Source organism: Dysidea avara, chromosome 3 (genome assembly GCF_963678975.1).
Source record: "Dysidea avara chromosome 3, odDysAvar1.4, whole genome shotgun sequence".
Lineage (NCBI taxonomy): Eukaryota > Metazoa > Porifera > Demospongiae > Dictyoceratida > Dysideidae > Dysidea > Dysidea avara.
In genome coordinates this window covers 30,807,707-30,879,795 of record NC_089274.1, presented here as the reverse complement: position 1 = coordinate 30,879,795, position 72,089 = coordinate 30,807,707, and the positions used below count along the sequence as shown (strand labels likewise).

General features: G+C 35.8%; 3 protein-coding genes and 2 long non-coding RNA genes across 11 annotated transcripts; 2 read left to right on the top strand and 3 right to left on the bottom strand.

The window, feature by feature from the left end:
* Positions 1-20,872: 20,872 nt before the first annotated feature.
* Positions 20,873-23,346, bottom strand: LOC136248460 (uncharacterized). The gene is made up of 6 exons (XM_066040240.1): positions 23,201-23,346; positions 22,398-22,518; positions 22,016-22,341; positions 21,726-21,873; positions 21,274-21,478; positions 20,873-21,215 (listed from the first exon to the last, which is right to left on the bottom strand). Exons 1-6 carry the CDS (start codon positions 23,344-23,346, stop codon positions 20,893-20,895), a joined length of 1,269 nt encoding a protein of 422 aa, XP_065896312.1. The 3' UTR covers positions 20,873-20,892.
* Positions 23,347-24,280: 934 nt separating this feature from the next.
* On the bottom strand, positions 24,281-27,809 carry LOC136248600 (uncharacterized). Its single transcript, XR_010697771.1, has 3 exons — positions 27,705-27,809; positions 24,772-24,866; positions 24,281-24,470 (listed from the first exon to the last, which is right to left on the bottom strand). It is a non-coding gene; the product is annotated as an uncharacterized lncRNA (long non-coding RNA).
* Positions 27,810-28,698: 889 nt separating this feature from the next.
* LOC136250689 (uncharacterized) lies at positions 28,699-36,406 on the bottom strand. 6 transcript variants are annotated; one of them, XM_066042918.1, is made up of 4 exons: positions 36,302-36,406; positions 36,108-36,250; positions 29,458-29,980; positions 28,699-29,362 (listed from the first exon to the last, which is right to left on the bottom strand). In XM_066042918.1, exons 3-4 carry the CDS (start codon positions 29,933-29,935, stop codon positions 28,890-28,892), a joined length of 951 nt encoding a protein of 316 aa, XP_065898990.1. In that variant the 5' UTR covers positions 29,936-29,980; positions 36,108-36,250; positions 36,302-36,406; the 3' UTR covers positions 28,699-28,889. The 6 variants fall into 6 exon arrangements, with proteins under 6 accessions (XP_065898990.1, XP_065898991.1, XP_065898987.1 ...); XM_066042919.1 differs by having other exon boundaries at positions 36,311-36,394; XM_066042915.1 differs by lacking the exons at positions 36,108-36,250; positions 36,302-36,406 and adding exons at positions 31,027-31,082; positions 31,134-31,896.
* A 1,058-nt stretch (positions 36,407-37,464) lies between these two features.
* Positions 37,465-38,858, top strand: LOC136250688 (uncharacterized). Of its 2 annotated transcripts, none has more exons than XR_010698643.1 (5): positions 37,465-37,501; positions 37,995-38,056; positions 38,114-38,205; positions 38,440-38,595; positions 38,645-38,858. It is a non-coding gene; the product is annotated as an uncharacterized lncRNA (long non-coding RNA). The 2 variants fall into 2 exon arrangements; XR_010698644.1 differs by having other exon boundaries at positions 38,440-38,587; positions 38,645-38,854.
* Positions 38,859-65,856: 26,998 nt separating this feature from the next.
* LOC136250686 (52 kDa repressor of the inhibitor of the protein kinase-like) lies at positions 65,857-69,321 on the top strand. The gene has a single exon (XM_066042913.1). It carries the CDS (start codon positions 66,546-66,548, stop codon positions 69,306-69,308), a length of 2,763 nt encoding a protein of 920 aa, XP_065898985.1. The 5' UTR covers positions 65,857-66,545; the 3' UTR covers positions 69,309-69,321.
* The last annotated feature ends 2,768 nt before the right edge of the window (positions 69,322-72,089 follow it).

Here is a 72,089-nt window from a genome sequence, read left to right as displayed (position 1 = left end):
GACTCAGAATGTAGCAGTAGCAGTAAGTATTTTAAAGATCCATGCAGGTACAGAACGGCAATGTCTTTTCAAGCATCATCACAGTCAACCCAATGGCTTACTACTTACAGTAGTTGCAGTTCATCCGAAACGAAATCCATGTTGTACATTAGAAAATGAAAGAAATTAATTCTATAGATTTTCTATTTAGTGAATTTATATATATATATATATATATAATGGCTTAGGGTAGTGGAGTACATGACTTATGTATATGTACTGCACAGTGGTACACTTCGACATTGCTATAGTGTTGGATAAATAATACTCGACCACCTGTGTTATGTAAATTGTGTTGTGAATGATAAATAAAAATTGCATCCAGTCTTAATGTAGTTTTGACATTATCATAGCTATACAAAAGTTATTTAGCATCACTGATCTTTAATAATGCGATTGCTACAGCTCCAATGGCAAGCCTACTATTACGCTAATATTAAAACCCTCAATTATTTGAGTGCCATATAATAAGCAGTTAGCTGTTTAGTTGTAGTATCAGGTTGATTACTCACAGCTAGTAGAACTCTCGTAAAGAATCAGGGTTGCCACTAAAACAAAATAAATATATATATATATATAACAGACATTAGACTCACTGGTTGGTACATACTATTAGTTGCCTGGTTTGGTTCTGATGAAGATCAATGTAATTTTGCATCCTTCTATGAGTTGGGTAAAATAACTTCACACTAAATCTTTAAGCACTTTGTTAAAAGTGTTCTCATGGGTAGAACTATGTGATTTAAACATTATAGACGAAGCATAAGGGTGACAATTGTCAGGACCAGCTGGATTATTTTTTTATAATTGATAATAATAATACTTGTTTAGGTGTTACAGCATAATCATTAAGAATTGTAGCTATGTACTTTACCATCATTTGCAGTAGTTGTACCATCTCCATCCTATATCTAGCACACCAAAACAAAGTATTTATATTTTGCTGCTTGCTCTACATAAGCTCAGAATTGTTTTTTTAAATGTTCCCCACACTGGATCTGTACCATGGACCTCCGGATGAGCAGCCCAATGCAGTAACCATTGAACAATTAGGACCACAATTGTAATGCACACCAATTAGTATATTTCTATCCCACGTGCTCTGCACATGTGTGTTATATTAAAGACTCAGACATTAATTTTGCATTGTACTAAAGGGATAAATAAATTATTTTTGTTTAATGCTAAACAATAATAATTATTAGTGTGAAGTATCAACAAGTTAAGAACAGTTATTAATATATATACCTTTGAGGAGTGAGTGTACTTATCACAGGCTGATGCATGTGCTATTACTGTATACTCTGCATGGTACTACTCTATGCGAAGACAATTTATTGCAAACACTTCTAGATGCTGAACAAATTATAACTAATTGTATGGACTATTAACATTTCAAGGATAGTCACGAAGGACTAAAGTAGTGGATTGGAAATGAGCAATGGTGCCATGGAACAGTAGAACACTAGCTTGCTGTATGATTCTTTCATTATAGCTATATACCACATTCTTATTTACAATTTCTGTAAAGAAATAATAACTAAACAAGCAGGTGCTACCAAAAAGTCCAGAGTGTAAAAAATAATAATAATTAAACGAAAAGGTGATACCAAAAAGTCCTGAAACTGTTAATAAAAGGTAATTAAACAAAAGGGTGCTACCAAAAAGTCCTGAAATTATTAATAACAGGTAATTAAACAAAAGGGTGCTACCAAAAGGTCCTGAAACTGTTAATAAAAGGCAATTAAACAAAAAGGTGCAACCAAAAAGTCCTGAAACTGTTAATAAAAGGTAATTAAACAAAAGGTGCTAACAAAAAGTCCTGAAATTATAAATAACAGGTAATTAAACAAAAGGGTGCTACCAAAAGGTCCTGAAACTGTTAATAAAAGGCAATTAAACAAAAAGGTGCAACCAAAAAGTCCTGAAACTGTTAATAAAAGGTAATTAAACAAAAGGTGCTACCAAAAAGTCCTGAAACTGTTAATATAAGGTAATAAAACAAAAAAGCTGCTATCAAAAAGACCAGAGTGTGTAAAAAACAATTAATCAAAAGGTGCTATCAAAAAGTGCTGAAACTGTTAATAACAGGTAATTAAACAAAAAGGTGCTACCAAAAGGTCCTGAAACTGTTAATAAAAGTAATTAAACAAAAAGGTGCTACCAAAAAGTCCTGAAACTATTAATAACAAGTAATTGAACAAACAGGTGCAACCAAATGGTCCTGAAACTGTTAATTAAAGGTAATTAAACAAAAAGATGCTACCAAAAAGTCCTGAAACTGTTAATATAAGGTAATTAAACAAAAGGTGTAACCAAAAAGTCCTGAAACTGTTAATAACAGGTAATTAAACAAAAAGGTGCTACCAAAAGGTCCTGAAACTGTTAATAAAAGTAATTAAACAAAAAGGTGCTACCAAAAAGTCCTGAAACTATTAATAACAAGTAATTGAACAAACAGGTGCAACCAAATGGTCCTGAAACTGTTAATTAAAGGTAATTAAACAAAAAGATGCTACCAAAAAGTCCTGAAACTGTTAATATAAGGTAATTAAACAAAAAGGTGCTATCAAAAAGTCCAGAGTGTGTAAAAAATAATAAATCAAAAGATGCTATCAAAAAGTGCGGAAACTGTTAATAAAGGTAATTAAACAAAAGGTGCTACCAAAATGTCCTGAAACTGTTAATAAAAGGTAATTAAACAAAAAGGTGCTACCAAAAAGTCCAGAAAATGTAAAAAAAAAATAAAATGTCACTAGTTGGTGCCATTTCACATTGGGAAGTTGGCCACGTCCTGATTGCCCCCCAACTACACACGGACTTGGTCATAGATACAGGGAACAGCCAGTGGAGCACCACATGGCCCACACGCGGACTTGGTCATCGGCTTTGCTAGTGACTTGGCCTAGCTAACCTACCAGAAGAAAGCTGTTAGGATAAGGGAGGAAACTGGCTGCTCCTAGTCCGGGGATCGAACCTCTGATGCCAGCACCACCCACAGGGTTTCCCAAGCGGTCTCCTTCAACCACTCTGGTCCATCAGCTAGCCACTGATGGAGTAGTATTTTATGTGCTATTTAAATACATAAAATTCAAGTTAAAAATTTTTTTTTTTTAATGTTCCCCACACTGGATCTGTACCATGGACCTCCGGGTGAGCAGCCCAATGCAGTAACCATTGAACAATTAGGACCACAATCGTAATGCACACCAATTAGTATATTTCTATCCCACGTGCTCTGTACATGTGTGTTATATTAAAGACTCAGACATTCATTTTGCATTGTACTAAAGGGATAAATAAATTATTTTTGTTTAATGCTAAACAATAATAATTATTAGTGTGAAGTATCAACAAGTTAAGAACAGTTATTAATATATATACCTTTGCGAAGTGAGTGTACTTATCACAGGCTGATGCTTGTGCTATTACTTTATACTCTGCATGGTACTACTCTATGCGAAGACAATTTATTGCAAACACTTCTAGATGCTGAACAAATTATAACTAATTGTATGGACTATTAGCATTTCAAGGATAGTCACGAAGGACTAAAGTAGTGGATTGGAAATGAGCAATGGTGCCATGGAACAGTAGAACACTAGCTTGCTGTATGATTCTTTCATTATAGCTATATACCACATTCTTATTTACAATTTCTGTAAAGAAATAATAACTAAACAAGCAGGTGCTACCAAAAGGTCTTGAAACTGTTAATAAAAGGTAATTAATCAAAAAGTTGCTACCAAAAAGTCCTGAAACTATTAATAACAGGTAATTAAACAAAAAGGTGCTACCAAAAGGTTCCTAAACTGTTAATTAAAGGTAATTAAACAAAAAGGTGCTACCAAAAAGTCCTGAAACTGTTAATAAAAGGTAATTAAACAAAAAGGTGCTACCAAAAAGTCCTGAAACTATTAATAACAGGTAATTGAACAAAAAGGTGCTACCAAAAGGTCCTGAAACTGTTAATAAAAGGTAAGGCCAATGAAATTTGATTAGCAGTTTCGCGTCATCGCCCGCATGCTTTTGATACACCCGCATGGAATTTCATTATTGGTATTTCAGATTGAAATACTCTAATAGAGCAGTCACTTTTACTCTAATGGAGCAATGAGCTATACTCTAATGGAAAAATCACTTGTTATATGGATTAGTAACGTATTTTAGCTATTTAATGTAGGAGTAATCAATGTAGACTCACTTTTTTGGCAGAAATCTTCATGTTTGGGATGTGTGTTGTGCCTTTTGGAAAATGATGAATAATGAATAATAACCGCCCGCCCGCATCAAATTTTCAAAAATCTGAGCGAGAAACTGGTAATCAAGTTTCATTGGCCTAATTAAACAAAAAGGTGCTACCAAAAAGTTCAGAGAGTGTAAAAAATAATAATAATTAAACAAAAAGGTGTTCTCAAAAAGTCTAGAGTGTGTAAAAAATATTAAGTAAACAAAAGGTGCTATCAAAAAGTGCTCAAACTGTTAATAAAGGTAATTAAACAAAAGGTGCTACCAAAAAGTCCTGAAACTGTTAATAACAGGTAATTAAACGAAAAGGTGCTAGCAAAAGGTCCTGAAACTGTTAATAACAGGTAATTAAACAAAAAGATGCTACCAAAAGGTCCTGAAACTGTTAATAAAAGTAATTAAACAAAAAGGTGCTACCAAAAAGTCCTGAAACTATTAATAACAAGCAATTGAACAAACAGGTGCAACCAAATGGTCCTGAAACTGTTAATAAAAGGAAATTAAACAAAAAGATGCTACCAAAAAGTCCTGAAACTGTTAATATAAGGTAATTAAACAAAAAGGTGCTATCAAAAAGTCCAGAGTGTGTAAAAAATAATAAATCAAAAGGTGCTATCAAAAAGTGCTGACACTGTTAATGAAAGGTAATTAAACAAAAGGTGCTACCAAAAAGTACTGAAACTGTTAATAACAGGTAATTAAACAAAAAAGTGCTACCAAAAGGTCCTGAAACTGTTAATAAAAGGTAATTAAACAAAAAGGTGCTACCAAAAAGTCCTGAAAATATTAATAACAGGTAATTGAACAAAAAGGTTAGCGCTACCAAATGGTCCTGAAACTGTTAATAAAAGGTAATTAAACAAAAAGGTGCTACCAAAAAGTCCTGAAACTATTAATAACAGGTAATTAAACAAAAAGGTGCTACCAAAAGGTTCCTAAACTGTTAATAAAAGGTAATTAAACAAAAAGGTGCTACCAAAAAGTCCTGAAACTGTTAATAACAGGTAATTAAACAAAAAGGTGCTACCAAAAGGTTCCTAAACTGTTAATAAAAGGTAATTAAACAAAAAGGTGCTACCAAAAAGTCCTGAAACTGTTAATAACAGGTAATTAAACAAAAAGGTGCTAGCAAAAGGTCCTGAAACTGTTAATAACAGGTAATTAAACAAAAAGATGCTACCAAAAGGTCCTGAAACTGTTAATAAAAGTAATTAAACAAAAATGTGCTACCAAAAAGTCCTGAAACTATTAATAACAAGTAATTGAACAAACAGGTGCAACCAAATGGTCCTGAAACTGTTAATAAAAGGTAATTAAACAAAAAGATGCTACCAAAAAGTCCTGAAACTGTTAATATAAGGTAATTAAACAAAAGGTGCTACCAAAAAGTCCTGAAGCTGTTAATAACAGGTAATTAAACAAAAAGGTGCTAGCAAAAGGTCCTGAAACTGTTAATAACAGGTAATTAAACAAAAAGATGCTACCAAATGGTCCTGAAACTGTTAATAAAAGTAATTAAACAAAAAGGTGCTACCAAAAAGTCCTGAAACTATTAATAACAAGTAATTGAACAAACAGGTGCAACCAAATGGTCCTGAAACTGTTAATAACAGGTAATTAAACAAAAGGGTGCTACCAAAAGGTCCTGAAACTGTTAATAAAAGGCAATTAAACAAAAAGGTGCAACCAAAAAGTCCTGAAACTGTTAATAAAAGGTAATTAAACAAAAGGTGCTACCAAAAAGTCCTGAAACTGTTAATATAAGGTAATAAAACAAAAAAGTGCTATCAGAAAAACCAGAGTGTGTAAAAAATAATTAATCAAAAGGTGCTATCAAAAAGTGCTGAAACTGTTAATAACAGGTAATTAAACAAAAAGGTGCTACCAAAAGGTCCTGAAACTGTTAATAAAAGGTAATTAAACAAAAAGGTGCTACCAAAAAGTCCAGAAAATGTAAAAAAAAAATAAAATGTCACTAGTGGGTGCCATTTCACATTGGGAAGTTGGCCCAATCCTGACTGCCCCCCAACTACACACGGACTTGGTCATAGATACAGGGAACAGCCAGTGGAGCACCACATGGCCCACACGCGGACTTGGTCATCGGCTTTGCTAGTGACTTGGCCTAGCTAACCTACCAGAAGAAAGCTGTTAGGATAAGGGAGGAAACTGGCTGCTCCTGGTCCGGGGATCGAACCCCTGATGCCAGCACCACCCGCAGGGTTTCCCAAGCGGTCTCCTTCAACCACTCTGGTCCATCAGCTAGCCACAGATGGAGTAGTATTTTATGTGCTATTTAAATACATAAAATTGAAGTTTAAAAAATTCTTTTTTTAATGTTCCCCACACTGGATCTGTACCATGGACCTCCTGGTGAGCAGCCCAATGCAGTAACCATTGAACAATTAGGACCACAATCGTAATGCACACCAATTAGTATATTTCTATCTCACGTGCTCTGTACATGTGTGTTATATTAAAGACTCAGACATTCATTTTGCATTGTACTAAAGGGATAAATAAATGATTTTTGTTTAATGCTAAACAATAATAATTATTAGTGTGAAGTATCAACAAGTTAAGAACAGTTATTAATATATATACCTTTGCGAAATGAGTGTACTTATCACAGGCTGATGCTTGTGCTATTACTTTATACTCTGCATGGTACTACTCTATGCGAAGACAATTTATTGCAAACACTTCTAGATGCTGAACAAATTATAACTAATTGTATGGACTATTAACATTTCAAGGATAGTCACGAAGGACTAAAGTAGTGGATTGGAAATGAGCAATGGTGCCATGGAACAGTAGAACACTAGCTTGCTGTATGATTCTTTCATTATAGCTATATACCACATTCTTATTTACAATTTCTGTAAAGAAATAATAACTAAACAAGCAGGTGCTACCAAAAGGTCTTTAAACTGTTAATAAAAGGTAATTAATCAAAAAAGTGCTACCAAAAAGTCCTGAAACTATTAATAACAGGTAATTAAACAAAAAGGTGCTACCAAAAGGTTCCTAAACTGTTAATAAAAGGTAATTAAACAAAAAGGTGCTACCAAAAAGTCCTGAAACTGTTAACAAAATGTAATTAAACAAAAAGGTGCTACCAAAAGGTCCTGAAACTGTTAATAAAAGGTAAGGCCAATGAAATTTGATTAGCAGTTTCGCGTCATCGCCCGCATGCTTTTGATACACCCGCATGGAATTTCATTATTGGTATTTCAGATTGAAATACTCTAATAGAGCAGTCACTTTTACTCTAATGGAGCAATGAGCTATACTCTAATGGAAAAATCACTTGTTATATGGATTAGTAACGTATTTTAGCTATTTAATGTATGAGTAATCAATGTAGACTCACTTTTTTGGCAGAAATCTTCATGTTTGGGATGTGTGTTGTGCCTTTTGGAAAATGATGAATAATGAATAATTACCGCCCGCCCGCATCAAATTTTCAAAAATCTGAGCGAGAAACTGGTAATCAAGTTTCATTGGCCTAATTAAACAAAATGGTGCTACCAAAAAGTCCAGAGAGTGTAAAAAATAATAATAATTAAACAAAAAGGTGTTATCAAAAAGTCTAGAGTGTGTAAAAAATATTAAGTAAACAAAAGGTGCTATCAAAAAGTGCTCAAACTGTTAATAAAAGGTAATTAAACAAAAGGAGCTACCAAAAAGTCCTGAAACTGTTAATAACAGGTAATTAAACAAAAAGGTGCTACCAAAAGTTCCTGAAACTGTTAATAAAAGGTAATTAAACAAAAAGGTGCTACCAAAAGGTCCTGAAACTGTTAATAAAAGGTAATTAAACAAAAAGGTGCTACCAAAAAGTTCTGAAAATATTAAAAACAGGTAATTGTACAAAAAGGTTAGCGCTACCAAATGGTCCTGAAACTGTTAATAAAAGGTAATTAAACAAAAAGGTGCTACCAAAAAGTCCAGAGTTTAAAAAATAATAATTAAACAAAAGGTGCTACCAAAAAGTCCTGAAACTGTTAATAACAGGTAATTAAACAAAAAGGTGCTACCAAAAGGTCCTGAAACTGTTAATAAAAGGTAATTAAACAAAAAGGTGCTACCAAAAAATCCAGAAAATGTAAAAAAAAATAAAATGTCACTAGTGGGTGCCATTTCACATTGGGAAGTTGGCCCAATCCTGATTGCCCCCCAACTACACACGGACTTGGTCATAGATACAGGGAACAGCCAGTGGAGCACCACATGGCCCACACGCGGACTTGGTCATCGGCTTTGCTAGTGACTTGGCCTAGCTAACCTACCAGAAGAAAGCTGTTAGGATGGGGGAGGAAACTGGCTGCTCCTGGTCCGGGGATCGAGCCCCTGATGCCAGCACCACCCGCAGGGTTTCCCAAGCGGTCTCCTTCAACCACTCTGGTCCATCAGCTAGGCACTGATGGAGTAGTATTTTATGTGCTATTTAAATACATAAAATTGAAGTTAAAAAAATTTTTTTTTTAAATGTTCCCCACACTGGATCTGTACCATGGACCTCCGGGTGAGCAGCCCAATGCAGTAACCATTGAACAATTAGGACCACAATTGTAATGCACACCAATTAGTATATTTCTATCCCACGTGCTCTGTACATGTGTGTTATATTAAAGACTCAGACATTAATTTTGCATTGTACTAAAGGGATAAATAAATGATTTTTGTTTAATGCTAAACAATAATAATTATTAGTGTGAAGTATCAACAAGTTAAGAACAGTTATTAATATATATACCTTTGCGGAGTGAGTGTACTTATCACAGGCTGATGCTTGTGCTATTACTGTATACTCTGCATGGTACTACTCTATGCGAAGACAATTTATTGCAAACACTTCTAGATGCTGAACAAATTATAACTAATTGTATGGACTATTAACAATTCAAGGATAGTCACGAAGGACTAAAGTAGTGTATTGGAAATGAGCAATGGTGCCATGGAACAGTAGAACACTAGCTTGCTGTATGATTCTTTCATTATAGCTATATACCACATTCTTATCTACAATTTCTGTAAAGAAATAATAACTAAGAAAGCAGGTGCTACCAAATGGTCCTGAAACTGTTAATAAAAGGTAATTAAACAAAAAGATGCTACCAAAAAGTCCTGAAACTATTAATATAAGGTAATTAAACAAAAAGGTGCTATCAAAAAGTCCAGTGTGTAAAAAATAATAAATCAAAAGGTGCTATCAAAAAGTGCTGAAACTGTTAATAAAAGGTAATTAAACAAAAGGTGCTACCAAAAAGTCCTGAAACTGTTAATAACAGGTAATTAAACAAAAAGGTGCTACCAAAAGGTCCTGAAACTGTTAATAAAAGGTAATTAAACAAAAAGGTGCTACCAAAAAGTCCTGAAAATATTAATAACAGGTAATTGAACAAAAAGGTTAGCGCTACCAAATGGTCCTGAAACTGTTAATAAAAGGTAATTAAACAAAAAGGTGCTACCAAAAAGTCCAGAGTGTAAAAAATAGTAATAATAAAACAAAAGGTGCTACCATAAAGTCCTGAAACTGTTGATAACAGGTAATTAAACAAAAAGGTGCTACCAAAAGGTCCTGAAACTGTTAATAAAAGGTAATTAAACAAAAAGGTGCTACCAAAAAGTCCAGAAAATGTAAAAAAAAAATAAAATGTCACTAGTGGGTGCCATTTCACATTGGGAAGTTGGCCCAATCCTGATTGCCCCCCAACTACACACGGACTTGGTCATAGATACAGAGAACAGCCAGTGGAGCACCACATGGCCCACACGCGGACTTGGTCATCGGCTTTGCTAGTGACTTGGCCTAGCTAACCTACCAGAAGAAAGCTGTTAGGATAAGGGAGGAAACTGGCTGCTCCTGGTCCGGGGATCGAACCCCTGATGCCAGCACCACCCGCAGTGTTTCCCAAGCGGTCTCCTTCAACCACTCTGGTCCATCAGCTAGGCACTGATGGAGTGGTATTTTATGTGCTATTTAAATACATAAAATTGAAGTTAAAAAAAATTTTTTTTTTAAATGTTCCCCACACTGGATCTGTACCATGGACCTCCGGGTGAGCAGCCCAATGCAGTAACCATTGAACAATTAGGACCACAATTGTAATGCACACCAATTAGTATATTTCTATCCCACGTGCTCTGTACATGTGTGTTATATTAAATACTCAGACATTAATTTTGCATTGTACTAAAGGGATAAATAAATGATTTTTGTTTAATGCTAAACAATAATAATTATTAGTGTGAAGTATCAACAAGTTAAGAACAGTTATTAATATATATACCTTTGCGGAGTGAGTGAACTTATCACAGGCTGATGCTTGTGCTATTACTGTATACTCTGCATGGTACTACTCTATGCGAAGACAATTTATTGCAAACACTTCTAGATGCTAAACAAATTATAACTAATTGTATGGACTATTAACAATTCAAGGATAGTCACGAAGGACTAAAGTAGTGTATTGGAAATGAGCAATGGTGCCATGGAACAGTAGAACACTAGCTTGCTGTATGATTCTTTCATTATAGCTATAAACCACATTCTAATCTACAATTTCTGTAAAGAAATAATAACTAAGAAAGCAGGTGCTACCAAAAAGTCCTGAAACTGTTAATAAAAGTTAATTAAACAAAAAGGTGCTACCAAAAAGTCCTGAAATTATTAATAACAGGTAATTAAACAAAAGGGTGCTACCAAAAGGTCCTGAAACTGTTAATAAAAGGCAATTAAACAAAAAGGTGCAACCAAAAAGTCCTGAAACTGTTAATCAAAGGTAATTAAACAAAAGGTGCTACCATGAAGTCCTGAAACTGTTAATATAAGGTAATAAAACAAAAAGGTGCTACCAAAAGGTCCTGAAACTGTTAATAAAAGGTAATTGAACAAAAAGGTGCTACCAAATGGTCCTGAAACTGTTAATAAAAGGTAATTAAACAAAAAGGTGCTACCAAAAAGTCCAGAGAGTAAAAAATAATAATAACTAAACAAAAGGTGCTACCAAAAAGTCCTGAAACTGTTAATAACAGGTAATTAAACAAAAAGGTGCTACCAAAAGGTCCTGAAACTGTTAATAAAAGGTAATTAAACAAAAAGGTGCTACCAAAAGGTCCTGAAACTGTTAATAAAAGGTAATAAAACAAAAAAGTGCTATCAAAAAGAACAGAGTGTGTAAAAAATAATTAATCAAAAGTTGCTATCAAAAAGTGCTGAAACTGTTAATAAAAGGTAATTAAACAAAAAGGTGGTACTAAAAAGTCCTGAAACTGTTAATAACAGGTAATTAAACAAAAAGGTGCTACCAAAAGGTTCTGAAACTGTTAATAAAAGTAATTAAACAAAAAGGTGCTACCAAGAAGTCCTGAAACTATTAATAACAAGTAATTGAACAAACAGGTGCAACCAAATGGTCCTGAAACTGTTAATAAAAGGTAATTAAACAAAAAGGTGCTACCAAAAGGTCCTGAAACTGTTAATAAAAGGCAATTAAACAAAAAGGTGCTACCAAAAAGTCCAGAGTGTAAAAAGTAATAATAATTAAACAAAAGGTGCTACCAAAAAGTCCTGAAACTGTTAATAACAGGTAATTAAACAAAAAGGTGCTACCAAAAGGTCCTGAAACTGTTAATAAAAGGTAATTAAACAAAAAGGTGCTACCAAAAAGTCCTGAAAATATTAATAACAGGTAATTGAACAAAAAGCTTAGCGCTACCAAATGGTCCTGAAACTGTTAATAAAAGGTAATTAAACAAAAGGTGCTACCAAAAAGTCAAGAGTGTAAAAAGTAATAATAATTAAACAAAAGGTGCTACCAAAAAGTCCTGAAACTGTTAATAACAGGTAATTAAACAAAAAGGTGCTACCAAAAGGTCCTGAAACTGTTAATAAAAGGTAATTAAACAAAAAGGTGCTACCAAAAAATCCAGAAAATGTAAAAAAAAATAAAATGTCACTAGTGGGTGCCATTTCACATTGGGAAGTTGGCCCAATCCTGATTGCCCCCCAACTACACACGGACTTGGTCATAGATACAGGGAACAGCCAGTGGAGCACCACATGGCCCACACGCGGACTTGGTCATCGGCTTTGCTAGTGACTTGGCCTAGCTAACCTACCAGAAGAAAGCTGTTAGGATGGAGGAGGAAACTGGCTGCTCCTGGTCCGGGGATAGAGCCCCTGATGCCAGCACCACCCGCAGGGTTTCCCAAGCGGTCTCCTTCAACCACTCTGGTCCATCAGCTAGGCACTGATGGAGTAGTATTTTATGTGCTATTTAAATACATAAAATTGAAGTTAAAAAAAATTAAATATTCCCCACACTGGATCTGTACCATGGACCTCCGGGTGAGCAGCCCAATGCAGTAACCATTGAACAATTAGGACCACAATTGTAATGCACACCAATTAGTATATTTCTATCCCACGTGCTCTGTACATGTGTGTTATATTAAAGACTCAGACATTAATTTTGCATTGTACTAAAGGGATAAATAAATTATTTTTGTTTAATGCTAATCAATAATAATTATTAGTGTGAAGTATCAACAAGTTAAGAACAGTTATCAATATATATACCTTTGCGGAGTGAGTGTACTTATCACAGGCTGATGCTTGTGCTATTACTGTATACTCTGCATGGTACTACTCTATGCGAAGACAATTTATTGCAAACACTTCTAGATGCTGAACAAATTATAACTAATTGTATGGACTATTAACAATTCAAGGATAGTCACGAAGGACTAAAGTAGTGAATTGGAAATGAGTAATGGTGCCATGGAACAGTAGAACACTAGCTTGCTGTATGATTCTTTCATTATAGCTATAAACCACATTCTTATCTACAATTTCTGTAAAGAAATAATAACTAAGAAAGCAGGTGCTACCAAAAAGTCCTGAAACTGTTAATAAAAGGCAATTAAACAAAAAGGTGCACCCAAAAAGTCCTGAAACTGTTAATAAAAGGTAATTAAACAAAAGGTGCTACCAAAAGGTCCTGAAACTGTTAATAAAAGGTAATTAAACAAAAAGGTGCTACCAAAAAGTCCTGAAAATATTAATAACAGGTAATTGAACAAAAAGGTTAGCGCTACCAAATGGTCCTGAAACTGTTAATAAAAGGTAATTAAACAAAAAGGTGCTACCAAAAAGTCCAGAGAGTAAAAAATAATAATAATACAAAAGGTGCTACCAAAAAGTCCTGAAACTGTTAATAACAGGTAATTAAACAAAAAGGTGCTACGAAAAGGTACTGAAACTGTTAATAAAAGGTAATTAAACAAAAAGGTGCTACCAAAAAGTCCAGAAAATGTAAAAAAAAAATAAAATGTCACTAGTGGGTGCCATTTCACATTGGGAAGTTGGCCCAATCCTGATTGCCCCCCAACTACACACGGACTTGGTCATAGATGCAGGGAACAGCCAGTGGAGCACCACATGGCCCACACGCGGACTTGGTCATCGGCTTTGCTAGTGACTTGGCCTAGCTAACCTACCAGAAGAAAGCTGTTAGGATAAGGGAGGAAACTGGCTGCTCCTAGTCTGGGGATCGAACCCCTGATGCCAGCACCACCCGCAGGGTTTCCCAAGCGGTCTCCTTCAACCACTCTGGTCCATCAACTAGGCACTGATGGAGTAGTATTTTATGTGCTATTTAAATACATAAAATTGAAGTTAAAAAAAAATTTTTTTTAAATGTTCCCTACACTGGATCTGTACCATGGACCTCCGGGTGAGCAGCCCAATGCAGTAACCATTGAACAATTAGGACCACAATTGTAATGCACACCAATTAGTATATTTCTATCCCACGTGCTCTGTACATGTGTGTTATATTAAAGACTCAGACATTAAATTTGCATTGTACTAAAGGGATAAATAAATGATTTTTGTTTAATGCTAAACAATAATAATTATTAGTGTGAAGTATCAACAAGTTAAGAACAGTTATTAATATATATACCTTTGTGGAGTGAGTGTACTTATCACAGGCTGATGCTTGTGCTATTACTGTATACTCTGCATGGTACTACTCTATGCGAAGACAATTTATTGCAAACACTTCTAGATGCTGAACAAATTATAACTAATTGTATGGACTATTAACAATTCAAGGATAGTCACGAAGGACTAAAGTAGTGTATTGGAAATGAGCAATGGTGCCATGGAACAGTAGAACACTAGCTTGCTGTATGATTCTTTCATTATAGCTATATACCACATTCTTATCTACAATTTCTGTAAAGAAATAATAACTAAGAAAGCAGGTGGATGCAGGGATCTTTCCGCCATCCAAATACTATATCTATGCAAAGCATAAAACTTTAGCGCTTGGCGCGCTGCGCGCGCCAAGCGCTAAAGTTTTATGCTTTGCATAGATATAGTACTTGGAAGTTGGAATTAATGAATTCCAATTTGCAAAGTTTATATTTTTAAGTGCTTCCAGCTTTTAATGCGATGGTTACGGTGGTTGCTGTGGCTTATAGGCGATAATTGAAGCCATTGTATACAGACATTACTGTAAGATTTACTCTCTACGATATGGTTTCCTTGTGGCTATTGCTTTAAGGAAGCATGCTAAATGTATTATCTACATTATATATCTATATTATACAGGTAGCCCTTGCTAAAGATCGAACTACCCTAATAGAACAGTCGGTATATTCGTAAATGACCAGTCACTGAGTTTAATGATTTAACTATAACTTGCATGATCTAATTGCAGAAGTGGTCACTAAATGAGGTCTCAGTGTACTGTATAGTAGTGACTCCCTAAAGTAACACCCCACCACCCCCCTTCCAAATGGACATCCCCTTAAAACTACACCATAGAAGCATCTTACAAAATTTTTATCTACAAGCCTCTATATGATCACAACAAGGCTAGAATTTAAACAACACAGTATATGGTCACCGTATTCTGCCTGTGGGATATACCTTCCAGCCCTGCATATATATATATTTATAATGCTGAATATTTAGCTTCGGTAACAAAGCCTTACTGTGTTCAATATTAAGATTGCCACTACATTATGTATGCACACGCAGTATGCCTCAGAACTTGTGAATCTTGTATCAACCAGCTAGGAGCAAGATGACCACATCTTTTGATAATCAATTAATGCTTACGCAGCACAATCACAAGTTGACCTCATCTCCTTGGCATTGGTGACTGGTAAGAATAAAGAGACACAGAGAAACCCCACTCCATGTAATGATGTACAGATCAGTTGTGTAAGGTCCACTTGAAATACACTGACAATCAGTCACCCTATTTACCCAATTGCAACAGTCAAGCATGCATAGTATCCTAATAGAACACTCACCATATAGCTATATAAAGAAAGTTTAAAAAGTTCTGTATAAGTATGGGTCACGGCTACTTTTGAGATGATGAGATATGGATTCGAAGCCTGTTAGGCCTACTAAATTCTAATAAAGATGCAAAGATTAAATGCATTTCTATAATTATTCTTTTTTTATAACCTAATCCCCTGAGTAGTGGGTCCCAAGTGCACAGTGTTCTATTGTTATTTTTATAATACCAATCGTCCATTGTTTTCCCAGTTATTTTCGGTCTAAAAGTAGTTCAGTGTCCCAAGTACAGTTTAGGTTACGTTATGTAGCTAAGGATGTAGAATATTTTGCAGTCAGACCTTCAGTGCTGGCCAATGTAAAGTATACTAACAAACAAATTTTGTTTTCTGGAGGGAGTACACAGAAGGTTGAGCCTGTACGAAGTATTTACCCATAGCCCAGGCGCCTAAGTGAAAATCTTAGAGCTAAATCACTTTAAGTGAAAAGGGACAAATATCTCAGAAGGGGTGTAAAAAAACCAACCAAATCTCCACACCATGCACCCAGAGAATTAATTTGTCTGAAGTACTCTGTATCTTCTGCAATTAGATGCAATTGTAAGGTAATGACAGATGGTAAATCATTACCGTCCATTATATGCTTCCATATATATAGTACACCAGAATTAAAGGCAGACGCGTATAGTCCATAGAAACACACTGGGGTGTGTTGTTTAAGTATGAATGGAACCATGCATGCAGTTTGATAAGAAGCATTGATTCCTAAATAGTTCTAACAACAGGTGATAATTTAGAATGCCATTTAATGTTTACAAGAATGTAGATATCAGCACTTTTATGTAATTTTTTTCCGGCCCACCATGTATATACAAACCGTGTTAAACTTTACAAGCTCCATGTAATAGTATGCACAATGTAACCAAACTACACTCAACATTTGCAATACTAGTTGTAGGAACTCTGTAATTAGAACATGAACAATGAAAATCATAGATGCACACACATTTGTAAACGTATTCATATTGTATGTACTTTCACATGATTCATTGATATGCTCTGTGTCGTTCTTACATGATGCTGCAAGCAGGGTAATGTCGTTCATACACTTGTAATCACAGAACTTAATAAAATGACATTGTTGTGATATTGGACCAGCAATCGTCTTTGAATTATGCATGTACACCTTGCAGTTGGATGTTGGCAGTTCATGATTCCCTCCTTAAAACCCCATATATGGCGGACGTCAAATTTATTAAATCACATGTACAGGGGGTCAATATTTATCTAAAGTTTTTAAAGGTGTGAATAACGTCAATATCACTATTGTATTGTACATATGTATGTATTAATCACACAGCCCTGCATAACCATATTCATGTCATTATAAAGCACACGTACAGTTTCAATTAAGATCACTCCTGCAGGCATTACTATTAAGGCTGTGGGTTGTCACCATCACAATTATAGTATTTCACTATACGTTATGTTCACTATACGTTATGTTCACTATACGTTATATACATACGTTAGTTTGGTACTCCACATATACGTATACTCCATTAAGGTAAATACAGGTATATACTCTCTAATACAACATTCTTACAGATGATGCCACTTTTAATACAATTATCACTAGATGTTAATTTCTGTGACATTCGTTCGGTAACAATCAGTATGTGCATGTGTGTGTGTGTGTGTGTGTGAGTGTGTCTTAATACGTCCTTGTGGTCGCAGTTTGTGGAGGAAGAGTAGACATCGCAACTTTTGTGGAGCTACCAATTTGTCACTGCTTCAGGAGGAATCATAGAACTCTGCTATAGCAGTGCACTGTACAGCGGACAGCTACCAAGTACCAAGTGTCTTAATACGAGTACCAAGTGTCTTTTTTTATAACCTAATCCCCTGAGTAGTGGGCCCCAAGTGCACAGTGTTCTATTGTTATTTTTATAATACCAATCGTCCATTGTTTTCCCAGTTATTTTCGGTCTAAAAGTAGTTCAGTGTCCCAAGTACAGTTTAGGTTACGTTATGTAGCTAAGGATGTAGAATATTTTGCAGTCAGACCTTCAGTGCTGGCCAATGTAAAGTATACTAACAAACAAATTTTGTTTTCTGGAGGGAGTACACAGAAGGTAGAGCCTGTACGAAGTATTTACCCATAGCCCAGGCGCCTAAGTGAAAATCTTAGAGCTAAATCACTTTAAGTGAAAAGGGACAAATATCTCAGAAGGGGTGTAAAAAGACCAACCAAATCTCCACACCATGCACCCAGAGAATTAATTTGTCTGAAGTACTCTGTATCTTCTGCAATTAGATGCAATTGTAAGGTAATGACAGATGGTAAATCATTACCGTCCATTATATGCTTCCATATATATAGTACACCAGAATTAAAGGCAGACGCGTATAGTCCATAGAAACACACTGGGGTGTGTTGTTTAAGTATGAATGGAACCATGCATGCAGTTTGATAAGAAGCATTGATTCCTAAATAGTTCTAACAACAGGTGATAATTTAGAATGCCATTTAATGTTTACAAGAATGTAGATATCAGCACTTTTATGTAATTTTTTTTCCGGCCCACCATGTATATACAAACCGTGTTAAACTTTACAAGCTCCATGTAATAGTATGCACAATGTAACCAAACTACACTCAACATTTGCAATACTAGTTGTAGGAACTCTGTAATTAGAACATGAACAATGAAAATCATAGATGCACACACATTTGTAAACGTATTCATATTGTATGTACTTTCACATGATTCATTGATATGCTCTGTGTCGTTCTTACATGATGCTGCAAGCAGGGTAATGTCGTTCATACACTTGTAATCACAGAACTTAATAAAATGACATTGTTGTGATATTGGACCAGCAATCGTCTTTGAATTATGCATGTACACCTTGCAGTTGGATGTTGGCAGTTCATGATTCCCTCTTTAAAACCCCATATATGGCGGACGTCAAATTTATTAAATCACATGTACAGGGGGTCAATATTTATCTAAAGTTTTTAAAGGTGTGAATAACGTCAATATCACTATTGTATTGTACATATGTATGTATTAATCACACAGCCCTGCATAACCATATTCATGTCATTATAAAGCACACGTACAGTTTCAATTAAGATCACTCCTGCAGGCATTACTATTAAGGCTGTGGGTTGTCACCATCACAATTATAGTATTTCACTATACGTTATGTTCACTATACGTTATGTTCACTATACGTTATATACATACGTTAGTTTGGTACTCCACATATACGTATACTCCATTAAGGTAAATACAGGTATATACTCTCTAATACAACATTCTTACAGATGATGCCACTTTTAATACAATTATCACTAGATGTTAATGTCTGTGACATTCGTTCGGTAACAATCAGTATGTGCATGTGTGTGTGTGTGTGTGTGAGTGTGTCTTAATACGTCCTTGTGGTCGCAGTTTGTGGAGGAAGAGTAGACATCGCAACTTTTGTGGAGCTACCAATTTGTCACTGCTTCAGGAGGAATCATAGAACTCTGCTATAGCAGTGCACTGTACAGCGGGCAGCTACCAAGTACCAAGTGTCTTAATACGTCCTTGTAACTGCAGACTGCATGCAGTGAGGAATTGCATGGAGGCTTTTGATCAGATTATGAATCACATCACTCGTGTCACCCTAGCTGAATTAATTCCCACACTTTACTGGCAAATCCATTAGCTGCATGTGTTATTGAGTGTATCATCATTACCCTCTGCATTCCACTTTATGTATGTTATGTTGGTGTGGTTTGTGGTCAAGCTGTTAAAACCCCAAACTTTCCAAAAAAAAATTAATTATATACCTGTGTATACTGTTCTTTAAAATCCATGTATAGTCATGGCATGCTGCTTTAACATACTACTGTACGTTAATGTTGGACAAGTTTTGCATACCCCATTAGCAACAATATTCCCTATAGTGTATAGGCAATATTATGCGTAAATACATATTCTCACATTCACGAAGGTAGTTTTCACTTTAGCTCTTCTAGATCTAAACTAGAGTTTGATATCCAAGGATTTGTCATTTCAAATCACTAGCTATAGCCTCCCCCTTAATAGTGAAGATAAACACATTACATAACAGAGTGACAGACATGCACAGATGGATGGTCTGATGTTCATGTAATAAAAAAAGGGGGGCACACACTATAACAAAATATCCCATATATATGTGCCTATACCTTTATTTAATATGCCCCCAACCACTCCAATAAAATCATTCCAATACAATATTTATTTTGTCGCGTTCTACACTGTATATACAATTTGTTATTTTGTCAATGTTGGTGAGTTCACAGCAGGGGTTATGCTTTAGCAGTTAGCTATCAACCGTCAATCAATTCACAACACATTTAAATGTAACTGTGACAATAGCTCATCTCATATTGCTTAAAATCAGTACACACCCTCCACCCACTCCCACAACAGACTTTAGAGTACACCAGCACTGTCTGGTCACCAGACTATCTAAATAATATCCAGAGAAGATCAGCTAGGTTTACTGTTAACTGCTACTAGATATACGAGTGTGTTACAAGCATCTTACAACAGCTAGATTGCATTTGGCCCATTTTATATTGAAGAAGAGATAAGATGAAACTGATAATGTTGTACAGAATCATCCATATACTTGCATATAGTCAGCACAATTTACCATTAAACCATAATAACATCTCTCGACGCCATTCATGCAGATTCATTTAGCCAGCTACCAGGCTATAGACTGATACAAATATTAATATTGATTCTCTCTTTCAACCATTCTTACGTGGAATAGCCAGTTACCAAATCAAGCGGCAATACTGTATCATAAACATCCCTCCCATTTATAAGAACAGTTTAAGCGATAATTAAATTAAATTTGTACTTTTATGCTCAATTCTAAGTCTTGTACAGTAACTTCTCATTATATAAATGAAATTATACACCATAATGTTGTATAGTTGGGAACCCAGAAGTAATAGGATTTATTGTGGAAACTTTGTTATGCTCTTCACCAACATTATTTTGAGGTTTAATCCCTACAACAGAATATTGGTATATCACTTCAAGTGTTTTTTTTATGCAAAAAAAAACTGATAACTAGCCTACTATACAGAGATGGAACCATTTATGCAAGCATCAAACATGCAAAATACAAGTGTCAATAACCATAACATGATATATCTTAGCAACAGATAAATAGAAATGAAGTAAATAAAATTAACAATAAAATACAATTGCATGTAAAACTCTCTCACAGCTGTGCTGTTAGTTGCATGCTTATATTAATAAAACATAGCAGTCCATCATGGAACATTGTATTGTCACCATTTACAAGTGAATGAAAAATATTGCCAAAGCTTGGCCATTGCTCAGCAAATCGTTCCTTTCTAATGGTTATTAACTCTTGTCTTCCTCTTAAAGGGTCTTGTCCAAACTCATTGAATATAGTTATATGTCCTCCGTTTTCTTCGTACATTCTAACAGCTTCATCTGCTGTTGGAACCAGAGTGTTATCAATTTGCTTGGTCTGATTATTTCGTGCCATCATCACATTCGGGATGCCTTTGTTTGTACCTAAAGTAACGGTGATAAAAATTTCATAAAGTAGCTGGCTATCTATAGTGAAATATACCTGATATGCGATGCTCGTTCCAGGCTGTCACAAACATTGTAGTCCCAACTTGGCTGACGTGTAAAGTGTACCAGGAGACGCAATGTTTAATGTGATCGTCTTCCAGGTTGAAATCGCCATTTTCTTGCATTTCTATTAGAGCGGCCTTTATGGGGTAGTTGACCCTTCCGTTGACCTCTACCCATATCCTTTCGATCACATGATTCTATTACAAGACACCAAAGCAAATCAGAATGAACATCACATGAAATGAAACAACAGTTATTGTATGTGTGTCCCACTCTTATATCATTGTTTTAGAATGTCATCTAGTCAGCATTAATATATTGTTGTTTTTTTTTAATTTGGGGGTTTACCCTGCTTATCCAACTACAATAGCTGCTGCTAAACATCAGTAGTCCACTATAGGTTATTCTTGTTACATCATGATAATGTGACAAATACAATCTCACTTGAGTAGAGGATGTCTGCAGGTGAGGTGGTCCAGAAGGGTTTCGTCTATATCCTGCCAGGTGTTCTTGGATGTACAACATAAGATACCACTCCCTTCCATGGTCAACCCTGATCTGATCCCACATACCATACTGGCATATGGTTTGCCTAAACAATTCAAATGCTAATAATTAAAAGAAATGTGATTCTAACAATACTTCATAGAATTTTAATAATCACTGTTAACGTTATGGATGAATGTGTGGGTAGTAATGCAGTGCTAGTGTAGTTGCTACAAGTAATGAAGTACCTGTACACTGTATCATAAATCACACTGTTGTTTTTAATAGGCATAGTGCTAAATGCCACAATTTTCCGGCTAAAGCCATCCACTGCACATATGTGGGTCACACCAAACATAACATTTTTTTCATTTTGGTCGATGTGTAGTTTGTGACCAAAATAATCTGCCCTGTATGTTGTAGGATTTGTCATCCTGGCAGTGGAGTTTGTACGGGCACGGCAGTACACAGGTGAGACATATCTCAATGATTCGCCAACTCTCTTTTCTCCTGTTCTGATTCCCCTTGATGCCAATACCCCTGTAAATGTTCTGCGTCCATACACAGGACCCACCTATATGTATATAACACATAGTATGGTTTTAAATAAATGGTTATATCATGTTGTACCTCACTGACAGCAGCGGCTACGACCTCATCTAACTCAGGTTTTGTCAGCCGGCTTGTTTTGTGAATGTTCCTTTCACGGCAGAACCTATATATAGGATGAACCAATCTAAGGACTATATTACTTTTGTATGCTGATTATTCATAAACATATATGCAAACCCTATATATAGCTACAGTGTACATTGAATGAAGCCTACATTTGGGTCTCTAAAATTTTGCCATGCATTATATAGCAATGTAGCTATACTATTAAATAAACTGGTAGTGAATTACTACACATATATGATTCTCAGTCTTAAATTACTTAGCCAGTAATAATTGGAATCAGTGCATGTATTAGTTAGACTATTCATGATCATAATAATGGTGATCGTCTGGTCTGGTATACAATATAGTACCTAATGTTTGCGCTTCAATGTGGGGCTAGACTGGTGATATTCACTGTAGAGCATGTATGCATGTATACATACAAGCTACACAAACACATGTGGACAAGTAGGTAAAAAAAAATTACTAGCTACTTACGCGGTAATCTAGCTTGTTAGCCCGTCTCAATCAAACATGATGCAATTAATTATTGTTGAAAACTGAATGCACGGACCCTTTATATAGCTAGTTATATTATCTATAGTTATATACCCATAGCTATTACCTACGTATGCAGCACTAGTGAGCTCTTTTTGCAACTGTAAGTAACTATATATATAATACAGTTCTGACTCTGCAACGGGCTTGCAGCTGTTTGTAGCTATATACAGTAGGTTCATGTACCAAGCTACTTAGCTAGCTATATGTATACAAACCTCTCCAATGAGCGAACACTCAGTCCTTTCCTGCTAGGATATTTGTATTGCAGGTGAAGACTCATACGTTTGTGGGTCCATCGCTCCTTCTCTATTTTCTCCCTTATGAACTCTTCCAACTCATCCAGCAAGCGTATCCCAGCCATGGCTATATATTCGAGGCTATATACCTGTAGCTACTTATTTGCATGGTGCCAACCAATTAGCTATTGTTGAACTGCGCCTCTCGCGTCTATACAATGAGTGTAAGCGGCTGGCCCTGAGGCTAACTAAGGCCAATGAAACTTGATTAGCAGCTTCGCGTCACCGCCCACATCCCTTCACTAGCACCCGCATGGAATTTCATTATTGGCAATTTAGATCGAAATACTCTAATAGAGCAGTCACTTTTACTCTAATAAAGAAGTCACTTTATTATAGGCATGCCAGGAGTACTAATATTCTTTTTATTCAAATGAGAAGTGTTATCCATGCAATTTTACAACACTTTAGTGACAATATGAAGGTTTCTGATCTCAGCACACCCTGAGTAGGCAATAATGAATAATGAATAAAAACCGCCCGCCCGCATCAAAATTTCAAAAATCTGAGCGAGAAACTAGTAATCAAGTTTCATTGGCCTAACTATCTGTACATTATAATTAGCGCATCCCCTCTAGTTGAGATTAATTAACAAGCAATGATAGCTAGCTAGATAAGATCTAATCTTCACATAACAATAGAGCTAAGTAGCTAATTGCAGTTAGTATAATTATATTGCTACTGGAGGCCTGCACTGAGCATTTCAATACTTGCTACATCAGTACTGAATCACGTAATCATGCACTGACCTATCAATGTCAACCCCACTCCCACCAAACCAGTACGGGATATGTGGGGGTTGGGCAGCACAAGTACTTTTTTGTGTCAAATCCCCTTCGTCACATGGTGCATGGGACTATATGTGGGATTTGACCTAATAATTATATAATTCGTCCCAGCTAGGTAGGGGAATTTGACTTTCCACTTCATCAAATCCCCACTATATCCACCCTACTGGGGGTGGGGCTTGACATTTATAGGTGCAACAAAAAATACACTTCAATTAGCTTCTTATGTAGCTACAGTGAAACTGTATACATCTGTACACACACATATGTACACATACACACACATACACACACAACAAAAAAATGGTAATATTTTTAACATCATTAGCTATATATAATTATAACTACAGTTAATTGCATCCATGTGAGTTAATTGTATCCATGTGTTTTAGGCCAGTAGCCTGTAACAACAGCAAGCATAAGCAAATAACACTGCTTGAAGGTTCTTAGTTTACCAATTTGTTAAGATGCCTTACTGTAGTTATACTGATAGTAAAGTGTCAGTAAACTTAAGTATATGGAACATAATTATTTTACTAAGTTTTAAACTATCAGTAAAACATCAGTGATGCAGGTTTACTGAAAAACTACTAAAATAACAAACAATTAACTGTTCCATATACTGGGGATATACCACTGTAGTAAACTAAGATACTTCAAGCAGTGTAAAACACAGCCCGTATGCTAATCACTACTACTCACTTTGGTCTCCTTCTGTACAGCTACACTTTAATTTTCTCTTGATACAATGTAAAGCAATCCATGAGCAGGTTGTAATCTTATGGTTAATTAGCTATCTATAAAAAAAATAAAGTAATATTGTTAATTCATCTAGAAGAATAAAACAAATATAATGTAATGTTTAATTATGTCTACAGGGAATCTATAGTTACATGGTGCTATAGAGTATCAGTGCAAAGGCACTCTGGGAATACTGAGTGCCTGGGTCATGTTACATAAACTACCAATGCCTCCTCCCCAATGCCCAGGGTTATAGTCATATTGGCTAGTGAGGTGTCATGTGCCCCTATTATTTGTCTAGCAGCTACATGATCATGATACACACACACACACACACACACACACACACACACACACACACACACACACACACACACACACATGCACACACACACACACACATACACACACACGCACGCACGCACACACACACACACACACACACATGATACATGGCACAATCACACTGCAATTGTTAAACAATCGAAATTAAATAAAATATATATGTACCACATGGATTGCAGAATGGAAATAGAAGGGTGGTCATAGTATAGTTCAGTCCAGTGGTTCGATGCACACATATGGTAATCCCAAATGAAACAAAACCACACTGGTTAAATGGTACAATGGTTGGTTGAACAATAGAAGTTATATTTATGTACCACATGGATTGCATAATAGAAAAAGGAGTGGTTTTTTTGTGTGTGTGTCTGGCTGTTTAATTTAGAAGCCAATGTGGTAGCAATGGTTATAATTAGCACTGGTCACTTCCATTGTTTGAGGCTTGGTCTAATTGTTTTGCATGTCTTCCATCTAAAAAAAAAAGTATCCTGCCTGCTTTAATTTCGACTGAGACAACATGCACGACTTGTACATTTCATCTACACCACAATCTAGCCATCTATATATCAACTGCATGTATTGTTAGCTTGTAGCTGTACCATAACTGTCAAATCGATAATTTTTTTTTAAACAAAAAAATGAATAAACAAAAATAAATCAACTGGCTAATAACTATATAGCAGACGATATGCTGGGGAAGACAAAGGAAAATTATTTTTAAATTAATTAATAAAAGTATCATATAATTGTCATATGGTCTGGCTGTATAGCTACACTGACTACAAGCCTGGCTAGATTTGAAATTGTTTGGACGTATGAAGCGATATGATTGTAAAACAATCATATAATTATAGCCATAAAGTGGTTGTATGCACCTTTTGATGCACTGCACAAACTATATATCCTCTCCTCCACCGGTACTTTACTTGTGCTAGTCATGATTCCCCCCCCCCCCTTTTCACACACTCTCCACATGTTTGCCGTACTTGCACGCACACACACACACACACACACACACACACACATACACACATGATACATGGCACAATCACACTGCAATTGTTAAACAATCGAAATTAAATAAAATATATATGTACCACATGGATTGCAGAATGGAAATAGAAGGGTGGTCATAGTATAGTTCAGTCCAGTGGTTCGATGCACACATATGGTAATCCCAAATGAAACAAAACCACACTGGTTAAATGGTACAATGGTTGGTTGAACAATAGAAGTTATATTTATGTACCACATGGATTGCATAATAGAAAAAGGAGTGGTTTTTTTTTGTGTGTGTCTGGCTGTTTAATTTAGAAGCCAATGTGGTAGCAATGGTTATAATTAGCACTGGTCACTTCCATTGTTTGAGGCTTGGTCTAATTGTTTTGCATGTCTTCCATCTAAAAAAAAAAAAGTATCCTGCCTGCTTTAATTTCGACTGAGACAACATGCACGACTTGTACATTTCATCTACACCACAATCTAGCCATCTATATATCAACTGCATGTATTGTTAGCTTGTAGCTGTACCATAACTGTCAAATCGATAATTTTTTTTTAAACAAAAAAATGAATAAACAAAAATAAATCAACTGGCTAATAACTATATAGCAGATGATATGCTGGGGAAGACAAAGGAAAATTATTTTTAAATTAATTAATAAAAATATCATATAATTGTCATATGGTCTGGCCGTATAGCTACACTGACTACAAGCCTGGCTAGATTTGAAATTGTTCGGACGTATGAAGCGATATGATTGTAAAACGATCATATAATTATAGCCATAAAGTGGTTGTATGCACCTTTTGATGTACTGCACAAACTATATATCCTCTCCTCCACCGGTACTTTACTTGTGCTAGTCATGATCCCCCCCCCCCCCCTTTTTCACACACTCTCCACATGTTTGCCGTACTTGCACGCACACACACACACACACACACACACACATGATACATGGCACAATCACACTGCAATTGTTAAACAATCGAAATTAAATAAAATATATATGTACCACATGGATTGCAGAATGGAAATAGAAGGGTGGTCATAGTATAGTTCAGTCCAGTGGTTCGATGCACACATATGGTAATCCCAAATGAAACAAAACCACACTGGTTAAATGGTACAATGGTTGGTTGAACAATAGAAGTTATATTTATGTACCACATGGATTGCATAATAGAAAAAGGAGTGGTTTTTTGTTGTTGTTGTTGTTGTTCTGGCAATTTATTTTAGAAGCCAATGTGGTAGCACTGGTTATAATTAGCACTGGTCACTTCCATTGTTTGAGGTCTGGTCTAATTGTTTTGAATGTCTTCCATCTAAAATTTTTTTTCCACTTGTTTTTTACTTTACGTAGCCTTTCTCCCTTGACACTAGGGGATTTGACAAATAAATTCACATTTGTACTTAGCTAGCTAGCTATAGATACACATGACACGGCAACTGAGCTCTGCAGCCTTCAGTCCTGGTTGGTTAGCTAGCTACGTAGCTTGGGAACATGCGTGCATGTATATGCATATACTGTAGAATACGGAACACTTACTAGTGTATTTCATAGCCCATGGTCCATGTCTGTTGCAAATCTTCACTGCTTCTTCTCCAGTCATGCCGGATCACTCGTGAAAACCGCTATAATTTTGAATTTGTCACGTGATCGTGAGACTTGGTTGATCATGCGCGTTGCTACGTAACCTGTAATAGGCCACTACAATGAGATAACTTGTTTCTCATCAACTTCTCATTGAGTAACACATGCGGGCGGGCGGGTTATCTCATTATCTCATTATTGCACAAGCCATAGCATATTTGTACAAAACCAGTATAATAATCCTTTATTTTTAGGCTATTGGCAGAATGCACACCAAGCACTGGTGCACACTGAGGGTAAAATTCCAAGTGCACATAAACTTCAACTTCAGTAACATAGCATTCAAGTCCTTTGCGAAAGTTCCACCAGTCTTGGAGTCATGTACCATGCAGCAGCAGACAGCAGCAGTCTTAGCACATGTAGGCTGGTCAGTCTTATTAGGGGGAGGGGCTGTGTAAGCTTGTGGCAGAAGTAGCAACACTAAAGCTACTATGTCTCTTAGATATGATGGCCCTGCACATAGGGCATGCAGGTCACGATACCAATGCTAGTGTATGGTCTAATGTACACTGTAGCACTCACTATTGATGCCTTGGTGGTCGTTGATGCTCCAGAAAGCTCTCTAATCAACACAGAAGTAAAAAACACTCATAAATGGTGTCTGTATCTCAATGGGATTGCAGTTTTTCATGGAAATAGTGCTTTTCTACGTGATAAACCCACTACCACAACACTCAAAAAAGCCATGCTGCCATCTTGTGCAATAATGAGTGCGCATGGGCAAAAGAAAATTTTGGTGCGGGCGGTTGATGAGAAACAAGTAATCTCATTGTAGTGGCCTTATCAGCACTTTCATGTCAACAGTCATATACAGCCAGATATCATCTAGTTTTATTTTAGTTTCTCTAAACCCCATCCCCATCCTCTCCTTGACTTTCAACTTGTTTGTTTTAAATTTAATGTCAATTTAAAGATTGCATGTGATCACTTACAATACAAATAATAAATAATATGAGCAATGTAGCTAGATAGCTACAATGACTACAATAACAAATATTAATTCAAGTGAAATATACCTGTAATTATAATAATGAAGAAGGTTACAACAAACTACTAGCTAGCTATACAGTTTAACTTTGGTCAACTCTCATCTCCAGCAGTGTCAGTCTCATCTTCTAAGTAACTGCTTACAGCAGTAATCAAGCCATCAAGACCGAGAACTTTGACAGTCTCAAAGTCCGTGTCCCTGCACAGCGGGCAATTTGCTGAATGACTGGTTGCCAGCAACTGCTGAACACATTGTTCACATCCTACGATTGACTTGCAGCACATTGATATAACCATCGGTGGCCTTATCGGGACCACCTGACATATGCAACATTTTAATATATCTTTCAATTTGTCCCTTAATGAGATTGGCAATGTCCTTTCAATGATTGATCTTAAGCCTCTAAACTCATCCCTCATATCCCTCAGTTCATTTTTGATCCTTTTGGCAGCACGAGGTGCCAGCTCTTCGTCAATGTCATCGTCAGCATCATCTTGAATCATATTGAGATCCCTCTGTGTCATGGCATATAATTTCCTTCTGGGTGCCTTCCAGAAAGCTAACCCTGAAAATGATAAAGTTATACATACGGTAAACCACAAGTCCTGTATTGTTACTGTGTACAGTATATGCACATTGCTTTTACATACAGCTAGCTACCTTGAGTGGCAGATGAATTTTCAATTTTTAGGCCATTATTTGTCACAATAACGTGATCCGATCCCCACTTTTGTTGTATTGCAGCCAATATAAACTCAGTGTGAGCCGTAGATTCTGTGATATTCACAAATATCTGGGCTTTATCATGAAACCTTATTGTCCTGCCGTTCTTTGTTAGCTTGGCTTGCACCAGTTTCACAGTGGAAGATGGTGGAGGACGCCTTGCCACCACCGATCTGAACATAGAGTTAGATGACCCCTGGTAGGGAGTGGACGATGCAAGTACATGTACAGGTGGATTGGTCCCGGGTATACTGCTGTTGCTGCTGTTTAAAGACTGGACATGGGAAGATGGGGTCCCAGTTGGGGTCCTGGTACGGCCCTCTGTCAAGTTCCTGCCTTCCACCAGTAGAGTTGAAAAGGGCATCACACCTTCTTGAGACAGGTTAAAGGTCCCATTCTCACTTGGAAAATACATCGATTCGTCAATACTGTCCTTCAAGAAGACGACTGAAGGGTCAACCTGTATGTGAAAGGAAAAAAATGCAATCTATGAAGTACTTAGCTATAGCTAGTTTAAAACAAAAAAAATATATAAAAAATAAAAAACACCATTATACACTGTACGTATAGCTATGATATAGCTAGCCATAGCAATCCTGCAAGGTAGATCCACGTCCCTCTGTTAGCTAGCTATAGCTAACCTGAAACAAGCGGCGGAGATTTTCAGTAGTCACTTGATGCATGAACACATCAGCTTGCTGTTCTCCCTTCTGCAGGGTAATTCGATCGGATTGAGTAGCCCTATCAGCCATATGGTTACGCAAATGCAGTTTATCTGATGCCTGTCACAGCACGTAGGCTATTTATACCTTGTGTGCAGTAGCTACTAGCTACCTCTACTAGACCTCAAACCATACTTTCAAATACAATACACATTATGCTCCTTCTTTGTTCGACCTGTAGCATTCTTTATTAGATACTAGATTTGACACGTAGTTAGCTAGCTACTCTGACATAGAGGTTTAGCTAGGTAATTAAGAACTATATGGCTGCTTGCCAGTTTAGTTCTTTCTTCTAGTACCCACTAACCACAAGTTTCTATACTGTGCCGGAATATATAGCTAAGCATACTTAAGTGTCAAATCCAGTAACTAACAAAGAATGTTACAGGTTGAACAAAGAAGGAGCATAATGTGTATTGTATTTGAAAGTATGGTTTGAGGTCTAGTAGAGGTCTATTAGCTACTGCACACAAGGTATAAATAGCCTACGTGCTGTGACAGGCATCAGATAAACTGCATTTGCTTAACCATATGGCTGATAGGGCTACTGAATCCGATCGAATTACCCTGCAGAGGGCGTTACCGGAAATCCTAGGTCATGAGCTATTTAAAAAAAATCGATGGCCAAAGTATAGGCACCCATTGGGGAACTTTCCATACGCGAGGGTTACACCTTTGGGTCTGGGTGTAGGACCTAAAGCACACCGTATATACCATACTTCTGCATAAAGTGTAGCGATTACGAGGGGTTAACACCTGGCTATGAATTTTAAAAAAAACATACCATTTTGGCTTGAAGTTGCTGGTAGATCCACCTGGTGACGTCAAATCTATTCGAGTCTGGGTTTAAACAAATCATTATCACAGCAGAGGTGTTTATGGGTGATTTACTTTCAGCTGACAATGAAACACGACTGGCTTTTCCTTAGTAAAGTTTCAGCATTCTCTCAACGCCATCTTATTTTTGTTCCATCGATCGATTTAAAATGTTTTATCAAACGACAATCCGCCCTTTTTTCATGCCAGGCGCTTACATTGGGGTGTACTTTGTGACAACAGTGGACGAGAGGTTGCTGTCAGAGGAGTATATAGTGGCGAATGGTGATAAGACATGTATTTGCGTACGCTAACGGGAGAAAAGAAGCGCGTGCTACATTTTGACTGGAACGCGAAAGGTATGGGGATGATACACGGCTGTCCTAGCACTGGCAAGCTGGGTAGTCGGTAGTCTATTTAACAATGGGGAGGGATGGCACATAACACTATGTGATGGTCCCAGAATATGTCTAGCTGACCATTCTTATGAAGAATGTCAATTGTGACCTGCCTAATGTAGCCACCTGCTGAATTAAATGTGTCAATTATACATAAAGTATAAGGTCAGGAAATTTTTTCTTGATTAAATGCTGTACCATCACACTTGAACAGTGCCACAATAGACCGTATTCCAAATGACGTCACAAAATAAAATGGCTGTGGCTATTTGGGGTATTCTAACAATTTCGAGTGAGAGTTCCAATGGGGCTTAATAATATTCAAATCGCTATTCAACCCTGGAAGAAGATATTGACCTAAAACTAACAGGTACAATTATAAGGGTATAAAATCTATTCTCTAATGCCAGGTTAAAAATTTTCAGTTGGTTTTCAAAGTTTAGAAGAAAAACTATTGTTTCTTTGCTGTAATAACCAAACCTGGTAATTTCGCATCGATATCTAGTTTGTTAGTTTCTATATCAATCTTTGAAATCTCGATCGCCATTGGTGATAATACTCGAAAATATAAGAATCCCCCAAATAGAAAATCCGTGTGACATCATTTGGAATACGGTCTATTCATTCTACAATATTACAAGTAACACTACCTTGATATTTTGATCTACTAAAACACCACTGCAAATTAGTGGAGAATACTTATAAATGTTTGAATAACCACTGCATCAAGTGACAGGTAGCTAAGATGCAATATGATGTTTTAAGACAGCACTCTTGTGCTTAACTTGAAAGATAGTGTCACACAGATTTGTTGGAGAGTGTTTTCGTAATACTAAAACACCTTAGTGCCTAGTTATATATATATAAACAGTGAGGGGGTGCCACACCAACATATCCTGTACTCCTATGTTCATCCTCAGTCGAAGTGGTCAACCTCAAAAAATATGCTTTGACTTCTGACTTTCACTAAAAGTTGCACTTGACTCTGGAATTTAGTACATTTTTGTAAAGTACATTTAAATTGTTCTAAATGTATCAATAATTGTATATAACTTTTGAGCTGAGAGCTTGTCCTTACTAAGCATACTGTTTAAATGTGTACTGTTAGGTTTTATTGTAAGCATCATCAGGGGTGTAGCCAGGATTTTTTTGAAGGAGGTTCGGATTTAAAGTGGAATGTCTTAAGAGGAAGGCCTGGGTGCTTCCCCTAGACCATGTTACTAAAATAGTGCATACACAAAATATGCCCTTAGGCAGTAAGATTAAAAGGTGCTGTTTGTGCATCTAACTAGCTAAAACCTACACACTGCTGTTTATGCAGCTATAGAAACTATTAGCCTATTGTAAAACTAACTTATCTTTACTTCCAGACAGCATACTGACAGCCAACTTCAATTTCCTAGTGCACGGAAGCCCTCCACACTCGAGTCCCTTAGTTGGCAATACTTTTTTCCAGCTAAACATTATTCTCAGCTCTCAGCTGATCCAGCTGTTGCTATTTTAACTAGTAGTGTTACATAAAAAATCTGACTGGTTATTGGCAAACCATATATCGTCCGCATTTTTGCATATCGCTATCAGATCGTCACCAAAACAGACATGTTTAAGTGCAACAAATAATGTTTGCAAATGCATTTTCTGCAATGCAATTATCTTTGGCTGATTGCAAAATTCTAGCTTCACTTTGATTTTCGCCTTGACCAAGGATGAACACTAGAGTACAGGATATATTGGAGTGCCACCTTGATATAGGCCTGTCAAGGCTAAAATTAATTTATTGCTAAAGCTATAGAACTTTGTTACGATCAAGGGTGTAGGCAGTGGGGGGTTCGGATGAACCCCCCTTTCAGAAGCAGAATTTCTTAAAAATTAAAAATCACACCAAATCTTACAGCCCTGTAGCTCTCCGGTAGCTATTTGCCCACTGGTGCTCCTTTGTACTACTCTTGAGGGTCACATCACATTAATGCTGAACCATATCTATTGCATCACATGATCAATTGTGTACGTGATGCATGGTTGAAATGGCGTTAGTGAAATGGCGAAGGACTGTTCTATGGTTTATTACAAGGCAGAACTTGAGTGGTCGTGTTATACATGTGTCAGGTTAGCACAAACTGTGAATTGTTGATGTATATTTACCTGATGAATGATTTGTTTATTTGGTAAATGTTGTGGGCACATGATGTCTCCAACATACTGGAGTACAAGCCATGTCTGAAGTTAGACATGTTTCACACTGCACTAAATTAATGCCACTTTGCAATGGCCACATAATACATCATAGAAATTTTCTACGGCTTGGCCTAGTGGACATGCATGCAACCATAAAGTACTCAATAAAACACAGTAGTACCATATGATTTTGTGTATATGTCTCCCACCCCTAAGTTGTGAAGCTATGATACCCCTCCCCTTACTATGTTACGCTATTGTATTATTGTGCGTCGTGATGCCCCTCCCCTCACTATGTTACGCTATTGTATTATTGTGTGTTGTGATGCCCCTCCCCTCACTATGTTACGCTATTGTATTATTGTGCGTCGTGATGCCCCTCCCCTCACTATGTTACGCTATTGTATTATTGTGTGTTGTGATGCCCCTCCCCTCACTATGTTACGCTATTGTATTATTGTGCGTCGTGATGCCCCTCCCCTCACTATGTTACGCTATTGTATTATTGTGCGTCGTGATGCCCCTCCCCTCACTATGTTACGCTATTGTATTTTTGTGTGTTGTGATGCCCCTCCCCTCACTATGTTACACTATTGTATTATTGTCTGCCGTAATGCCCCTACCCTCACTATGTTACACTATTGTATTATTGTCTGTCGTAATGCCCCTACCCTCACTATGTTACACTATTGTATTATTTTGTGTTGTGATGCCCCTACCCTCACTATGTTACGCTATTGTATTTTTGTGTGTTGTGATGCCCCTCCCCTCACTATGTTACACTATTGTATTATTGTCTGCCGTAATGCCCCTACCCTCACTATGTTACACTATTGTATTATTGTCTGTCGTAATGCCCCTGCCCTCACTATGTTACACTATTGTATTATTGTGTGTTGTGATACAGTATTGTATTATTGTCTATTGTATTTTTGTGTGTTGTGATGCCCCTCCCCTCACTATGTTACACTATTGTATTATTGTCTGCCGTAATGCCCCTACCCTCACTATGTTACACTATTGTATTATTGTCTGTCGTGATGCCCCTACCCTCACTATGTTACACCATTGTATTATTGTCTGTCGTGATGCCCCTACCCTCACTATGTTACACTATTATATTATTGTGTGTCGTGATGCCCCTACCCTCACTATGTTACACTATTGTATTATTGTGTTTTGTGATGCCCCTACCCTCACTATGTTACTCTATTGTATTATTGTCTGTCGTGATGCCCCTACCCTCACTATGTTACACCATTGTATTATTGTCTGTCGTGATGCCCCTACCCTCACTATGTTACACTATTGTATTATTGTGTGTCATGATGCCCCTACCCTCACTATGTTACACTATTGTATTATTGTGTTTTGTGATGCCCCTACCCTCACTATGTTACTCTATTGTATTATTGTCTGTCGTGATGCCCCTACCCTCACTATGTTACACCATTGTATTATTGTCTGTCGTGATGCCCCTACCCTCACTATGTTACACTATTGTATTATTGTGTGTCGTGATGCCCCTGCCCTCACTATGTTACACTATTGTATTATTGTGTGTCGTGATGCCCCTACCCTCACTATGTTACACTATTGTATTATTGTGTGTTGTGATGCCCCTACCCTCACTATGTTACACTATTGTATTATTGTGTGTCGTGATGCCCCTACCCTCACTATGTTACAATATTGTATTATTATGTGTTGTGATGCCCCTACCCTCACTATGTTACACTACTGTATTACTGTGTGTTGTGATGCCCCTCCCCTTACTATGTTACACTATTGTAATATTGTGTGTTGTGATGCCCCTACCCTCACTATGTTATTGTGTGTCGTGATGCCCTTCCCCTCACTATATCACACTATTGTGTTATTGTGTGTCAGGATTTCACGTGGCTTTGTCACTCCTTATTACAGATTCATTGCTGTAAAAAAAATTATCTGATAAATATGTGTATGTCTGACTGTGCTACAATGATTTCAAGCAGCAACTATATTGAAAGGTACATATATTATTGTAACATATAACATACATGTTAGAATACAGTGTATGAGCTATTGTAAAATTTAATTTTTGGTACACATTAATATCTAGAGACACTTGCATGTACACATACTACAGACACAAATTCATGCATACATACTGTATACACACTTACATGACCCAACACACACCACACCACATCACACGCACATAACACACACCCAACTAGAAAGACACACATATTACACACACGCACACTATACATGTACATGTACACATACACACTACACACACACACACACACACACACACACACACACACACACACACACACACACACACACACACACACATGCACTACACATACCACACTACATTCACGCATGCACACACACACTACACACATGCGCACACATATCTACACACACACAACACACACATGCATACACTCCAGTGGACTATATTATTTATATCTCTTTTACTTACAGATGAGATTCATCACTTAGGGTTGCTTGTTACAAGCATGTCGTTGCTTCTGAACGTATTCCATATACGTAGCAACGAAATGTTGGTATCAACCAAGCCTTTTTTGTATCTACCACTTCTCCATGACACAATGATTGAGTGTGCTATTAAGTGGATGTGCTATCGTACATAGTGAGTCCCTCTTTTACACTTACTTGTTTTACCTAATCCGTTGCACACTAAATAACTTTGAAGTAGTGTCTCTTCGATGGAGGTGTATTGATGCAGTGGTCGTGCCAAGTTTGTCATCACCAGATCTGTTCATTATCATAATAGTGTAGTGATGCATAATACATTCGTACGTACTTCTTATAATATTAAGTGATTAAAAGAAACAGTACGATGTGCATTATAATACTTAATAGTGATCGATCTACTTGTATATATAATAATCACGATGGTTAATCAAATGAAACTATATGGCTTCACATAAGAAACATACCTTTGTAACATACAATATGCTTGGGTAAATTAAGCTATCATTAAGTGCACCACACAACATTCGTTTCTGTATATATATGTGAAAGTTGTAAAAAAATTGTGTAGTTGCCTCATATGGCTTCCCATAGCATCCAAATAAGGTGGACAGGAGACCAAGTTCTGCTCTGCTCATAACCAAATAGAACATCACTACTTGCAGTACTTGGAAATGCCGATGGTTATGTTTTGTGACCAGAACCACATAGTAACATGTTGTCAGGTAGTTGGTCGGTGTATGGTGTACATATTTGATGTGTTGTGGGAGTGTTCTATTGAAAGGTAACTTGATAGAATGGAAGATCTAGCAATTTTTACGGAAATCGATATCTCAAAATGAAACTCCTCCTTGACCACAATTTTTCACGCATGCGTAGACACACAGTACCTTTACCCATTAAATAAGTTTCAAACATCAGAACTGATATCCAGTCGGAAATAATAGCTGTGAAATCTGCTCCCAATTTCAAGTCCATATTCTGACCACAAGACACACCCACATGTTCTGTTACACATTTTAAAGCTCCTTTGTGACATTTACGACATCTCACACCATTTAAACATGAAAACAATGCTTCAAAGGGGAATTACTGTAAAAATTGACGTAAAACCTATTTTCGCGAGGACCCACCCACCAGGCTCAAAAATTTCATAGAAGGTGTTATTCAAGGTACATTATATTTAAATTGACAAATGACCCTTATACATCACATAATGACCGATATATCAAGCTTTTAGTGATAAAATCCTGCAAAAGTGATGAAACCTATATACATTATCTACAGTAGCTATACCCTATCTTACAAGAGTGCACTTTTGTGAAGGAGTTACACTAATACTTTTAAACTAAAGTGAAGGAGTTGAAGGTCACCGCTCAGGTGAGCATGGGAATATGAAGGGATGGTCAATGACCTGGGACCAGAGGAGGTTGAGCATGCATCTTGAGAGCTGCTTTTGAACTAGTGCAACTTTGTCACCTCATGAAGTTCTAAAAGGATACTTTAAATATTCATATCAGTGTGTCTGAAGTCATTGTACTTAGTATCCCGAGATACCTGAGTATATCCCAGGACGTCTCATAGCATGGATCCACTAGATCCTACAATACTAAGTATGCCGAGATACCTGAGTACATCCCAGGATGTCTGATAGTGGGAAGCTTCTAGATCCTATAATACTTAGTATCCCAAGATACCTGGGTACATTCTGGATGTCTGATAGCAGGGTGTCTGATAGCAGGGAGCCTCTAGATCTTGCAATACTTAGTATCCCGTAATGTGCATGAGCATGATCCTCCCACACGAAGTTCTTTATATTATGTATGTATAACATCTTGCCACATACAGTATGAAAAATTCTGTTTCGTGTTAGGTATTACAGTTGGCATTTGGCTACACCAATCTATTTTACTATTTCAACAACCACTTCCATCGGTATGTTATAGCAGTGTGTCAGTATGCACTTTGTGGTAATGTCTTTACTGCATTTAGTTTGTACAAGAACCTTATGCCCAAAGAAAGTTCAAACAAGATTTTCATGGTTATGGTGTCGATCTCAGGACAGCAGTATGGATAAAAAGGAGGTAACACATACAGTGACTATTAATTTTGTGAAACACTTGCTATCATAAATGCTCTAGACGAACAGTCAAAGTCACTCTTATTGTTATTGTTATTGTTATTGTACTGCTTTACAGTGACCAGCACTGAAGGTCTGACAGCAACATGTGCTGCAGCCTTTAGAATTCTCCTAACCTAATAAAGTGATACCTGAGCCTAAGACTTAAAATTACTGACCTCTGCTGAAACATTTGTAGGATGACATGCCCGCTATTCGTCATCAACTCTCTGCTAGTATGTCAAGTGACAAATAAAAGGCAAGTGCGAGGCAGGGGTCAATAAGAGAAGGAGAGGTCAATGAAGAGGAGACACCACAAGTAGTTATGCCTTACATCTGACCAACTGGTATGTGGGTAAGCAACATAAAACAAGTTTTATGCGTATTCTGATCTTAATGTTTAGGTTTAAAAGATGGAAAACCAGATTTTCACTGACAACTAAAATTAAAGTAACACACACATTAGGATAGTCAATGTGATTGTATACATTTAAATGTTGTAATTGCATATGATGTAATCTTCTATTGATATAAGTGTGTGTAACTGATTTACAATATATTCTGTATGTGTGCTTGTAATATAATATTTAGAATTTGTACATGTTATGGCTCTGTGTTAACTATCTATTCATACATCTTGTTCGTTAACTTAAAATGTAACAAATGGCGAGGAGTAGTTTAGTTGGTTTGCAACAATTGCAAGCGCTTTCGCACAGACCACATTGCTAAAGCTGGCAGAAGCAAAGCTCCTGGAAAGAGGAGGACACAGCAGAATCACAACAGTCATAAGAAAGAGTCCTCAGAAACAAAGTCTGGCAAATGCAATGGATGGAGTGGATCACATTAACAATGATGACCTCCAACAGCTGAACACTGAGCCTTCAGATGAAGATTCCACTGCCGACATAATCCACGTACATTCAGTCTCATCAACAGTTCCTGAAAGCTACAAAGTGCCTGTTTAATAACTGAATGGCAATCACCTAGTGATGGAACTTGACACAGGAGCAGCAGTATATATCTTTGGTCAGTGAGAAGACATGGTCCAATAAATTGAACAGTCCTACATGTACACTGAAAACCACCTCGCTTAAATTGCATAGTTATCCTGACAGGAAGCTGCAAGTGTTGGGCTACTGCAAGCAATGTAGCGCTGATTAGATGACTAGTCTCTGTCTTCACATCTTGCAATTGCAAGCCTTCATGATCATGCTTCCAAACATATTATTTTGTGGTTATAGCTATAGCCAAATCATTAATCACAATGACTTCATTTTTATGAATAATTGTACTGACTGTTCTATTAGGATAGTTCGACGTTTAGCAGGAGCTAGTGCTGCAGCTCAAAGCCTGTATCTTGTAGCTGTGTAATGTAGATAATGCATTTAGCATGCTTCCTTTAAACAATACCCACACAGAAAACCTAGAAAATCTTACAGTAAGGTCTGTATACAATGGCTTCAATTATCGCCTATAAGCCACAGCAACCACCGTAACCATCGCATTAAAAGCTGGAAGCACTTAAAAATATAAACTTTGCAAATTGGAATTCATTAATTCCAACTTCCAAATACTATATCTATGCAAAGCATAAAACTTTAGCGCTTGGCGCGCTGCGCGCGCCAAGTGCTAAAGTTTTATGCTTTGCATAGATATAGTATTTGGATGGCGGAGTGATCCTTGCATCCAGGTGCTACCAAATGGTCCTGAAACTGTTAATAAAAGGTAATTAAACAAAAAGATGCTACCAAAAAGTCCTGAAACTGTTAATATAAGGTAATTAAACAAAAAGGTGCTATCAAAAAGTCCAGTGTGTAAAAAAATAATAAATCAAAAGGTGCTATCAAAAAGTGCTGAAACTGTTAATAAAAGGTAATTAAACAAAAGGTGCTACCGAAAAGTCCTGAAACTGTTAATAACAGGTAATTAAACAAAAAGGTGCTACCAAAAGGTCCTGAAACTGTTAATAAAAGGTAATTAAACAAAAAGGTGCTACCAAAAAGTCCTGAAAATATTAATAACAGGTAATTGAACAAAAAGGTGCTACCAAATGGTCCTGAAACTGTTAATAAAAGGTAATTAAACAAAAAGGTGCTACCAAAACGTCCAGAGAGTAAAAAATAATAATAATTAAACAAAAGGTGCTACCAAAAAGTCCTGAAACTGTTAATAAAAGGTAATTAAACAAAAAGGTGCTACCAAAAAGTCCTGAAATTATTAATAACAGGTAATTAATCAAAAGGGTGCTACCAAAAGGTCCTGAAACTGTTAATAAAAGGCAATTAAACAAAAAGGTGCAACCAAAAAGTCCTGAAACTGTTAATAAATGGTAATTAAACAAAAGGTGCAACCAAAAAGTCCTGAAACTGTTAATAAAAGGTAATTAAACAAAAGGTGTTACCAAAAAGTCCTGAAACTGTTAATAACAGGTAATTAAACAAAAAGGTGCTACCAAAAGGTCCTGAAACTGTTAATAAAAGTAATTAAACAAAAAGGTGCTACCAAAAAGTCCTGAAACTGTTAATAAAAGGTAATTAAACAAAAGGGTGCTACCAAAAGGTCCTGAAACTGTTAATAAAAGGCAATTAAACAAAAAGGTGCAACCAAAAAGTCCTGAAACTGTTAATCAAAGGTAATTAAACAAAAGGTGCTACCATAAAGTCCTGAAACTGTTAATATAAGGTAATAAAACAAAAAGGTGCTACCAAAAGGTCCTGAAACTGTTAACAAAAGGTAATTGAACAAAAAGGTGCTACCAAATGGTCCTGAAACTGTTAATAAAAGGTAATTAAACAAAAATGTGCTACCAAAAAGTCCAGAGAGTAAAAAATAATAATAATTAAACAAAAGGTGCTACCAAAAACTCCTGAAACTGTTAATAACAGGTAATTAAACAAAAAGGTGCTACCAAAAGGTCCTGAAACTGTTAATAAAAGGTAATTAAACAAAAAGGTGCTACCAAAAGGTCCTGAAACTGTTAATAAAAGGTAATTAAACAAAAAGGTGCTACCAAAAAGTCCTGAAAATATTAATAACAGGTAATTGAACAAAAAGGTTAGCGCTACCAAATGGTCCTGAAACTGTTAATAAAAGGTAATTAAACAAAAAGGTGCTACCAAAAAGTCCAGAGTGTAAAAAATAATAATTAAACAAAAGGTGCTACCAAAAAGTCCTGAAACTGTTAATAACAGGTAATTAAACAAAAAGGTGCTACCAAAAGGTCCTGAAACTGTTAATAAAAGGTAATTAAACAAAAAGGTGCTACCAAAAAGTCCAGAAAATGTAAAAAAAAATAAAATGTCACTAGTGGGTGCCATTTCACATTGGGAAGTTGGCCCAATCCTGATTGCCCCCCAACTACACACGGACTTGGTCATAGATACAGGGAACAGCCAGTGGAGCACCACATGGCCCACACGCGGACTTGGTCATCGGCTTTGCTAGTGACTTGGCCTAGCTAACCTACCAGAAGAAAGCTGTTAGGATAAGGGAGGAAACTGGCTGCTCCTAGTTCGGGGATCGAGCCCCTGATGCCAGCACCACCCGCAGGGTTTCCCAAGCGGTCTCCTTCAACCACTCTGGTCCATCAGCTACGCACTTATTGAGTAGTATTTTATGTGCTATTTAAATACATAAAATTGAAGTTAAAAAAAATTTTTTTTAAATGTTTCCAACACTGGATCTGTACCATGGACCTCCGGGTGAGCAGCCCAATGCAGTAACCATTGAGCAATTATTACCACAATTGTAATGCACACCAATTAGTATATTTCTATCCCACGTGCTCTGTACATGTGTGTTATATTAAATACTCAGACATTAATTTTGCATTGTACTAAAGGGATAAATAAATGATTTTTGTTTAATGCTAAACAATAATAATTATTAGTGTGAAGTATCAACAAGTTAAGAACAGTTATTAATATATATACCTTTGCGGAGTGAGTGTACTTATCACAGGCTGATGCTTGTGCTATTACTGTATACTCTGCATGGTACTACTCTATGCGAAGACAATTTATTGCAAACACTTCTAGATGCTAAACAAATTATAACTAATTGTATGGACTATTAACAAATCAAGGATAGTCACGAAGGACTAAAGTAGTGAATTGGAAATGAGCAATGGTACCATGGAACAGTAGAACACTAGCTTGCTGTATGATTCTTTCATTATAGCTATATACCACATTCTTATTTAGAATTTCTGTAAAGAAATAATAACTAAGAAAGCAGGTGCTACCAAAAAGTCCTGAAACTGTTAATAAAAGGTAATTAAACAAAACGGTGCTACCATAAAGTCCTGAAATTATTAATAACAGGTAATTAAACAAAAGGGTGCTACCAAAAGGACCTGAAACTGTTAATAAAAGGCAATTAAACAAAAAGGTGCAACCAAAAAGTCCTGAAACTGTTAATAAAAGGTAATTAAACAAAAGGTACTACCAAAAAGTCATGAAATTATTAATAACAGGTAATAAAACAAAAGGGTGCTACCAAAAGGTCCTGAAACTGTTAATAAAAGGCAATTAAACAAAAAGGTGCAACCAAAAAGTCCTGAAACTGTTAATAAAAGGTAATTAAACAAAAGGTGCTACCAAAAAGTCCTCAAACTGTTAATATAAGGTAATATAACAAAAAAGCTGCTATCAAAAGACCAGAGTGTGTAAAAAATAATTAATCAAAAGGTGTTATCAAAAAGTGCTGAAACTGTTAATAACAGGTAATTAAACAAAAAGGTGCTACAAAAAGGTCCTGAAACTGTCAATAAAAGTAATTAAACAGAAAGGTGCTACCAAAAAGTCCTGAAACTATTAATAACAAGTAATTGAACAAACAGGTGCAACCAAATGGTCCTGAAACTGTTAATTAAAAGTAATTAAACAAAAAGATGCTACCAAAAAGTCCTGAAACTGTTAATATAAGGTAATTAAACAAAAAGGTGCTATCAAAAAGTCCAGAGTGTGTAAAAAATAATAAATCAAAAGGTGCTATCAAAAAGTGCTGAAACTGTTAATAAAGGTAATTAAACAAAAGGTGCTACCAAAATGTCCTGAAACTGTTAATAACAGGTAATTAAACAAAAAGGTGCTACCAAAAGGTCCTGAAACTGTTAATAAAAGGTAATTAAACAAAAAGGTGCTACCAAAAAGTCCAGAAAATGTAAAAAATGAATAAAATGTCACTAGTGGGTGCCATTTCACATTGGGAAGTTGGCCCAATCTTGATTGCCCCCCAACTACACACGAACTTGGTCATAGATACAGGGAACAGCCAGTGGAGCACCACATGGCCCACACGCGGACTTGGTCAACGGCTTTGTTAGTGACTTGGCCTAGCTAACCTACCAGAAGAAAGCTGTTAGGATAAGGGAGGAAACTGGCTGCTCCTAGTCCAGGGATCGAACCCCTGATGCCAGTACCACCCGCAGGGTTTCCCAAGCGGTCTCCTTCAACCACTCTGGTCCATCAGCTAGCCACTGATGGAGTAGTATTTTATGTGCTATTTAAATACATAAAATTGAAGTTTAAAAAAATTTTTTTTTAATGTTCCCCACACTGGATCTGTACCATGGACCTCCTGGTGAGCAGCCCAATGCAGTAACCATTGAACAATTAGGACCACAATCGTAATGCACACCAATTAGTATATTTCTATCTCACGTGCTCTGTACATGTGTGTTATATTAAAGACTCAGACATTCATTTTGCATTGTACTAAAGCGATAAATAAATAATTTTTGTTTAATGCTAAACAATAATAATTATTAGTGTGAAGTATCAACAAGTTAAGAACAGTTATTAATATATATACCTTTGCGAAATGAGTGTACTTATCACAGGCTGATGCTTGTGCTATTACTTTATACTCTGCATGGTACTACTCTATGCGAAGACAATTTATTGCAAACACTTCTAGATGCTGAACAAATTATAACTAATTGTATGGACTATTAACATTTCAAGGATAGTCACGAAGGACTAAAGTAGTGGATTGGAAATGAGCAATGGTGCCATGGAAGAGTAGAATACTAGCTTGCTGTATGATTCTTTCATTATAGCTATATACCACATTCTTATTTACAATTTCTGTAAAGAAATAATAACTAAACAAGCAGGTGCTACCAAAAGGTCTTAAAACTGTTAATAAAAGGTAATTAATCAAAAAGGTGCTACCAAAAAGTCCTGAAACTATTAATAACAGGTAATTAAACAAAAAGGTGCTACCAAAAGGTTCCTAAACTGTTAATAAAAGGTAATTAAACAAAAAGGTGCTACCAAAAAGTCCTGAAACTGTTAATAACAGGTAATTAAACAAAAAGGTGCTAGCAAAAGGTCCTGAAACTGTTAATAACAGGTAATTAAACAAAAAGATGCTACCAAAAGGTCCTGAAACTGTTAATAAAAGTAATTAAACAAAAATGTGCTACCAAAAAGTCCTGAAACTATTAATAACAAGTAATTGAACAAACAGGTGCAACCAAATGGTCCTGAAACTGTTAATAAAAGGTAATTAAACAAAAAGATGCTACCAAAAAGTCCTGAAATAGTTAATATAAGGTAATTAAACAAAAGGTGCTACCAAAAAGTCCTGAAACTGTTAATAACAGGTAATTAAACAAAAAGGTGCTAGCAAAAGGTCCTGAAACTGTTAATAACAGGTAATTAAACAAAAAGATGCTACCAAATGGTCCTGAAACTGTTAATAAAAGTAATTAAACAAAAAGGTGCTACCAAAAAGTCCTGAAACTATTAATAACAAGTAATTGAACAAACAGGTGCAACCAAATGGTCCTGAAACTGTTAATAAAAGGTAATTAAACAAAAGGGTGCTACCAAAAGGTCCTGAAACTGTTAATAAAAGGCAATTAAACAATAAACAAAAAGGTGCAACCAAAAAGTCCTGAAACTGTTAATAAAAGGTAATTAAACAAAAGGTGCTACCAAAAAGTCCTGAAACTGTTAATATAAGGTAATAAAACAAAAAAGTGCTATTAGAAAAACCGGAGTGTGTAAAAAATAATTAATCAAAAGGTGCTATCAAAAAGTGCTGAAACTGTTAATAACAGGTAATTAAACAAAAAGGTGCTACCAAAAGGTCCTGAAACTGTTAATAAACGTAATTAAACAAAAAGGTGCTACCAAAAGGTCCTGAAACTGTTAATAAAAGGTAATTAAACAAAAAAGTGCTACCAAAAAGTCCAGAAAATGTAAAAAAAAAATAAAATGTCACTAGTGGGTGCCATTTCACATTGGGAAGTTGGCCCAATCCTGACTGCCCCCCAACTACACATGGACTTGGTCATAGATACAGGGAACAGCCAGTGGAGCACCACATGGCCCACACGCGGACTTGGTCATCGGCTTTGCTAGTGACTTGGCCTAGCTAACCTACCAGAAGAAAGCTGTTAGGATAAGGGAGGAAACTGGCTGCTCCTGGTCCGGGGATCGAACCCCTGATGCCAGCACCACCCGCAGGGTTTCCCAAGCGGTCTCCTTCAACCACTCTGGTCCATCAGCTAGCCACAGATGGAGTAGTATTTTATGTGCTATTTAAATACATAAAATTGAAGTTTAAAAAATTTTTTTTTTAATGTTCCCCACACTGGATCTGTACCATGGACCTCCTGGTGAGCAGCCCAATGCAGTAACCATTGAACAATTAGGACCACAATCGTAATGCACACCAATTAGTATATTTCTATCTCACGTGCTCTGTACATGTGTGTTATATTAAAGACTCAGACATTCATTTTGCATTGTACTAAAGGGATAAATAAATGATTTTTGTTTAATGCTAAACAATAATAATTATTAGTGTGAAGTATCAACAAGTTAAGAACAGTTATTAATATATATACCTTTGCGAAATGAGTGTACTTATCACAGGCTGATGCTTGTGCTATTACTGTATACTCTGCATGGTACTACTCTATGCGAAGACAATTTATTGCAAACACTTCTAGATGCTGAACAAATTATAACTAATTGTATGGACTATTAACATTTCAAGGATAGTCACGAAGGACTAAAGTAGTGGATTGGAAATGAGCAATGGTGCCATGGAACAGTAGAACACTAGCTTGCTGTATGATTCTTTCATTATAGCTATATACCACATTCTTATTTACAATTTCTGTAAAGAAATAATAACTAAACAAGCAGGTGCTACCAAAAGGTCTTTAAACTGTTAATAAAAGGTAATTAATCAAAAAGGAGCTACCAAAAAGTCCTGAAACTATTAATAACAGGTAATTAAACAAAAAGGTGCTACCAAAAGGTTCCTAAACTGTTAATAAAAGGTAATTAAACAAAAAGGTGCTACCAAAAAGTCCTGAAACTGTTAACAAAATGTAATTAAACAAAAAGGTGCTACCAAAAGGTCCTGAAACTGTTAATAAAAGGTAAGGCCAATGAAATTTGATTAGCAGTTTCGCGTCATCGCCCGCATGCTTTTGATACACCCGCATGGAATTTCATTATTGGTATTTCAGATTGAAATACTCTAATAGAGCAGTCACTTTTACTCTAATGGAGCAATGAGCTATACTCTAATGGAAAAATCACTTGTTATATGGATTAGTAACGTATTTTAGCTATTTAATGTACGAGTAATAAATGTAGACTCACTTTTTTGGCAGAAATCTTCATGTTTGGGATGTGTGTTGTGCCTTTTGGAAAATGATGAATAATGAATAATTACCGCCCGCCCGCATCAAATTTTCAAAAATCTGAGCGAGAAACTGGTAATCAAGTTTCATTGGCCTAATTAAACAAAATGGTGCTACCAAAAAGTCCAGAGAGTGTAAAAAATAATAATAATTAAACAAAAAGGTGTTATCAAAAAGTCTAGAGTGTGTAAAAAATATTAAGTAAACAAAAGGTGCTATCAAAAAGTGCTCAAACTGTTAATAAAAGGTAATTAAACAAAAGGAGCTACCAAAAAGTCCTGAAACTGTTAATAACAGGTAATTAAACAAAAAGGTGCTACCAAAAGTTCCTGAAACTGTTAATAAAAGGTAATTAAACAAAAAGGTGCTACCAAAAGGTCCTGAAACTGTTAATAAAAGGTAATTAAACAAAAAGGTGCTACCAAAAAGTCCAGAATGTAAAAAATAGTAATAATTAAACAAAAGGTGCTACCATAAAGTCCTGAAACTGTTAATAACAGGTAATTAAACAAAAAGGTGCTACCAAAAGGTCCTGAAACTGTTAATAAAAGGTAATTAAACAAAAAGGTGCTACCAAAAAGTCCAGAAAATGTAAAAAAAAAATAAAATGTCACTAGTGGGTGCCATTTCACATTGGGAAGTTGGCCCAATCCTGATTGCCCCCCAACTACACACGGACTTGGTCATAGATACAGAGAACAGCCAGTGGAGCACCACATGGCCCACACGCGGACTTGGTCATCGGCTTTGCTAGTGACTTGGCCTAGCTAACCTACCAGAAGAAAGCTGTTAGGATAAGGGAGGAAACTGGCTGCTCCTGGTCCGGGGATCGAACCCCTGATGCCAGCACCACCCGCAGGGTTTCCCAAGCGGTCTCCTTCAACCACTCTGGTCCATCAGCTAGGCACTGATGGAGTGGTATTTTATGTGCTATTTAAATACATAAAATTGAAGTTAAAAAAATTTTTTTTTTAAATGTTCCCCACACTGGATCTGTACCATGGACCTCCGGGTGAGCAGCCCAATGCAGTAACCATTGAACAATTAGGACCACAATTGTAATGCACACCAATTAGTATATTTCTATCCCACGTGCTCTGTACATGTGTGTTATATTAAATACTCAGACATTAATTTTGCATTGTACTAAAGGGATAAATAAATGATTTTTGTTTAATGCTAAACAATAATAATTATTAGTGTGAAGTATCAACAAGTTAAGAACAGTTATTAATATATATACCTTTGCGGAGTGAGTGAACTTATCACAGGCTGATGCTTGTGCTATTACTGTATACTCTGCATGGTACTACTCTATGCGAAGACAATTTATTGCAAACACTTCTAGATGCTAAACAAATTATAACTAATTGTATGGACTATTAACAATTCAAGGATAGTCACGAAGGACTAAAGTAGTGTATTGGAAATGAGCAATGGTGCCATGGAACAGTAGAACACTAGCTTGCTGTATGATTCTTTCATTATAGCTATAAACCACATTCTAATCTACAATTTCTGTAAAGAAATAATAACTAAGAAAGCAGGTGCTACCAAAAAGTCCTGAAACTGTTAATAAAAGTTAATTAAACAAAAAGGTGCTACCAAAAAGTCCTGAAATTATTAATAACAGGTAATTAAACAAAAGGGTGCTTACAAAAGGTCCTGAAACTGTTAATAAAAGGCAATTAAACAAAAAGGTGCAACTAAAAAGTCCTGAAACTGTTAATCAAAGGTAATTAAACAAAAGGTGCTACCATGAAGTCCTGAAACTGTTAATATAAGGTAATAAAACAAAAAGGTGCTACCAAAAGGTCCTGAAACTGTTAATAAAAGGTAATTGAACAAAAAGGTGCTACCTAATGGTCCTGAAACTGTTAATAAAAGGTAATTAAACAAAAAGGTGCTACCAAAAAGTCCAGAGAGTAAAAAATAATAATAACTAAACAAAAGGTGCTACCAAAAAGTCCTGAAACTGTTAATAACAGGTAATTAAACAAAAAGGTGCTACCAAAAGGTCCTGAAACTGTTAATAAAAGGTAATTAAACAAAAAGGTGCTACCAAAAGGTCCTGAAACTGTTAATAAAAGGTAATAAAACAAAAAAGTGCTATCAAAAAGAACAGAGTGTGTAAAAAATAATTAATCAAAAGTTGCTATCAAAAAGTGCTGAAACTGTTAATAAAAGGTAATTAAACAAAAAGGTGGTACTAAAAAGTCCTGAAACTGTTAATAACAGGTAATTAAACAAAAAGGTGCTACCAAAAGGTTCTGAAACTGTTAATAAAAGTAATTAAACAAAAAGGTGCTACCAAAAAGTCCTGAAACTATTAATAACAAGTAATTGAACAAACAGGAGTAACCAAATGGTCCTGAAACTGTTAATAAAAGGTAATTAAACAAAAAGGTGCTACCAAAAGGTCCTGAAACTGTTAATAAAAGGCAATTAAACAAAAAGGTGCTACCAAAAAGTCCAGAGTGTAAAAAGTAATGATAATTAAACAAAAGGTGCTACCAAAAAGTCCTGAAACTGTTAATAACAGGTAATTAAACAAAAAGGTGCTACCAAAAGGTCCTGAAACTGTTAATAAAAGGCAATTAAACAAAAAGGTGCTACCAAAAAGTCCAGAGTGTAAAAAGTAATGATAATTAAACAAAAGGTGCTACCAAAAAGTCCTGAAACTGTTAATAACAGGTAATTAAACAAAAAGGTGCTACAAAAAGGTCCTGAAACTGTCAATAAAAGTAATTAAACAGAAAGGTGCTACCAAAAAGTCCTGAAACTATTAATAACAAGTAATTGAACAAACAGGTGCAACCAAATGGTCCTGAAACTGTTAATTAAAAGTAATTAAACAAAAAGATGCTACCAAAAAGTCCTGAAACTGTTAATATAAGGTAATTAAACAAAAAGGTGCTATCAAAAAGTCCAGAGTGTGTAAAAAATAATAAATCAAAAGGTGCTATCAAAAAGTGCTGAAACTGTTAATAAAGGTAATTAAACAAAAGGTGCTACCAAAATGTCCTGAAACTGTTAATAACAGGTAATTAAACAAAAAGGTGCTACCAAAAGGTCCTGAAACTGTTAATAAAAGGTAATTAAACAAAAAGGTGCTACCAAAAAGTCCAGAAAATGTAAAAAATGAATAAAATGTCACTAGTGGGTGCCATTTCACATTGGGAAGTTGGCCCAATCTTGATTGCCCCCCAACTACACACGAACTTGGTCATAGATACAGGGAACAGCCAGTGGAGCACCACATGGCCCACACGCGGACTTGGTCAACGGCTTTGTTAGTGACTTGGCCTAGCTAACCTACCAGAAGAAAGCTGTTAGGATAAGGGAGGAAACTGGCTGCTCCTAGTCCAGGGATCGAACCCCTGATGCCAGTACCACCCGCAGGGTTTCCCAAGCGGTCTCCTTCAACCTTCTGGTCCATCAGCTAGCCACTGATGGAGTAGTATTTTATGTGCTATTTAAATACATAAAATTGAAGTTTAAAAAAATTTTTTTTTAATGTTCCCCACACTGGATCTGTACCATGGACCTCCTGGTGAGCAGCCCAATGCAGTAACCATTGAACAATTAGGACCACAATCGTAATGCACACCAATTAGTATATTTCTATCTCACGTGCTCTGTACATGTGTGTTATATTAAAGACTCAGACATTCATTTTGCATTGTACTAAAGCGATAAATAAATAATTTTTGTTTAATGCTAAACAATAATAATTATTAGTGTGAAGTATCAACAAGTTAAGAACAGTTATTAATATATATACCTTTGCGAAATGAGTGTACTTATCACAGGCTGATGCTTGTGCTATTACTTTATACTCTGCATGGTACTACTCTATGCGAAGACAATTTATTGCAAACACTTCTAGATGCTGAACAAATTATAACTAATTGTATGGACTATTAACATTTCAAGGATAGTCACGAAGGACTAAAGTAGTGGATTGGAAATGAGCAATGGTGCCATGGAAGAGTAGAATACTAGCTTGCTGTATGATTCTTTCATTATAGCTATATACCACATTCTTATTTACAATTTCTGTAAAGAAATAATAACTAAACAAGCAGGTGCTACCAAAAGGTCTTAAAACTGTTAATAAAAGGTAATTAATCAAAAAGGTGCTACCAAAAAGTCCTGAAACTATTAATAACAGGTAATTAAACAAAAAGGTGCTACCAAAAGGTTCCTAAACTGTTAATAAAAGGTAATTAAACAAAAAGGTGCTACCAAAAAGTCCTGAAACTGTTAATAACAGGTAATTAAACAAAAAGGTGCTAGCAAAAGGTCCTGAAACTGTTAATAACAGGTAATTAAACAAAAAGATGCTACCAAAAGGTCCTGAAACTGTTAATAAAAGTAATTAAACAAAAATGTGCTACCAAAAAGTCCTGAAACTATTAATAACAAGTAATTGAACAAACAGGTGCAACCAAATGGTCCTGAAACTGTTAATAAAAGGTAATTAAACAAAAAGATGCTACCAAAAAGTCCTGAAATAGTTAATATAAGGTAATTAAACAAAAGGTGCTACCAAAAAGTCCTGAAACTGTTAATAACAGGTAATTAAACAAAAAGGTGCTAGCAAAAGGTCCTGAAACTGTTAATAACAGGTAATTAAACAAAAAGATGCTACCAAATGGTCCTGAAACTGTTAATAAAAGTAATTAAACAAAAAGGTGCTACCAAAAAGTCCTGAAACTATTAATAACAAGTAATTGAACAAACAGGTGCAACCAAATGGTCCTGAAACTGTTAATAAAAGGTAATTAAACAAAAGGGTGCTACCAAAAGGTCCTGAAACTGTTAATAAAAGGCAATTAAACAATAAACAAAAAGGTGCAACCAAAAAGTCCTGAAACTGTTAATAAAAGGTAATTAAACAAAAGGTGCTACCAAAAAGTCCTGAAACTGTTAATATAAGGTAATAAAACAAAAAAGTGCTATCAGAAAAACCGGAGTGTGTAAAAAATAATTAATCAAAAGGTGCTATCAAAAAGTGCTGAAACTGTTAATAACAGGTAATTAAACAAAAAGGTGCTACCAAAAGGTCCTGAAACTGTTAATAAACGTAATTAAACAAAAAGGTGCTACCAAAAGGTCCTGAAACTGTTAATAAAAGGTAATTAAACAAAAAAGTGCTACCAAAAAGTCCAGAAAATGTAAAAAAAAAATAAAATGTCACTAGTGGGTGCCATTTCACATTGGGAAGTTGGCCCAATCCTGACTGCCCCCCAACTACACATGGACTTGGTCATAGATACAGGGAACAGCCAGTGGAGCACCACATGGCCCACACGCGGACTTGGTCATCGGCTTTGCTAGTGACTTGGCCTAGCTAACCTACCAGAAGAAAGCTGTTAGGATAAGGGAGGAAACTGGCTGCTCCTGGTCCGGGGATCGAACCCCTGATGCCAGCACCACCCGCAGGGTTTCCCAAGCGGTCTCCTTCAACCACTCTGGTCCATCAGCTAGCCACAGATGGAGTAGTATTTTATGTGCTATTTAAATACATAAAATTGAAGTTTAAAAAATTTTTTTTTTAATGTTCCCCACACTGGATCTGTACCATGGACCTCCTGGTGAGCAGCCCAATGCAGTAACCATTGAACAATTAGGACCACAATCGTAATGCACACCAATTAGTATATTTCTATCTCACGTGCTCTGTACATGTGTGTTATATTAAAGACTCAGACATTCATTTTGCATTGTACTAAAGGGATAAATAAATGATTTTTGTTTAATGCTAAACAATAATAATTATTAGTGTGAAGTATCAACAAGTTAAGAACAGTTATTAATATATATACCTTTGCGAAATGAGTGTACTTATCACAGGCTGATGCTTGTGCTATTACTGTATACTCTGCATGGTACTACTCTATGCGAAGACAATTTATTGCAAACACTTCTAGATGCTGAACAAATTATAACTAATTGTATGGACTATTAACATTTCAAGGATAGTCACGAAGGACTAAAGTAGTGGATTGGAAATGAGCAATGGTGCCATGGAACAGTAGAACACTAGCTTGCTGTATGATTCTTTCATTATAGCTATATACCACATTCTTATTTACAATTTCTGTAAAGAAATAATAACTAAACAAGCAGGTGCTACCAAAAGGTCTTTAAACTGTTAATAAAAGGTAATTAATCAAAAAGGAGCTACCAAAAAGTCCTGAAACTATTAATAACAGGTAATTAAACAAAATGGTGCTACCAAAAGGTTCCTAAACTGTTAATAAAAGGTAATTAAACAAAAAGGTGCTACCAAAAAGTCCTGAAACTGTTAACAAAATGTAATTAAACAAAAAGGTGCTACCAAAAGGTCCTGAAACTGTTAATAAAAGGTAAGGCCAATGAAATTTGATTAGCAGTTTCGCGTCATCGCCCGCATGCTTTTGATACACCCGCATGGAATTTCATTATTGGTATTTCAGATTGAAATACTCTAATAGAGCAGTCACTTTTACTCTAATGGAGCAATGAGCTATACTCTAATGGAAAAATCACTTGTTATATGGATTAGTAACGTATTTTAGCTATTTAATGTACGAGTAATAAATGTAGACTCACTTTTTTGGCAGAAATCTTCATGTTTGGGATGTGTGTTGTGCCTTTTGGAAAATGATGAATAATGAATAATTACCGCCCGCCCGCATCAAATTTTCAAAAATCTGAGCGAGAAACTGGTAATCAAGTTTCATTGGCCTAATTAAACAAAATGGTGCTACCAAAAAGTCCAGAGAGTGTAAAAAATAATAATAATTAAACAAAAAGGTGTTATCAAAAAGTCTAGAGTGTGTAAAAAATATTAAGTAAACAAAAGGTGCTATCAAAAAGTGCTCAAACTGTTAATAAAAGGTAATTAAACAAAAGGAGCTACCAAAAAGTCCTGAAACTGTTAATAACAGGTAATTAAACAAAAAGGTGCTACCAAAAGTTCCTGAAACTGTTAATAAAAGGTAATTAAACAAAAAGGTGCTACCAAAAGGTCCTGAAACTGTTAATAAAAGGTAATTAAACAAAAAGGTGCTACCAAAAAGTCCAGAATGTAAAAAATAGTAATAATTAAACAAAAGGTGCTACCATAAAGTCCTGAAACTGTTAATAACAGGTAATTAAACAAAAAGGTGCTACCAAAAGGTCCTGAAACTGTTAATAAAAGGTAATTAAACAAAAAGGTGCTACCAAAAAGTCCAGAAAATGTAAAAAAAAAATAAAATGTCACTAGTGGGTGCCATTTCACATTGGGAAGTTGGCCCAATCCTGATTGCCCCCCAACTACACACGGACTTGGTCATAGATACAGAGAACAGCCAGTGGAGCACCACATGGCCCACACGCGGACTTGGTCATCGGCTTTGCTAGTGACTTGGCCTAGCTAACCTACCAGAAGAAAGCTGTTAGGATAAGGGAGGAAACTGGCTGCTCCTGGTCCGGGGATCGAACCCCTGATGCCAGCACCACCCGCAGGGTTTCCCAAGCGGTCTCCTTCAACCACTCTGGTCCATCAGCTAGGCACTGATGGAGTGGTATTTTATGTGCTATTTAAATACATAAAATTGAAGTTAAAAAAATTTTTTTTTTAAATGTTCCCCACACTGGATCTGTACCATGGACCTCCGGGTGAGCAGCCCAATGCAGTAACCATTGAACAATTAGGACCACAATTGTAATGCACACCAATTAGTATATTTCTATCCCACGTGCTCTGTACATGTGTGTTATATTAAATACTCAGACATTAATTTTGCATTGTACTAAAGGGATAAATAAATGATTTTTGTTTAATGCTAAACAATAATAATTATTAGTGTGAAGTATCAACAAGTTAAGAACAGTTATTAATATATATACCTTTGCGGAGTGAGTGAACTTATCACAGGCTGATGCTTGTGCTATTACTGTATACTCTGCATGGTACTACTCTATGCGAAGACAATTTATTGCAAACACTTCTAGATGCTAAACAAATTATAACTAATTGTATGGACTATTAACAATTCAAGGATAGTCACGAAGGACTAAAGTAGTGTATTGGAAATGAGCAATGGTGCCATGGAACAGTAGAACACTAGCTTGCTGTATGATTCTTTCATTATAGCTATAAACCACATTCTAATCTACAATTTCTGTAAAGAAATAATAACTAAGAAAGCAGGTGCTACCAAAAAGTCCTGAAACTGTTAATAAAAGTTAATTAAACAAAAAGGTGCTACCAAAAAGTCCTGAAATTATTAATAACAGGTAATTAAACAAAAGGGTGCTTACAAAAGGTCCTGAAACTGTTAATAAAAGGCAATTAAACAAAAAGGTGCAACTAAAAAGTCCTGAAACTGTTAATCAAAGGTAATTAAACAAAAGGTGCTACCATGAAGTCCTGAAACTGTTAATATAAGGTAATAAAACAAAAAGGTGCTACCAAAAGGTCCTGAAACTGTTAATAAAAGGTAATTGAACAAAAAGGTGCTACCTAATGGTCCTGAAACTGTTAATAAAAGGTAATTAAACAAAAAGGTGCTACCAAAAAGTCCAGAGAGTAAAAAATAATAATAACTAAACAAAAGGTGCTACCAAAAAGTCCTGAAACTGTTAATAACAGGTAATTAAACAAAAAGGTGCTACCAAAAGGTCCTGAAACTGTTAATAAAAGGTAATTAAACAAAAAGGTGCTACCAAAAGGTCCTGAAACTGTTAATAAAAGGTAATAAAACAAAAAAGTGCTATCAAAAAGAACAGAGTGTGTAAAAAATAATTAATCAAAAGTTGCTATCAAAAAGTGCTGAAACTGTTAATAAAAGGTAATTAAACAAAAAGGTGGTACTAAAAAGTCCTGAAACTGTTAATAACAGGTAATTAAACAAAAAGGTGCTACCAAAAGGTTCTGAAACTGTTAATAAAAGTAATTAAACAAAAAGGTGCTACCAAAAAGTCCTGAAACTATTAATAACAAGTAATTGAACAAACAGGAGTAACCAAATGGTCCTGAAACTGTTAATAAAAGGTAATTAAACAAAAAGGTGCTACCAAAAGGTCCTGAAACTGTTAATAAAAGGCAATTAAACAAAAAGGTGCTACCAAAAAGTCCAGAGTGTAAAAAGTAATGATAATTAAACAAAAGGTGCTACCAAAAAGTCCTGAAACTGTTAATAACAGGTAATTAAACAAAAAGGTGCTACCAAAAGGTCCTGAAACTGTTAATAAAAGGTAATTAAACAAAAAGGTGCTACCAAAAAGTCCTGAAAATATTAATAACAGGTAATTGAACAAAAAGGTTAGCGCTACCAAATGGTCCTGAAACTTTTAATAAAAGGTAATTAAACAAAAAGGTGCTACCAAAAAGTCAAGAGTGTAAAAAGTAATAATAATTAAACAAAAGGTGCTACCAAAAAGTCCTGAAACTGTTAATAACAGGTAATTAAACAAAAAGGTGCTACCAAAAGGTCCTGAAACTGTTAATAAAAGGTAATTAAACAAAAAGGTGCTAGCAAAAAATCCAGAAAATGTAAAAAAAAATAAAATGTCACTAGTGGGTGCCATTTCACATTGGGAAGTTGGCCCAATCCTGATTGCCCCCCAACTACACACGGACTTGGTCATAGATACAGGGAACAGCCAGTGGAGCACCACATGGCCCACACGCGGACTTGGTCATCGGCTTTGCTAGTGACTTGGCCTAGCTAACCTACCAGAAGAAAGCTGTTAGGATGGAGGAGGAAACTGGCTGCTCCTGGTCCGGGGATAGAGCCCCTGATGCCAGCACCACCCGCAGGGTTTCCCAAGCGGTCTCCTTCAACCACTCTGGTCCATCAGCTAGGCACTGATGGAGTAGTATTTTATGTGCTATTTAAATACATAAAATTGAAGTTAAAAAAAATTAAATATTCCCCACACTGGATCTGTACCATGGACCTCCGGGTGAGCAGCCCAATGCAGTAACCATTGAACAATTAGGACCACAATTGTAATGCACACCAATTAGTATATTTTTATCCCACGTGCTCTGTACATGTGTGTTATATTAAAGACTCAGACATTAATTTTGCATTGTACTAAAGGGATAAATAAATTATTTTTGTTTAATGCTAATCAATAATAATTATTAGTGTGAAGTATCAACAAGTTAAGAACAGTTATCAATATATATACCTTTGCGGAGTGAGTGTACTTATCACAGGCTGATGCTTGTGCTATTTCTGTATACTCTGCATGGTACTACTCTATGCGAAGACAATTTATTGCAAACACTTCTAGATGCTGAACAAATTATAACTAATTGTATGGACTATTAACAATTCAAGGATAGTCACGAAGGACTAAAGTAGTGAATTGGAAATGAGTAATGGTGCCATGGAACAGTAGAACACTAGCTTGCTGTATGATTCTTTCATTATAGCTATATACCACATTCTTATCTACAATTTCTGTAAAGAAATAATAACTAAGAAAGCAGGTGCTACCAAAAAGTCCTGAAACTGTTAATAAAAGGCAATTAAACAAAAAGGTGCACCCAAAAAGTCCTGAAACTGTTAATAAAAGGTAATTAAACAAAAGGTGCTACCAAAAGTCCTGAAACTGTTAATATAAGGTAATAAAACAAAAAAGTGCTATCAAAAAGACCAGTGTGTAAAAAATAATTAATCAAAAGTTGCTATCAAAAAGTGCTGAAACTGTTAATAAAAGGTAATTAAACAAAAAGGTGCTACCAAAAAGTCCTGAAACTGTTAATAACAGGTAATTAAACAAAAAGGTGCTACCAAAAGGTCCTGAAACTGTTAATAAAAGTAATTAAACAAAAAGGTGCTACCATAAAGTCCTGAAACTATTAATAACAAGTAATTGAACAAACAGGTGCAACTAAATGGTCCTTAAACTGTTAATAAAAGGTAATTAAACAAAAAGGTGCTACCAAAAGGTCCTGAAACTGTTAATAAAAGGCAATTAAACAAAAAGGTGCTACAAAAAAGTCCTTAAAATATTAATAACAGGTAATTGAACAAAAAGGTTAGCGCTACCAAATGGTCCTGAAACTGTTAATAAAAGGTAATTAAACAAAAAGGTGCTACCAAAAAGTCCAGAGTGTAAAAAATAATAATAATTAAACAAAAGGTGCTACCAAAAAGTCCTGAAACTGTTAATAACAGGTAATTAAACAAAAAGGTGCTACCAAAAGGTCCTGAAACTGTTAATAAAAGGTAATTAAACAAAAAGGTGCTAGCAAAAAATCCAGAAAATGTAAAAAAAAATAAAATGTCACTAGTGGTTGCCATTTCACATTGGGAAGTTGGCCCAATCCTGATTGCTCATCAACTACACACGGACTTGGTCATAGATACAGGGAACAGCCAGTGGAGCACCACATGGCCCACACGCGGACTTGGTCATCGGCTTTGCTAGTGACTTGGCCTAGCTAACCTACCAGAAGAAAGCTGTTAGGATGGGGGAGGAAACTGGCTGCTCCTGGTCCGGGGATAGAACCCCTGATGCCAGCACCACCCGCAGGGTTTCCCAAGCGGTCTCCTTCAACCACTCTGGTCCATCAGCTACGCACTGATGGAGTAGTATTTTATGTGCTATTTAAATACATAAAATTGAAGTTAAAAAAAATTAAATATTCCCCACACTGGATCTGTACCATGGACCTCCGGGTGAGCAGCCCAATGCAGTAACCATTGAACAATTAGGACCACAATTGTAATGCACACCAATTAGTATATTTCTATCCCACGTGCTCTGTACATGTGTGTTATATTAAAGACTCAGACATTAATTTTGCATTGTACTAAAGGGATAAATAAATTATTTTTGTTTAATGCTAAACAATAATAATTATTAGTGTGAAGTATCAACAAGTTAAGAACAGTTATTAATATATATACCTTTGCGGAGTGAGTGTACTTATCACTGGCTGATGCTTGTGCTATTACTGTATACTCTGCATGGTACTACTCTATGCGAAGACAATTTATTGCAAACACTTCTAGATGCTGAACAAATTATAACTAATTGTATGGACTATTAACAATTCAAGGATAGTCACGAAGGACTAAAGTAGTGTATTGGAAATGAGCAATGGTGCCATGGAACAGTAGAACACTAGCTTGCTGTATTTTTTTTCATTATAGCTATATACCACATTCTTATTTACAATTTCTGTAAAGAAATGACTAAAAAAGACGGTCTTACCAAAACGACCAGAGTGTAAAAAATAATGATAATTAACGAAAAGGTGAAACCAAAAAGTCCTGAAACTGTTAATAAAAGGTAATTAAACAAAAAGGTTGTACCAAAATGTCCTGAAATTATTAATAACAGGTAATTAAACAAAAGGGTGCTAAGAAAAGGTCCTGAAACTGTTAATAAAAAGTAATTAAACAAAAAGGTGCTACCAAAAAGTCCTAAAACTGTTAATAAAAGGTAATTAAACAAAAGGTGCTACCAAAAAGTCCTGAAACTGTTAATATAAGTTAATTAAACAAAAAAGTGCTAACAAAAAGTCCAGAGTGTGTAAAAAATAATTAATCGAAAGGTGCTATCAAAAAGTGCTGAAACTGTTAATAAAAGGTAATTAAACAAAAAGGTGCTACCAAAAAGTCTAGAAAATGTAAAAAAAAATAAAATGTCACTAGTGGGTGCCATTTCACATAGGGAAGTTGGCCCAATCCTTATTGCCCCCCAACTACGCACGGACTTGGTCATGGTTGCAGGGAGCAGCCGGTGGAGCACCGCATGGCCCACATGCGGACTTGGTCATCGGCTTTGCTAGTGACTTGGCCTAGCTAACCTACCAGAAGAAAGCCGTTTGGATAAGGGAGGAAACTGGCTGCTCCTAGTCCGGGGATCGAACCCCTGATGCCAGCACCACCCGTAGGGTTTCCCAAGCGGTCTCCTTCAACCATTCTGGTCCATCAGCTAGGCACTGATGGAGTAGTATTTTATGTGCTATTTAAATACATAAAATTGAAGTTAAAAAAAAATTTTTTTAAATGTTCCCCACACTGGATCTGTACCATGGACCTGCAGGTGAGCAGCCCAATGCAGTAACCATTGAACAATTATTACCACAATTGTAATGCACACCAATTAGTATATTTCTATCCCACGTGCTCTGTACATGTGTGTTATATTAAAGACTCAGACATTATTTTTGCATTGTACTAAAGGGATAAATAAATGATTTTTGTTTAATGCTAAACAATAATAATTATTAGTGTGAAGTATCAACAAGTTAAGAACAGTTATTAATATATATACCTTTGCGGAGTGAGTGTACTTATCACAGGCTGATGCTTGTGCTATTACTGTATACTCTGCATGGTACTACTCTATGCGAAGACAATTTATTGCAAACACTTCTAGATGCTAAACAAATTATAACTAATTGTATGGACTATTAACAATTCAAGGATAGTCACGAAGGACTAAAGTAGTGAATTGGAAATGAGCAATGGTGCCATGGAACAGTAGAACACTAGCTTGATGTATGATTCTTTCATTATAGCTATATACCACATTCTTATCTACAATTTCTGTAAAGAAATAATAACTAAGAAAGCAGGTGTTACCAAAAATTTCTGAAACTGTTAATAAAAGGTAATTAAACAAAAAGGTGCTACCAAAAAGTCCTGAAATTATTAATAACAGGTAATTAATCAAAAGGGTGCTACCAAAAGGTCCTGAAACTGTTAATAAAAGGCAATTAAACAAAAGGTGCAACCAAAAAGTCCTGAAACTGTTAATAAAAGTAATTAAACAAAAAGGTGCTACCAAAAAGTCCTGAAACTGTTAATAACAGGTAATTAAGCAAAAAGGTGCTACCAAAAGGTCCTGAAACTGTTAATAAAAGTAATTAAACAAAAAGGTGCTACCAAAAAGTCCTGAAACTATTAATAACAAGTAATTGAACAAACAGGTGCAACCAAATGGTCCTGAAACTGTTAATAAAAGGCAATTAAACAAAAAGGTGCTACCAAAAGGTCCTGAAACTGTTAATAAAAGGCAATTAAACAAAAGGTGCTACCAAAAAGTCCTGAAAATATTAATAACAGGTAATTGAACAAAAAGGTTAGCGCTACCAAATGGTCCTGAAACTGTTAATAAAAGGTAATTAAGCAAAAAGGTGCTACCAAAAAGTCCAGAGTGTAAAAAATAATAATTAAACAAAAGGTGCTACCAAAAAGTCCTGAAACTGTTAATAACAGGTAATTAAACAAAAAGGTGCTACCAAAAGGTCCTGAAACTGTTAATAAAAGGTAATTAAACAAAAAGGTGCTACCATAAAGTCCAGAAAATGTAAAAAAAAATAAAATGTCACTAGTGGGTGCCATTTCACATTGGGAAGTTGGCCCAATCCTGATTGCCCCCCAACTACACACGGGCTTGGTCATAGATGCAGGGAACAGCCAGTGGAGCACCACATGGCCCACACGCGGACTTGGTCATCGGCTTTGCTAGTGACTTGGCCTAGCTAACCTACCAGAAGAAAGCTGTTAGGATGGGGGAGGAAACTGGCTGCTCCTAGTTCGGGGATCGAACCCCTGATGCCAGCACCACCCGCAGGGTTTCCCAAGCGGTCTCCTTCAACCACTCTGGTCCATCAGCTAGGCACTGATGGAGTGGTATTTTATGTGCTATTTAAATACATAAAATTGAAGTTAAAAAAATAATTTTTTTTAAATTTTCCCCACACTGGATCTGTACCATGGACCTCCGGGTGAGCAGCCCAATGCAGTAACCATTGAACAATTAGGACCACAATTGTAATGCACACCAATTAGTATATTTCTATCCCACGTGCTCTGTACATGTGTGTTATATTAAAGACTCAGACATTAATTTTGCATTGTACTAAAGGGATAAATAAATGATTTTTGTTTAATGCTAAACAATAATAATTATTAGTGTGAAGTATCAACAAGTTAAGAACAGTTATTAATATATATACCTTTGCGGAGTGAGTGAACTTATCACAGGCTGATGCTTGTGCTATTACTGTATACTCTGCATGGTACTACTCTATGCGAAGACAATTTATTGCAAACACTTCTAGATGCTAAACAAATTATAACTAATTGTATGGACTATTAACAATTCAAGGATAGTCACGAAGGACTAAAGTAGTGTATTGGAAATGAGCAATGGTGCCATGGAACAGTAGAACACTAGCTTGCTGTATGATTCTTTCATTATAGCTATAAACCACATTCTAATCTACAATTTCTGTAAAGAAATAATAACTAAGAAAGCAGGTGCTACCAAAAAGTCCTGAAACTGTTAATAAAAGTTAATTAAACAAAAAGGTGCTACCAAAAAGTCCTGAAATTATTAATAACAGGTAATTAAACAAAAGGGTGCTACCAAAAGGTCCTGAAACTGTTAATAAAAGGCAATTAAACAAAAAGGTGCAACCAAAAAGTCCTGAAACTGTTAATCAAAGGTAATTAAACAAAAGGTGCTACCATAAAGTCCTGAAACTGTTAATATATGGTAATAAAACAAAAAGGTGCTACCAAAAGGTCCTGAAACTGTTAACAAAAGGTAATTGAACAAAAAGGTGCTACCAAATGGTCCTGAAACTGTTAATAAAAGGTAATTAAACAAAAAGGTGCTACCAAAAAATCCAGAGAGTAAAAAATAATAATAATTAAACAAAAGGTGCTACCAAAAACTCCTGAAACTGTTAATAACAGGTAATTAAACAAAAAGGTGCTACCAAAAGGTCCTGAAACTGTTAATAAAAGGTAATTAAACAAAAAGGTGCTACCAAAAGGTCCTGAAACTGTTAATAAAAGGTAATTAAACAAAAAGGTGCTACCAAAAAGTCCTGAAAATATTAATAACAGTAATTGAAAAAAAAGGTTAGCGCTACCAAATGGTCCTGAAACTGTTAATAAAAGGTAATTAAACAAAAAGGTGCTACCAAAAAGTCCAGAGAGTAAAAAATAATAATAATACAAAAGGTGCTACCAAAAAGTCCTGAAACTGTTAATAAAAGGTAATTAAACAAAAAGGTGCTACCAAAAAGTCCAGAAAATGTAAAAATAAAATAAAATGTCACTAGAGGGTGCCATTTCACATTGGGAAGTTGGCCCAATCCTGATTGCCCCCCAACTACACACGGACTTGGTCATAGATACAGGGAACAGCCAGTGGAGCACCACATGGCCCACACGCGGACTTGGTCATCGGCTTTGCTAGTGACTTGGCCTAGCTAACCTACCAGAAGAAAGCTGTTAGGATAAGGGAGGAAACTGGCTGCTCCTAGTCCGGGGATCGAACCCCTGATGCCAGCACCACCCGCAGGGTTTCCCAAGCGGTCTCCTTCAACCACTCTGGTCCATCAACTAGGCACTGATGGAGTAGTATTTTATGTGCTATTTAAATACATAAAATTGAAGTTAAAAAAAAATTTTTTTTAAATGTTCCCCACACTGGATCTGTACCATGGACCTCTGCGTGAGCATCCCAATGCAGTAACCATTGAACAATTAGGACCACAATTGTAATGCACACCAATTAGTATATTTCTATCCCACGTGCTCTGTACATGTGTGTTATATTAAAGACTCAGACATTAAATTTGCATTGTACTAAAGGGATAAATAAATGATTTTTGTTTAATGCTAAACAATAATAATTATTAGTGTGAAGTATCAACAAGTTAAGAACAGTTATTAATATATATACCTTTGTGGAGTGAGTGTACTTATCACAGGCTGATGCTTGTGCTATTACTGTATACTCTGCATGGTACTACTCTATGCGAAGACAATTTATTGCAAACACTTCTAGATGCTGAACAAATTATAACTAATTGTATGGACTATTAACAATTCAAGGATAGTCACGAAGGACTAAAGTAGTGTATTGGAAATGAGCAATGGTGCCATGGAACAGTAGAACACTAGCTTGCTGTATGATTCTTTCATTATAGCTATATACCACATTCTTATCTACAATTTCTGTAAAGAAATAATAACTAAGAAAGCAGGTGCTACCAAATGGTCCTGAAACTGTTAATAAAAGGTAATTAAACAAAAAGATGCTACCAAAAAGTCCTGAAACTGTTAATATAAAGTAATTAAACAAAAAGGTGCTATCAAAAAGTCCAGTGTGTAAAAAATAATAAATCAAAAGGTGCTATCAAAAAGTGCTGAAACTGTTAATAAAAGGTAATTAAACAAAAGGTGCTACCAAAAAGTCCTGAAACTGTTAATAACAGGTAATTAAACAAAAAGGTGCTACCAAAAGGTCCTGAAACTGTTAATAAAAGGTAATTAAACAAAAAGGTGCTACCAAAAAGTCCTGAAACTATTAATAACAAGTAATTGAACAAACAGGTGCAACCAAATGGTCCTGAAACTGTTAATAAAAGGTAATTAAACAAAAAGGTGCTACCAAAAGGTCCTGAAACTGTTAATATAAGGTAATAAAACAAAAAGGTGCTACCAAAAGGTCCTGAAACTGTTAACAAAAGGTAATTGAACAAAAAGGTGCTACCAAATCGTCCTGAAACTGTTAATAAAAGGTAATAAAACAAAAAGGTGCTACCAAAAGGTCCTGAAACTGTTAATAAAAGGCAATTAAACAAAAAGGTGCTACCAAAAAGTCCTGAAAATATTAATAACAGGTAATTGAACAAAAAGGTTAGCGCTACCAAATGGTCCTGAAACTGTTAATAAAAGGTAATTAAACAAAAAGGTGCTACCAAAAAGTCCGGAGAGTAAAAAATAATAATAATTAAACAAAAGGTGATAACAAAAAGTCCTGAAACTGTTAATAACAGGTAATTAAACAAAAAGGTGCTACCAAATGGTCCTGAAACTGTTAATAAAAGGTAATTAAACAAAAAGGTGCTACCAAATGGTCCTGAAACTGTTAATAAAAGGTAATTAAACAAAAAGATGCTACCAAAAAGTCCTGAAACTGTTAATATAAGGTAATTAAACAAAAAGGTGCTATCAAAAAGTCCAGTGTGTAAAAAATAATAAATCAAAAGGTGCTATCAAAAAGTGCTGAAACTGTTAATAAAAGGTAATTATACAAAAGGTGCTACCAAAAAGTCCTGAAACTGTTAATAACAGGTAATTAAACAAAAGGTGCTACCAAAAGGTCCTGAAACTGTTAATAAAAGGTAATTAAACAAAAAGGTGCTACCAAAAGGTCCTGAAACTGTTAATAAAAGTAATTAAACAAAAAGGTGCTACCAAAAAGTCCTGAAACTATTAATAACAAGTAATTGAACAAACAGGTGCAACCAAATGGTCCTGAAACTGTTAATAAAAGGTAATTAAACAAAAAGGTGCTACCAAAAGGTCCTGAAACTGTTAATAAAAGGCAATTAAACAAAAAGGTGCTACCAAAAAGTCCTGAAAATATTAATAACAGGTAATTGAACAAAAAGGTTAGCGCTACCAAATGGTCCTGAAACTGTTAATGAAAGGTAATTAAACAAAAAGGTGCTACCAAAACGTCCAGAGAGTAAAAAATAATAATTAAACAAAAGGTGCTACCAAAAAGTCCTGAAACTGTTAATAAAAGGTAATTAAACAAAAAGGTGCTACCAAAAAGTCCTGAAATTATTAATAACAGGTAATTAATCAAAAGGGTGCTACCAAAAGGTCCTGAAACTGTTAATAAAAGGCAATTAAACAAAAAGGTGCAACCAAAAAGTCCTGAAACTGTTAATAAAAGGTAATTAAACAAAAGGTGCAACCAAAAAGTCCTGAAACTGTTAATAAAAGGTAATTAAACAAAAGGTGCTACCAAAAAGTCCTGAAACTGTTAATAACAGGTAATTAAACAAAAAGGTGCTACCAAAAGGTCCTGAAACTGTTAATAAAAGGTAATTAAACAAAAAGGTGCAGGGGCTGATCCAGGAATAAATGAAAGGGGGTGGCTGGCTTAGTTCACAAGCTTTACATGTGCAGTAAGGGTGTAGCTATACACTGGTGAGAGAGGTGACTGCAGACAGCGTGCGGAGCACGCTTAGCGAAGTGCGAAGCATGAGCTGTCTAGGGGGGTCTGGGGGCATGCCCCCCCAGGAAAATTTTTAAAATTAGGTGTTCAAAACATGCTATTTAGATCAAATTTTACTTAGTTTCAAAACTTTTGTTCTTATACAGTAACTGTTGGCTGCTACTGCTACTGCCCTAACTACACTATAGTGTACAGATACAATATCCTAAAAGGGTCCCTTTAGGATAAATTGTATCTGTACACTGTAGTGTAGTTAGAGCAGTAGCAGCTAAGAAAAGCAGTAGCAGCTAACAGTTACTGTATAAGAACAAAAGTTTTACCGTAGCCCCCTTCCCTCCACCCTGAATCCACCAAAGAATTAGATTGAATCTGGAAGTGATTTTGACTGAAAAGAACAATTGTATGTAGCTACTAGCTAGAATTTCAGACAGTGTACTAGCTGTTTAGAAGAAACACTGTAAAGCTAGCTACAGCATATAGTTTAAAAACTTGTTGGCAGCTGTGCTATTATGTCCATTTAACAACTGCAGCTGTAAATGAACAAAACCATAATAATAAATGTCCACCTGAAGGTTTTGCTTCAAATAAAGTGCACTGTTAGTGTAGATGCCATGTGCTAGTTTGTACAGATGTCCAGGTCTATTTTAGATTATTTTAGATCAAAAGTTATAGCCCAACAAGGACAGAATCCTCTAAGTGAAACCCTTACTACTGATGGAAGTAACAGTGACAGTGAAGTTGGGGAAGAAGGTTTGATTGACAATGAGACTGAGTCTGGAAGTGAAACTCCAGTCACAATCACTAATGAAAGTGGTATCAACAATGACAGTGATGGGAATGAATGTCAATCTCAGGGCATAAATGAAGAGACAGAGGCTACCCCTTCCACTACTGAAAGTATTAGAGTTAATGCGGATTTCATTGAAGCAGCTAACTGGCCAGATAATTTGACAGTGAGCCTTCAACAATCAACTGGTGAGCTTTGCCGTGAGGTTGCACCAGAAACTTTCCATGATAGTGATCCTGTTGAATTTAATAGCAATGGTGAGCCATCTTATCCTAACGTGAACTTTGTATCTAACTCAGAATCTAGTGATATTCTGCAAGTGGCCATTAGTAGATCAAGAATAATAAAAGATCATGAAAAATATGAATTGATTACTTCATCACAAAGCAATCTAAGGAGCACTGATTTTGACACAGTCTACTTCACTGTTTCTGGAGGAAGGAAAAGAAAACAGATAACTTTTCAATCTCGATGGCTTCAAGATTACAAATGGTTACGTTATGGTTTGGAGAATAGTCAAGGAGGATGGTGTTTGCCCTGCATTTTGTTTTTAACTGACAGTGAAAAGACACATCTCGGTGCATTTGTGTGTACGCCCTTCAAGAATTACAACAAATCCAAGGAGTTGATGGAGAGGCATGCCAAACATGCATATCATTTGAGAGCAGTAGATCATGCCTTTGAATTTACAAGAAGGTGGGCTAATCCTGAATCAAGAATCGATAGTCAGTTAATTGATAAAAGCTCTAAGAATTTTAAATTTAATACTGAAGTATTGCCAACAATTGCTGAGACAGTATTATTGTGTGCAAAGCAACGAATTTCTCTCCAAGGTCACAATCAGGATAAGGTGAACTTTACACAGGAGCCATTAAGAAATGAAGGAAATTTCATTGCCATACTTAGATTGCTGGCAAAGAACAATAAAGCACTGAGCGAACACTTAATACTTGGTCCAAAGAATGCAAAATATACCAGTAAGACCGTTCAAAACGAGATACTGGAAATAGCTGCTGACCAAATTCGTGCATTTTATCGAACCTGCATACAGAAGTGTCCACATTTTTCATTAATTGCTGATGAAGCTACATCTCATGGTAAGGAGATTTTGTCGGTTTGCTTAAGGTTCTTGGAAATTGATAATGAAAATTTTCGTGTGAAGCCAATAAAGCACGAAGTGTTACTTGACTTCCATTTTCTTCAGAGGATAACTGGGAAAAGCATTGCAGATGGCATCTTGCAAGTTTTACAAAAACATGAAATTGATGTTAAAAATTGCCGAGGGCAGGCATACGATACAACAGCTTCCATGAGCTCTTCAAATTCTGGTGTACAAGCACATATAAAGAATAATGCACCAGATGCAGAATTTCAAGGTTGCTGCCTGCATAGTTTGAATCTAGTAATATGCCATTCTTCAAAGGTTCAAGCTGTAAAAAATATGATTGATAACTGTCATCAGGCGTTCTTATACTTCCACAACTCTCCAAAGAGACAACGGTTTCTTGAACACATAATTCAGCGCTTGTGTCCATCTGCCAGGAAATCTAAGATAAATGGGCTGTGTAAAACAAGATGGGTTGAACGGCATAATACTTTCACCACAATTTTAGAATTGTATCCTTACCTTATTAAGACTTGGGAACATATTTGTTCACCTGCTGATGATGACAATGAAATTTATCCTGATGGAAATACTTGGAACTGGGATTCTGAATCTCGTAGCACTGCTAATGGTTTGAAGCACATTTTTACTAGCTTTGAGCACGTGGTTGCATTTTTGCTATCAAAAGAATTATTGGAGCCGATTAAACCAATTGCAGAATGTTTACAAGGTAGACTACAAGAGGTATACTTTGGTTTTAAAAAAGTTGATGAAGTCAAGGAGCATTACAAGCAACTTCGTGAAAATGTAAATGCTGAACATAATAGAATTTATCATAAAGCTCTAAATCTATGCAGGGATATTAGCAGCAGCGAAAGTATGCCCCGTGTTATAAGAGGCCGTCAAACTAGACCAAACCCTACAGTAAGCTCACCAACTGATTACTGGAGAGTGACAATTACCATTCCTTTGTTAGACTCAATTATAAGTGAATTGGAAGCCAGATTTTCTGTAGATACACGAGCACATTATGAACTGTGTGCATTGGTGCCCACTGTAATTACCACAAAAGACGAACATCAACTGTGTACCATCTTAAAATCTAAATGGAGTCATTTGCTACCAGCAGAAGATGACCTTGACAGTGAACTTGCTAGATGGAAAGCTCACTGCAATAAATTCCATGCCACTTTAAAGGAGAAGTCTATAACTCACTTGCTGAGTGAAGATGCAGATCCAATATTCTTCCCCAATATAAGAGAACTCCTGTGCATATTGGTAATACTTCCGATTGGAAGCACTGAAGCAGAAAGGACCTTTTCTTGTCTCAGGCAAATTCATTTGTGGTTGCGCACCACTATGACGGATGAAAGACTGGGCAACCTTGGGGTGTTAGCAATGCAAGGATTTAGCTTTCAACTGAATGTTGAACAAATATGTAAAGAGTTTGCAACTAAACATAGCAGAAAAATGTGTACAAGTAGTGTTTTATATGATTAGTATGAGCTGTTAATGCTTAATTTGCATGCCGTGATATATAGTTTAATCCAGGGTGGGTGGCTAGCCACCCCATCCACCCCCCCTGGATCAGCCCCTGAGGTGCTACCAAAAGGTCCTGAAACTGTTAATAACAGGTAATTAAACAAAAAGGTGCTACCAAAAGGTCCTGAAACTGTTAATAAAAGGTAATTAAACAAAAAGGTGCTACCAAAAGGTCCTGAAACTGTTAATAAAAGGTAATTAAACAAAAGGTGCTACCAAAAAGTCCTGAAACTGTTAATATAAGGTAATAAAACAAAAAGGTGCTACCAAAAGGTCCTGAAACTGTTAACAAAAGGTAATTGAACAAAAAGGTGCTACCAAATGGTCCTGAAACTGTTAATAAAAGGTAATTAAACAAAAAGGTGCTACCAAAAAGTACAGAGAGTAAAAAATAATAATAATTAAACAAAAGGTGCTACCAAAAACTCCTGAAACTGTTAATAACAGGTAATTAAACAAAAAGGTGCTACCAAAAGGTCCTGAAACTGTTAATAAAAGGTAATTAAACAAAAAGGTGCTACCAAAAAGTCCTGAAAATATTAATAACAGGTAATTCAACAAAAAGGTTAGCGCTACCAAATGGTCCTGAAACTGTTAATAAAAGGTAATTAAACAAAAAGGTGCTACCAAAAAGTCCAGAGAGTAAAAAATAATAATAATACAAAAGGTGCTACCAAAAAGTCCTGAAACTGTTAATAACAGGTAATTAAACAAAAAGGTGCTACCAAAAGGTCCTGAAACTGTTAATAAAAGGTAATTAAACAAAAAGGTGCTACCAAAAAGTCCAGAAAATGTAAAAAAAAAATAAATGTCACTAGTGGGTGCCATTTCACATTGGGAAGTTGGCCCAATCCTGATTGCCCCCCAACTACACACGGACTTGGTCATAGATACAGGGAACAGCCAGTGGAGCACCACATGGCCCACACGCGGACTTGGTCATCGGCTTTGCTAGTGACTTGGCCTAGCTAACCTACCAGAAGAAAGCTGTTAGGATAAGGGAGGAAACTGGCTGCTCCTAGTCCGGGGATCGAACCCCTGATGCCAGCACCACCCGCAGGGTTTCCCAAGCGGTCTCCTTCAACCACTCTGGTCCATCAACTAGGCACTGATGGAGTAGTATTTTATGTGCTATTTAAATACATAAAATTGAAGTTAAAAAAAAAATTTTTAAATGTTCACCACACTGGATCTGTACCATGGACCACCGGGTGAGCAGCCCAATGCAGTAACCATTGAACAATTAGGACCACAATTGTAATGCACACCAATTAGTATATTTCTATCCCACGTGCTCTGTACATGTGTGTTATATTAAAGACTCAGACATTAAATTTGCATTGTACTAAAGGGATAAATAAATGATTTTTGTTTAATGCTAAACAATAATAATTATTAGTGTGAAGTATCAACAAGTTAAGAACAGTTATTAATATATATACCTTTGTGGAGTGAGTGTACTTATCACAGGCTGATGCTTGTGCTATTACTGTATACTCTGCATGGTACTACTCTATGCGAAGACAATTTATTGCAAACACTTCTAGATGCTGAACAAATTATAACTAATTGTATGGACTATTAACAATTCAAGGATAGTCACGAAGGACTAAAGTAGTGTATTGGAAATGAGCAATGGTGCCATGGAACAGTAGAACACTAGCTTGCTGTATGATTCTTTCATTATAGCTATATACCACATTCTTATCTAAAAGAAATAATAACTAAGAAAGCAGGTGCTAAAAAATGGTCCTGAAACTGTTAATAAAAGGTAATTAAACAAAAAGATGCTACCAAAAAGTCCTGAAACTGTTAATATAAGGTAATTAAACAAAACGGTGCTATCAAAAAGTGCTGAAACTGTTAATAAAAGGTAATTAAACAAAAGGTGCTACCAAAAAGTCCTGAAACTGTTAATAACAGGTAATTAAACAAAAAGGTGCTACCAAAAGGTCCTGAAACTGTTAATAAAAGGTAATTAAACAAAAAGGTGCTACCAAAAAGTCCTGAAAATATTAATAACAGGTAATTGAACAAAAAGGTGCTACCAAATGGTCCTGAAACTGTTAAGAAAAGGTAATTAAACAAAAAGGTGCTACCAAAACGTCCAGAGAGTTAAAAATAATAATAATTAAACAAAAGGTGCTACCAAAAAGTCCTGAAACTGTTAATAAAAGGTAATTAAACAAAAAGGTGCTACCAAAAAGTCCTGAAATTATTAATAACAGGTAATTAATCAAAAGGGTGCTAACAAAAGGTCCTGAAACTGTTAATAAAAGGCAATTAAACAAAAGGTGCAACCAAAAAGTCCTGAAACTGTTAATAAAAGGTAATTAAACAAAAGGTGCAACCAAAAAGTCCTGAAACTGTTAATAAAAGGTAATTAAACAAAAGGTGCTACCAAAAAGTCCTGATACTGTTAATAACAGGTAATTAAACAAAAAGGTGCTACCAAAAAGTCCTGAAACTATTAATAACAAGTAATTGAACAAACAGGTGCTACCAAAAGGTCCTGAAACTGTTAATAAAAGGCAATTAAACAAAAAGGTGCTACCAAAAAGTCCTGAAAATATTAATAACAGGTAATTGAACAAAAAGGTTAGCGCTACCAAATGGTCCTGAAACTGTTAATGAAAGGTAATGAAACAAAAGGTGCTACCAAAACGTCCAGAGAGTAAAAAATAATAATTAAACAAAAGGTGCTACCAAAAAGTCCTGAAACTGTTAATAAAATGTAAT

What these genes read in the sequence shown, in the direction of transcription:
- LOC136248460 (XM_066040240.1), bottom strand. Translation starts at nt 23,346, where the DNA reads ATGGCTGGGATACGCTTGCTGGATGAGTTGGAAGAGTTCATAAGGGAG. An exon ending in TAGCCGCTGCTGTCAGTGAG is followed by an intron (nt 22,342 to 22,397) that starts GTACAACATGAT and finishes ATATACATATAG; the next exon opens with GTGGGTCCTGTGTATGGACG. An exon ending in ATTTATGATACAGTGTACAG is followed by an intron (nt 21,874 to 22,015) that starts GTACTTCATTAC and finishes TGAATTGTTTAG; the next exon opens with GCAAACCATATGCCAGTATG.
- LOC136250686 (XM_066042913.1), top strand. Translation starts at nt 66,546, where the DNA reads ATGTCCAGGTCTATTTTAGATTATTTTAGATCAAAAGTTATAGCCCAA.
- LOC136250689 (XM_066042914.1), bottom strand. Translation starts at nt 31,101, where the DNA reads ATGATTTGTTTAAACCCAGACTCGAATAGATTTGACGTCACCAGGTGG. An exon ending in AGCAACTTCAAGCCAAAATG is followed by an intron (nt 29,981 to 31,026) that starts GTATGTTTTTTT and finishes TTTCACATACAG; the next exon opens with GTTGACCCTTCAGTCGTCTT. An exon ending in AAATTCATCTGCCACTCAAG is followed by an intron (nt 29,363 to 29,457) that starts GTAGCTAGCTGT and finishes TATCATTTTCAG; the next exon opens with GGTTAGCTTTCTGGAAGGCA.